At 41.7% G+C, this 72,089-nt stretch overlaps 1 pseudogene; it reads right to left on the minus strand.

Moving 5' to 3' along the window:
- Positions 1–10,159: 10,159 nt before the first annotated feature.
- On the minus strand, positions 10,160–49,207 carry LOC117347605 (annotated as a pseudogene).
- Positions 49,208–72,089: the final 22,882 nt, after the last annotated feature.

Below are 72,089 nucleotides of genomic sequence, written 5' to 3' on the forward strand. Positions count from 1 at the left end.
TTTTCAGAACCCCTTCATATAAACATTTAAATTATTACAGTTGCCACCACTGTGTTTAAAAAATGTCTCTAGCCCCTTAATTCTGTAACCACCCTTGGACATCCAGATTTCCAGGCTTTCCCTAATCCCACCCAAAACATACCCAGGACAGGCTTCCTTGCTATTTGGAAATACTGAAGTTCAATACTCTTTTTCTGTCTTTGCAAAATCAGTACTTTGATGTTTCATTTTGGCCATCCATTTTGGCCTTTTGAGACATTCATATGCTTCAAAATTAAGTATATTAATATAATAACAGCATCAAATAAACTACTGCTACTGAATATTTCAGGATACTAAACTAAACTAAACCTTAGGTTTGTATACCGCACCATCTCCACAAGCGTAGAGCTCGGCACGGTTTACAGGGTTAGGTTGAAAAGGAGCTACAATGAAGGGTTAGAGGAAAAGAGCTAGGAAGATAAAGAGGGACAGGGTACCAAAGAGCGGGAGGTGTTAGATTTTTGAAAAGAGCCAAGTTTTTAGGTGTTTGCGGAAGGATTGGAGGGAGCTTGAAATTCTGAGCGGGGATGTGAGGTTGTTCCAGAGTTCTGTGGTTCTAAAGGGGAGGGATGTTCCTAGTTTTCCTACGTGGGATATACCTTTTGCAGAGGGGAATGATAGTTTCAGTTTTTGGGAGAATCTAGTGGAATTAGGGTTAGAGGAGTTCCAGAAGAGTGGGATAACGGGAGGGAGGATGCCATGTAGGATCTTGAAAGCTAAACAGGCACATTTAAAGAGGACTCTGGAGTGAAATGGGAGCCAGTGAAGTTTGGACAGGAGTGGGGAGACGTGGTCGAACTTGCCTTTAGCGAAAATAAGCTTGGCCGCAGCGTTCTGGATTAGCTGAAGTCTATGGAATTTTTTTTTAGTTAGGCTTAAATAGATGGAGTTGCAATAATCCAGTCTAGAGAGGATGGTGGATTGAACAAGGATGACAAAGTGAGAATGATGAAAGTACGATCTCACTTTCCTCAGCATATGAAGACTAAAGAAGCATTTTTTAACCAAGAAGTTGAGGTGGTCATTGAAGGAGAGAGAGGAGTCTATGATGATGCCAAGGACTTTGCTTGAAAACTCAAGCAGAAGAGTGGAGCCGGAAGATAATGGGATGGAGGTGGGTAAATGACCTAATATTGGGCCGAGCCAAAGTAGTTTTGTTTTGGACTCGTTCAATTTCATTTGTACAGAATGTGCCCAGGATTGAAGGTTCATTATACATGCGGATATGTTCTCAGCGAGTTTAGTGAGTCTCAAGGAGGATGAGGATATCATCAGCATAGGTGTAGAGAGTTTCCAGGGGGGATAGATGAACTAGGGCTAAAGGTGTCCTTTGGAGTAGATATTTACGCTCAATTTAGGCTAATCAGATTCACAGTTAAATTATAAGATCTTTAAAGAAGGTTAGATTAGATTCTTGATGTACCATCTTTTTGTGGTACAACCAAAGTGATTTATATATTATACACAGGTATTTTCTCTGTCCCTAGTAGGCTTTCAACCTAGAATTTGATCCCAAATTATGTTATTCTTTTACCAAAGGGGTCCTAGCCAGTGTTCCCTCTAAGCGGGCGGGTGTTGTGAGCAAACTTTTTTCACCGTGAGCCAAAAATATCGGGCGCCAGCAAGTTATGAGCCAACTCGCCCGATTCTCCTCTCGCCGCCCTGCCATCTGCCGTACGCCTCTTCCGATTGTGCGCTGTGACGAGAAACGTGTGCGCTGCGATGTAATATTTTGTGCGCCAGCGCAGCTTAGCGGGAACACTGGTTCAAATGGTTTTATTTATTTCCCCAAATTTATTTTTGTTATACGCATTGAAAATATTTGATATTGCGTTTAAATCAAAATCTCAATAAACTTGAAACGAGTGCCCGTGAGATTGTGGGAGGGTTAAATACTCAAAACTTAGAAGTTTTTGCTACGCCAGCTTTCTGGTATCTTTACATACAGTGGCGTACCTAGCATATGTAACATCCGGGGCCCATCATTTTTTGGCACCCCCCCCATCTGTAAGAAAAACATGATTTTTAGTAACAAACCACACGTCACACATGAGTACCTAGGAAAAGGCAGCATCTTACATATTGCAGTGAGCAGTACATCAATACACCCATTGTAAAACTAAACAAGCCAGACCAGCACAGATCAATCCTACACCGTCAATCCTAACAGAAAACACACAGAACACAGAAAACACCTTCGCCTAGTAAGGAATATGTAATCACAAACTAACCCCTCCCTCTTTTACAAAACTGTAGTGTGGATTTTAGCTACGGAGGTAACAGCTCTGATGCTCATAAAATTCTGAGCATCAGAGCTGCTACCACCAAGGCTGGTGCTAAAAACGCTTCACAGTTTTGTAAAAGGGGGGATAAAATAAAAATACATAGACAAAGGTTAAATTGAACCAGCAAGAAGCTGGACTCTGCATACAATGCTTCACAGAAACAGTGACACGTCTCCTAAAGCAATAAATAAATAGAAATTTTTTTCTACCTTTGTCTTCTGTGGTTTCTCCTTTCCTCATCTTCTTGTAACTCTCTTCCTTCCATCCACTGTCTGCCGTCTCTCTTCCCCTATATGGCATCTTCTCTCCTTCTATGCCCCTTCCAGAAACTGTATGCCTCCCCCTTCCATCTCTCCTTTCACCCCATTGGTCTGGCATCTCTCTCCTCGCCTTCCCTCTCCCACACCTCTCCTCATAGTCTGGTATCTCCCCTTCCCTGATTCTCTGGCATCTCTCTCCTTTCCTTTTCTTCCATCTTTCGCTCCCCCTCCATGCTCTCACATCTCCCCCTTCCTTTTCCCTTAGACTGGCATACCTTCCTCCTACGCTCCAAGCCCTGGCATCTCCTTTAATTCCCTCCCTCATCTTCCTTCTCCCTCCAGCTGGGTACCGCAACACTCTTCCCTGCAGCTCTGCACTTCCCCACAATTGCCATGCTTCGGTTCCTCTTCTTCCTTCCTTCCTCCCCCCCCCCCCCCGCGGGACCCTGCGGCACCATCAACTCTTACTCCCTCTAATGTCGGCCCTGCAGCTCCAGACTTCCTCGCACCTTCTCCCCTCCCCCTTTGGATCGCTATTATTTTAAATGTTATAGCCGCGGAGCTGTATCCATCAGTGGAGATGTCTAACCTCGGCCTGCCCCGGAACTCTTACTGCAACAGTGACTTCCTGTTCCTGCCTAGACGGGCGGCTGCTGCAGTAAGAGTTCCGGGGCAGGCCGAGGTTAGACATCTCCACTGATGGATACAGCTCCGCGGCTATAACAGCTCCTGCAGCTCTGCACTTCCCCACAATTGCCATGCTTCGGTTCCTCTTCTTCCTTCCTTCCTCCCCCCCCCCCCGTGGGACCCTGCGGCACCATCAACTCTTATTCCCTCTAATGTCGGCCCTGCAGCTCCAGACTTCCTCGCACCTTCTCCCCTCCCCCTTTGGATCGCTATTATTTTAAATGTTATAGCCGCGGAGCTGTATCCATCAGTGGAGATGTCTAACCTCGGCCTGCCCCGGAACTCTTACTGCAGCAGCCGCCCGTCTAGGCAGGAACAGGAAGTCACTGTTGCAGTAAGAGTTCCGGGGCAGGCCGAGGTTAGACATCTCCACTGATGGATACAGCTCCGCGGCTATAACATTTAAAATAATAGCGATCCAAAGGGGGAGGGGAGAAGGTGCGAGGAAGTCTGGAGCTGCAGGGCCGACATTAGAGGGAGTAAGAGTTGATGGTGCCGCAGGGTCCCGCGGGGGGGGAGGAAGGAAGGAAGAAGAGGAACCGAAGCATGGCAATTGTGGGGAAATTTGCGACGCGTGTGTGCGCTGTGAAGAGAAACTTGTGCGCTGCGATGTAATATTTTGTGCGTGAGCGCAGGCCAACGCAGCTTAGCGGGAACACTGGTTCCTAGCCTATGATACTGAATTACCATAGTTTAGTGACTCCCACTAACCTATGCAGTAATATTTGAGATTTTACTGCAGTTTAGTAACTTTCACCTTTATTATCATTTCCTGGGGTTAATTTCTAGGATCTGTTGGAGAGTCTCTCTCTCTCTCTCCAGGGGTCTCTGTATGAACTTGCTAAAAAGCAATAAAAAGAGATTACTTTCGGACTACCCAGGCTTATGCTTATTTTTGTTTGTGATTTAATTTGATACCTGGCCAACTAGGGACCCCGTGTCGGGTCCCTTGGTTTGTAGAAAGGTGGTAGCATTAACTGTAAATAATAGATTTAATAAATATAGCCTGCATCTTGTACACTTGTCTGCAGTTTCTTTTTATCTTGGTTTGTGCAAGCATAGCATGTAAACATCGATAGAGAAACATGAAAATCTTAATTGAAAATCTTGGCATGAGAAAAGTGTGTGCAAAAATGGTCCGGAAGGAGCTCACTGATGAACAAGATCTTTTGGAGAGGCAAGACAATGTTTTGGGCCATGTTATCACTGGTGATGAAACATGGGTGTATTAATATGACCATGAAACAGAGCATCAAAGTGCACAATGGGAGTCAGCCACAAAAAAAAAAAATTTCTGCCAGTCCAAATCAAGAGTCAAAACGATTTTGCTAACCTTTTTTGATAGCAGAGGGATTGTTCATTATGAATATGTACCAACTGGACAAACAGTTAACCTGGTTTACTATTTGGAAGTGCTGGAAAGGCTGCATAAAAAAGTTAGATGAAAATGTCCTGAACTTTTCGCCAACAACTGGTCGCCATACCTCAAGAAGGACATGGCAATACTCGAGAGGGTCCAGAGGAGGGCAACGAGGATGATAAAGGGTATGGAGAAACTTTCATATGCCGAACGGTTAGACAGGCTGGGGCTCTTTACCCTGGAGAAGCGGAGACTGAGAGGGGACATGATAGAGACTTATAAAATCATGAAAGGCATAGAGAAGGTGGAGAGGGACAGATTCTTTAGACTAGCAGGGACAACTAAAACAAGAGGTCATTCAGAAAAACTGAGAGGAGACAGATTCATAACGAATGCAAGGAAGTTCTTCTTCACTCAGAGGGTGGTGGACACCTGGAACGCGCTTCCCGGAGAGGTGATAAGACAGAGTACAATTCTGGGGTTCAAAAAGGGACTGGATGACTTCCTGGAAGTGAAGGGGATTACAGGGTACAGATAGAGGTACCTTACAGGACATTGAGCGAATAGGGTATGGATATTTTAGGTTAGGTAGGGAACACTTTCAGGTCATGGACCTGGGGGGCCGCCGCGGGAGCAGACTGCCGGGCACGATGGACCCCTGGTCTGACCCGGCAGAGGCAATGCTTATGTTCTTATGTTCTTAACTCAAGGCTCTTGTATCACAACAATGTACCAGCTCACACGGCACTGTGTGTGAGGGAATTTTTAGCCAGAAAACAAATAACTGAATTGGAACACCCTCCCTACTCACCTCATCTGGCCCCCAATGACCTTTTTTTTTACCTGAAGCTAAAGGAAATATTGAAAGGAAGACATTTTGATGATATTCAAAACATCAAGGCTAATACAATGACAGCTCTGAAGGGCATTCCAGAAAAAGAGTTCCAAAATTGCTTTGAAGGATGGACTAGGCGCTAAAATTGTCTCTAGTTTCTGAAGATTGGAGGGTGGCCAATGTTACGCCGATTTTTAAAAAGGGCTCCAAGGGAGATCCAGGAAATTACAGACTGAGCAAAATGGTAGAAACAATTCAATGCCGGGCAAAATGTTAGAAACAATTATAAAAAAATAAAATTGTGGAACACATAGAAAACATGACTTAATGAGACGGAGTCAGCATGGGTTCAGCCGAGGGAGATCTTGCCTCACATATTTGCATGACTTCTTTGATGGTGTGAATAAACATGTGGATAAAGGTGAGCCGGTATAGTGTATCTAGATTTTCAGAAAGCTTTTGATAAGGTTCCTCAAGAGAGGCTCCTTAGAAAAATAAATTGTCATGGGATAGGTGGCAAAGTTCAGTTGTGGATTAGGAATTGGTTATCGGATAAAAAACAGAGGGTCATTTTTCTTAGTGGAGGAGAGTAAACTGTGGAGTGCTGCAGGGGCCTGTACTGGGACCGGTGCTATTTAACTTATTTCTAAATGATCTGGAAATTGGAACGACGAGTGAGATGATTAAATTTGCAGATGACACTAAACTGTTCAAAGTTGTTAAAACACAAGCGGATTGTAAAAATTTGCAGACAGACCTTAGGAAATTAGAAGACTGGGTATCCAAATGGCAGATGAAATTTAATGTGGACAAATGCAAAGTGATGCACATTGGGAAGAATAACCTGAATCACCGTTAACGGATGCTAGGGTCCACCTTGGGGATTAGCACCCAAGAAAAGGATCTGGGTATCATCGTAGACATGTGCGATGGCGGCCAAAAAAAATCAAACAGGATGCTAGAAATTATTTAAAAAAGGGATGGTTAACAAGACTAAGGGCTCCTTTTACAAAGCCGTGTTAGTGGTTTAACGCGCGTAATAGCGCACGCTAATTTTCTGGCCATGCTAGCCACTACCGCCTCCTCTTGATCAGGCGGTAGTTTTTTGGCTAGTGCGGGGGTTAGCGCGTGCTAAAAAATGTGCGTGCGATAAAGCCGCTAATGCAGCTTCGTAAAAGGAGCTCTAAGGGCTCCTTTTACAAAGGTATGCTAGCGTTTGTAGCGCATGCACCGGATTAGTGCGCACTACCCAAAAAACTACTGCCTGCTCAAGAGGATGCGGTAACGACTAGCGCGCATGCTATTCCACGCTTTAATGCCCTAATGCACCTTTGTAAAATGTTATAAAGAATGTTATAAAGCCCGTGTATCGCTTCATGGTGTGACTTCATCTGGAGTATTGCGTTCATTTCTGGTCTCCTTATCTCAAGAAATATATAATGGCACTAGAAAAGGTTCAAAGAAGAGTAACCAAGATGGTAAAGGAGATGGAACTCCTCCTGTATGAGGAAAAACTAAAACAGTTAGGGATCTTCATCTTGGAAAAGAGATGGCTGAGGGGAGATATGATTGAAGTCTACAAAATCCTGAGTGTAATAGATCGATTTTTCACTCTGTCAGAAATTACAAAGACTAGGGGACACTCATTGAAGTTACAGGGAAATACTTTTAAAACCAATAGAAGGAAAAAAAATTTCACTCAGAGAATAGTTAAGCTCTGGAATGCATTGCCAAAGGATGTGGTAAGAGCGAATAGCGTAGTTGGTTTTAAGAAAGGTTTGGACAAGTTCCTGGAGGAAAAGTCCATAGTCTGTTATTGAGAAAGACATGGGGGAAGCCACTGCTTGCTCTGGATTGGTAGCATGGAATATTGCTACTCCTTAGGTTTTGGCCAGGTACTAGTGACCTGGATTGGCGACCGTGAGAAAGGACTACTGGGCTTGATGGACAATTGATCTGACCCAGTAAGGCTATTCTTATGTTCTTATGGCATCAGTGCATAACTTCCCAAAGTGAAAGTGACCATACTGATATTCAGCAGTGAGGTATGTAGAACTTCATTGTCAGACCTCATATCTCTCTCTCTCTCTCTCTATATATATATATACAGTATATATATATATATATATATATATTTTATTTTATTTTTCCTGGTTAATTCTTTTCATACCATTTTATTATTCAATTCAAATATTATTTCTTAGTTCCTGATGACTGCACTACTGCTGACAGATGCGGGCAATTTAGGAAAACCATTCTCAGGAGGCTCTTGAATGGTAAAACGAGAGAGAAAAGAAACACAAACTTTTCTTAAATGCCAAAAGAAAATGTCACAGAAATTGCTTTTCTGAAAATAACTCAAAAGTTCACAAAAATTGTCAAGTGTCATTCCTGTCACCACAAGGCAACTCTTATCTTGTCGTCTTTATATTAGTAGATTTTTTTTCTCTATCCAATGTACTCATCAGAGGTGGCAAGGGAATGAAGGAGTGTGAGAGTATAACGTTCCCTATCTCTAAATTCCAACACTTAGGGATAATCATCCCTTTGGAGCTCCCAATTTGCAGAGGTTACCTAAGCATAAAAGCAGGAGATGTTTAAATGGGAACAAGCTTCTTTGCGAAGCTGAAATGCATATGTAATTAAAGGCTGCCAGCTTTAATTGAAGGCTGTATTGGGCAATCTGAGAGGACCAATTTCAACACAATCACTAGATATTTTCAGCAGAAAGGTCAACTACAAAGTTCAGGTCTCCATGTTGCTCACAATCCAAAGGTGGCATGTATTATTTCTACCTCCACTGTGAAAAAGGTTGTTGTCTTACCTACTCAAAAGCTGAGTTTCCTCTACAATTAATGCAGTACTCAGGAATAAAGTACTCACTATGGATGACATTGCTATGGCCACCATGACTGGGGCTTGATACACAGTCATCTGGGCAGTGATATGGTTTTCTGTGGAAATTAACTTTTTCTGAATTACTCAGGTTCAATACACTACTGCAAGGTGCCTGGACAAAATTGTTCCTTTGCTTTTTTTTTTCAATACAGTTCTGACTCATACTGAAGGAATTGCAAATTAAATGCATCCCACTTAAACTACAAGTGCATCTGAGTAGATGCATTTGAAAATGTAGGAAACCAAAAAAGAAAGAAATCCATGGGCTCTTTTACTAAAAGACCTTAAGCCCTAACCCACATTTAACATAAGAAAAAAGGCTTACATCAAAGCGCATTAAAGCATTTTGTGGAAATTTACCAGTTTGGGTTTACTAATTGTGAGCTATTTTTTAAATACAATTTTGAGAAGGGGTGTATCATGGGCATGGGAACAAACATGTTTGCATTAGTGAATGCTGAATCAGAAGCCTAGGACAGGCCTCAACGACGAGACAAAAGCACATAACTAGGAGTCGTCAGTTCAAGATGTCAGAAGTTCAAAAAATCACTTTATTGGAGAATATGTCACTATAGCTCAAACACTGGCAGTGTTTTGGTGAACGTGCCTTTATCAAGTGTGTGTCTTGAATATAGGCACCATGAACATATGCACTTGGGTCAAAGAGGTGAAAAGTTTGGTAAAAAACAAGGTAGAAACTAGTGTTCACAGATAACTGGATAACACAGACATAATGCGGGAACACTTAGCATTTCTTAAATAGGAGGTGATAAGGGGATATGCTGTGTTCCTCTGTCAATATTTATGCAAGTTTTATATGCTAATGGAAAAATTAGTGTGAGACCTGCAAAAAAATTAAAGTAATACATTAAAATCTCTATATACATATATGTTACATCTATGCGGCGGTTAAGAAAGCAAATAGAATGTTAGGAATTATCAGTAAAGGAATGGAAAACAAAGATGAAAATATTATAATGCCCTTGTATTGCTCTATGGCAGGGCTGCCCAAGTCCAGTCCTCGAGATCTACTGGCAGGCCAGGTTTTCAAGATATCCACAATGAATATGAATGAGAGAGAGATTTGCATACCAAGAAGGCAGTGCAGGCAAATCTCTCTCATGCATATTCATTGTGGATATCCTGAAAACCTGGCCTGCCAGTAGATCTCGAGGCCCGGACTTGGGCAGCCCTGCTCTATGGTATGGCTGCACCTCGAATACAATGTGCAGTTCTGGTCACCGTATCTCAAAAAAGATATAGTGGAATTAGAAAAGGTATAGATAAGGACAACAAAAATGATAAAAGAGATGGGATAGATTTCCCTATGAGGAAAGATTAAAGTGCTAGGTCTCTTCAATTTGCAGAAGAGACGACTCAGGGGGGATATGATAGAGGTCTACAAAATAATGAGTGGAGTGGAAAGAGTACCATATTTTTCTATAAGACGCACCTGACCATAAGACGCACCTACCTGTAGAGGAGGAAAAACCAAGAAAAAAAATTCTGAACCAAATGGTGTACCCTATCCCCCCTCTGGTGGTCTAGTAGTAGACCAGGACAGGGCACAGGGCAAGCAGGCAGGTAGCCATCCCCCTCCCACCCCCCAAATAGAACTCAGTATTGTAAAACTGTTGGATAATGTCCCACATTCATTTTATATTTATAAAAAACCCATTTAACAGTGCAGGTGTTTAAAGCCTGTTCTAACTTTCTTCTAGAAAACTTTGCATAATTTAAAGTCCAGGGTAATTAAGTATTAAGATGTACTGAAAAATGTGCTAACTTACTGTTATCTCAGACAGATCACTTGTGCTCTTTGGGCTGCAATGTGGGTCTTAAGATTTGTTTCCCCATCCAGGCTAACTGTGGTAGTATGACAAGAGCCATCTGCTCTATCTGAAGACAGCACACTAAATCGGCAGGAAAAAAATTTAATCTTTAGCTACTCTCACAATATCACCCACCCTAATATTTTTTGATCTGGTTTTCACAAGGCCACCACTTCGAACAGCATATACTGGTGCTCCATTTACTTCATTGTCTGCTTTGTGCCGTAACCAATCCTCATAACCCTGTTTTATGGTCGTTACTGTTATTACAAAGAAAAATGGAAGTCCACTAGTCACAGGACTTGTAGGGGTATCTATCATAAGCTGAACAAGAAATATAATAAGAAAATAGAAATTGGCTATTATTCTGAACTGTTCAAATAGATTTTTAGGAACAGAACTTCTTACTGTATACTTGGATGATATGATTTTGTTGTCTGCAGATTTCTGGGGTGTGTAATGCTCATGTTGTGGAAACCGATTTGCTACATGAATTGTTCAAGTTTCACTAGGATGTGGTGGGTCAAAACCCAGCTGCTGCCAGACTCAGGGCAATATCTCAGTGGCTGTGAGCTGACTGCTGTCCCGAGGTGCTCAGTCCCAGCATTCCATGACTGCGTCCCTGATGCGACTTCACGGCCGTACGGTGCTTCCTCCTCCAGCCGCCAGCCTCATCCTTCCCCCCGATGCCCATCTGTCACTAAGGCGAGCAGACCCGCCCATCCAGAAGTGCAGCCGTGGGAGGCGGAGCCAAGCACCGAAAGCAAAAGCAATGCCGAGTAGCACTTGAAGAACCGCGGTGGACAACAGCGGTAACCCAATCCTGTCAAGAAGGGCAGGCATTTTATATCCGGGAGGGGGGGGGAGGTTTATATTCACTCCATAAGATGCACCCTTATTTCCACCCACTTTTTTGGGGAAAAAATGTGTCTTTGGAAGCAAAAAATACAGTACATGTTAGTTGCTTGTTCACTCTTTCCAAAAATACTAGGACTAGGGGGCATGTGATGAAGTCACTAAGTAGTAGATTTAAAACAAATTGAAGAAAATATTTCTTCAAACAACAAAACTCTGGAATTCATTGCCAGAGAATATAGTGGAATCAGTTAGCTTAGCAGGGTTTAAAAAAGGTTTGGATCATTTCCTAACAGAGAAGTCCAAAGGCCATTATTGAGATGGCTTGGGGAAATCCATTGCTTATTGCTAGGATAAGCAGAATAAAATTTGTTTTACTACTTGGGATCTAGCTAGATACCTTGGACCTGGGTTGGCCACTGTTGGAAACAGGATACTGGGCTTGATGGACCAATATGGCAATTCTTATGTTCTTATAATGCATCAAACACAGATATTAATTCATTTTAGTAATAGGGTCCACAACATTTATTGACTAGGAAAAAGAAAATTTCTTCCTGACCTCAAGACCACATAAATTCACATTTACAGTACCAATTAGAATCTCAGGAATGATTTCCTTTCCTATATATTACTTTAAGAAAGCAAATGTAATGCTGATCCATTATTAGAATGAATTCCTTTAGTCAAAAGGGAGATGTGTTCATACCATTTGTTTTATAACAAAATAATGTTACAAGGGCATGTGGTAAATTAGCAAATGGCTTTTATGCTTCTTAACCTCAACAATTCTATTTAGTGTTATAATGGTCTTTACATACCTCCAGGCTGAAATTACTAAAAAAAACCTGTTAATTTTCCAACTGAGATTTTCAATGAGAAAAAATCTTCATAAATCTAGCATAGAATTATATTGTTAAATAACTGGAAGTCATGACCACAGCTTGCCTAGTGTGTTGGTATTCCAGTCTCCAAGGGCTGCAAAAGGTCAGATTTTCAAGATATCCCTAATGAATATTCGTGAGAGAGATGTGCATGCCTACAGCTTCCACTGCATGCAAATATATCATATGTATATTCATTAAGGATATCTTGAAATCCTTTTCTGTTGACAGTCTTTAGAGAACTGGGAATAAAGTCCACTTGCCTAATGCCACCTATAAACTGGCAGAGATTTCCAATGAAATATACAATTATGTGATGATCGTCATGAGCACGAAATTGATAACTGCAGAATGTCTCCAGAAATAGGAGCACACATTATTGAAGTGGTGCCTAAACAGATGATAACTTCCCCCTTTTTAGAAAGCTGCGGTAGCGGCTGCTGCGTGGCAAACACTCCGACGCCCATTAAATCCCTATGGGCATTGGAGCAATTGCCGCAGCTTTGTAAAAGGAGCTCTTTGTTAGCAAGCATGTAAATAGATCATCATGTGTTTCTGTGTGTGTGTGAGTGTGCACATGTGAATGTATAAAAAATGCTCCCCTTCACCCCTCAATAACCTTTGAACTGTTCACAGAATTTTATGCATAATTCTGTTATAAAACATGCAGTGGACCACAGCTTACACTTGTAATGACATCCCTGACACGTAGAATACCTTTGTATTATTTCACACAGGGAATGAACAAGTCTACACTGGCTTTTACTAAACCGCGGTAGAGCTTCTTACCACAGGCCGCTGAGGTAAATGCTGCAACACTCATAGGAATTGAATGAGCATTGGAGCATTACCTCGCTTGTCTGCAGTAAAAAAGCTCTACCGCGGCTTAGCAAAACGAGCTCATAGTTCTGGGCTGTCCAAGTCCGATTTTCGAGATCTACTGGCATGCCAGGTTTTAAGGATATCCACAATGAATATGCATGAGAGAGGGATTTGCATACCAAGAAGACAAGTGCAAGCAAATCTCTCTCATGCATATTCATTGTGGATATCCTGAAAACCTGGCCTGCCAGTAGATCTAGAGGACCGGACTTGGGCAGCCCTGCCTTAGATCATTGAATTCTTAGCTAAATTAAAGCACTTTGTGACATCACTGAGAATATTTAAAGTTGGTCAACATTGTAGTCACAACTTTTTTTTTTTTTTGAGTAGTGTCAAAATTGAACATCTGAAAGGCTGAAAACAAACTGTGAAAATAAACTAAAATCATAAAAATACTTTGGATGGGGCTATAATTTTAGAGGAATGGGGCTATTTAGGAGGATTGGATAACATCGCTATGCATCTGTAGTGTGATGCTGAAAGAGTGGCTGCTGCTTGCTTAATCAGGGCTCGTGCATTTCCTAAGCCTCAACGGAGCAGAAGATTGATTCCAGGCTGCCTGTACAAATTTGCATACGTTAACTGCTTGAGCAATTTCAGAGCAGTTTATAGGAAGATTGCCCTAAGAAACTTTGTGCACCATGGGATTTTACAGTCCCCAACAGCTGGAACTCCTGTATCACTTTGCTGAATATAAAACAGCACTAGAATACAATGCAGTAAGAGGGATCTTGGTTGACCGTAAATGAGGAAGACCACTTTGTATATTCTTGATAAAAGGCATTGGGGGTCATTACGGAAGGTTAGGCAGCATTTACACATATAAAGAGCTAGTTTGCAAGTAAATGGTATGCATATATTAACCACAGCAGTATTTTATCATGGGACCCTTTTAATAATGTATAAAGCCTGGGTGGTACACGCAAGGAGTATGCCCAGCATTTACCTTACACTTAGGGTCAGATTCTGTAATTGACACCTAAAAAAGAGAGGCACCTATTATATGTCAATCACACTTATGCACCCATAGCAGCACCTAACTTAAAACTTAGGCACCTGTAATATAGGTCAGGGCACCTAGCAGCATCTAAGTCTTTCTACACCTCTAAACATACCTACTTTGGTGTTAGGCATTTGTTTTGTAGAATCGTGCCTAAGAAGATAAACGCCTATCTTCCAATTACATTTTTTTAAAAAGCTTTTTAATGAAGTATATGCCCAGAATCCAATCCCTTGATGCAATCCCCTGAGAGCAGACCTTCCCTCAATCTAATACTACCTAAAATCAGACCCTTCTGATCCAATTCATCCCATAGGCACCCTTCTGACTTATCCAGGGGTTATCTTTGTAGTCTCATGATCCTGAATATCAGCAATCCTCCTCTTCTCTGGTCATATAACTGACCTGGTTTCAATGAAGCATATTATGCAGCTTATACATACATTTTGGCAGCCATTTTCATCACTGAAAGAGCATGGGCAGGAGCAAGTAGGAATCACTCCTGCCCCAATGTCTCGCTAGACTACTAGGGAAACAAGGTAGGCCTGCTGATCAGACCACTACCACCTGCAATGTCCTACCGTCACTTGTCCAGTTACTCAAGCATATTACTGTTACTGCAATAAATTCATCCATTGTCGCTGGCATCAAAGAGCATTTCCAATATTTAATAGACATTTATTTTTCTGTTCATCCACTACACAGTATTGGTTCTCTTCTATGCCCGTGTCTGAAAGACAATCCAATTATCATCTCCCAAATGATGTAAAAACACAGGCAACTAAATCTTTAGGAATGTTGTACCAAAACCAGATCAAAATGGAAAGCTCTATTTGTGATTCACAAATAGTTGTACAAAATATTGTCCTTTTTTATACTTTAATAAAAAGATTTTTATTAAATCATAAGTATTCAAGGCTTGTGCAGATGTGGACAGAGTCCATGGGAATGGGGAGGGACAGAGCTCTTGGGGATGGGGGAAGGATGGAATCAGAGCCCATGAGGATGGGGACAAACTTTGATCCTTTGTCATTCTCTACCCTCTAGGCTTAGTATTTTTGAAAACAAGTGATTCATATATATCTGACCCACTCCACTCAGTATTTTATAGACCTCTATGATATCTCCCCTTAGGATTTCTATGAGTGTCGGAGTAGCATTTAGTGCTCTGGGCTACAGTAGAAACTTCTACCATGGCTTAGTAAAAAGGGAGGGGGATAATTCACAGCAGCTAACAATCAAAACATACATAAATCAGACCAAACAAATGCTGAGGACAGGAAAATAACTACTGCATCCAAATGTAATTCACTCTAAAAAATAAATTAATATGACATGAGCTAAGTCTAAAATCCCACCTCATGCAATAATATCAGACTAAAGAAAAAAAAATGTTCCTATTGTAGAAACCAAAATCATGCCAAACATATCTGTTATTCATTGGAGAATAATCCTTAAAAACTATGATCAGCCCTTGAAGCTGAGAACAGCAGTGCCAAATGCCCACACAAAACAGAAACTTCTTAAGCCTCTTCCTGAAAATAGTCTTTGTTTCCAACATGCAACGATCTGTAGACCAGCTATAGAATAAAGCGCGATCTCTCATTTCTGCAAGTGGATCCGCATTAATGATGGAATATGATGTAACTGAGTGGCTTCTGAACAAAGAGAATCCTCTAGAAAATTGCCCTTCTAATGAACTAATTCCTATTAGTAGTACCAGAAGACTACTTCCAGGGTCTACACCAGCATTATGAATCCAGAGTGAGATGCAGTGGGAGAAGAAGTCCAGCCCTACCCTATTCCATTATACTGTCAGGAATCACCTCCGGGCAAGTAATGAAGGTGGCTAGGGTGTGAGGGTTGGAGCCTGGGAGAGCATCAGGGGGATTTGAATCAATAAGGGGTATGGTAGAGATCAATATCAAAATTGGAGGCTAGAGAAGTGGAGTAAAGGGATCCGAAATGGGGTGATGGAGGAGGGGAAATTGGATTTGAGGAGTGGTTTGGAAGATCAGAGTGGGGAGACTGGGGAATTTGAGGAGAGAGATCAGATTGGCAACCAAGCAGCTGGCATCTAGAAGTTCTCTGGCTGCTGGCTGTTATTCAGTGCTGGCTCCTCTATAGTTGAGTGACCACAAGTAGGATAGCCTTATGTGCAATTTTCTCTAGCCACTTAGCTATACAGGCATGACACTGAATATGTCCTATGCCGACATAAGATTTGCCTTATCCCTAACTCACACCCCCCCACAGACCACTGCTCCCCTGCCCAGTTTTAGAGTGGGCAGTTAAAGTCAATATTCACTGGTATCACCCTGTTAAGTGTTGTTGAACATTGGCAGCAGGACTGCTTTGCATAATTTAAGCAATAATTTAAATATGGTTTATGTTTGGAGGGAGGGTTGTGTGTGGTGAAAAGTCTCAGGAGTTCTCAGTAAGACACACTTACCTTTCCCATGCTTTTGAAGGAAAAGGCAACATGGCTGCAAGGTTAAACCTCTAGAGCTCCCCAGTGCTTGATATGCTGAAAACTAATTTGCCAGTTAATTTACTATGCAAATAATAATTGATAATTTGATGCTGAGCTGATGTTTCAGTCTCTGGGAATAATAACTGACACTTTGGTTTTTCATTTTCTGGTATACACTGGCAACAGAACTGTCCTTTTTTTTCTGTGCTTCTTCCTGCCCTGTCCTCACCTCCAGCCTTCAGTTTTCCATCTCTCTCTGTTTCTAGTCTATCTTCTTTCATTTCTTCTGCAATTCTCCTACACATCAAAAATAGTTTGTGCACTATAGGACTGCCATCTGGACAGCAGAAGTGTGCCATCCCATGGCTCATCCAAATCACTACCACTTGGGCCTGGTCCTGAAATGCTTCTCAAACAAGTGCTGGCGAAAGACAGCGCCTCCTGAGAAAGACACATTTTAAATGTCACAAATAAATAATCAATCGAGATTAATTGACATTCTAGAAAAAGCCCATATTCCTATTGGAAAATTTGATAAATATACAGTCTTATCTTATCTTAAGTCACCACGTCTGATACAGCAAGTTACAGTAAATTAAAAGAAGACATCCAACAAGACTGTCTAAGGTAGATCACAGTAGAGAATGACACGGGGACAAATTTTTCCCTGTCCCCACCGGAAATCATTTAACCGTCCCATCCCTGCGAGTTCTTTTCCTGTCCCTGTCCCATTCCTGCAAACTCCGCCCTCATCTGCACAAGCCTCAAACACTTTAAAATCATAAGTGTTCAAGTCTTGTGTAGTTAAAGCAGAGCTTACACGAATGGGGCAGGGAAAGCGTCAGCGACAAAACTCACGGGGACAGGATGGGGAAATTGAGTTTCTTTGGGGATGGGGGACAAATTTCTCCCCATGCCATTTCTAGTTCACAGTCAGTACTGCAGATAAAACACATCCCAGTTATAGAGAACATTGATAAATATATGCCAAAATTTGAAGCTAACTAGGTAGTGTCACGTTTCATGTTTATTAAAGTTTGATATCCTGCCTTGATAAGAGGAGACTGAGAGGGGACATGATCGAAACATTCAAGATAATGAAGGGAATAGACTTAGTAGATAAAGACAGGTTGTTCACCCTCTCCAAGGTAGAGAGAATGAGAGGGCACTCTCTAAAGTTAAAAGGGGATAGATTCCGTACAAACGTAAGGAAGTTCTTCCTCACCCAGAGAGTGGCAGAGAACTGGAATGCTCTTCCGGAATCTGTTATAAGGGAAAACACCCTCCAGGGATTCAAGATAAGGTTGGACGAGTTCCTGCTGAACCAGAATGAACGTAGGTAGGGCTGGTCTCGGTTAGGGCACTGGTGTTTGACCTGGGGGCCGCCACGTGATTAACCACTGGTCTGACCCAGCAGCGGCAATTCTTATGTTGTTACGTTCTTATCAAAATTCAAAGCGGTTATACATAGTTTAAAATAAAAAATAAAACAAATCAAAGAAAAAAAAGGGGAAGAAAAAACTAAACCATAGACACTTAAACATAAGACAGAGACATACGAGTAGACAATGACTAACTGGAACAAGAGGAAAAAAGGGGAAGAACTACAATATTAATATAGGAAAGAATAAAAGGAGGGGGGAAACCAGGAGGTTGGCCGAAAAGGCCAATCTAACAGTTTTAAAACATCCTTAGATGAATGATTATGCATCAAAAGCATCTTTAAAAAGAAATGGTTTTAAACTGGATTTGAAGTTATGTAGTGACGTAATCTATCTTAAGTGATTTGGAGCTGTGTTCCAAAGCGAGGGAGCAGTTAAGGAAACGGTATTAGTTCTCGTGGTGTTGATATATCATAGTGAAGGGATTTAAAGTAAATGTTGGTTAGAGGATCGGAGACAGCACTGTGAGGAATGGGGAATCAAAAGTCTATTAATTAATTCAGGCCGACCTGAATGTCATCAACCTGATCTTGTAAGTAATTTGATGTTCAACGGGTAGCCAATGTATACAGAGGAGAACCACTACAGCATAAGAAAATCACACATTGAGACAATACTGAATTACTCACTTGGGGATCCTTTTACTAAAAGGAAGTAAGCCCTTAAAGCAGAATTAGCATGGGGAAACAGGCTACTGCAAAATAGTTTAACAGATTTTATGGTCCCTTTCAGTTCCTTGATGATCCTCGGATGGATGCCATCCGGTCCCAGGGATTTATCGCTCTTAAGTCTATCAATCTGCCTACACACCTCCTCTAGACTGATTGAATCCTGTCAGCTTTCCGTCTTTGTTTCCATCATATAGCCTGATGGGTTCCAGTATGCTGTGTACATCTTCCTTGGTAAATATAGACGCAAAAAATGTGTTCAGTTTGTTGGTGATTACTTTGTCCTCCTTTAGCGCTCCCTTTATTCCATGGTCATCCAACGGTCCCATCGCTTCCTTCACGGGTTGTTTCCCCAGAGAGTGGTAGAAAACTGAAATGCTCTTCCGAAGTCTGTCATAGGGGAAAACACTTTCCAGGGATTCTGCAGAACCAGAACGTACGCAGATAGGACTAGTCTCAGTTAGGGCACTGGTCTTTGACCAGAGGGCCTCCACGTGAGCGGACTTCGGGGCATGATGGCCGCTGCTGGGTCTGACCCAGAAGCGGCAGTTCTTATGTTCTTATGATATTTTGCCTGTTTTTCTGTACTAAGCAGTTGAGTAGCCTAATGGTTAGTGAAGTAAAGCTTGACTCCTGGGGAATTGAGTTCAATTCCCACTTTAGCTCCCCATGACCGTGGGCAAGTCACAATACTCAATTGCTTCAGGGAACACCTTAGATTGTCCCTAGTGTCCTCACAGAGAAACTACCTGCATTTGGGACTCAGTTCTGTAAATAGTGCCCAAATTTGGACGCCAAAAACAAATGCATGACACTCCAAGTTGGGCACCATTTATAGAATAGCACTTAGTGTAAATCCCAGTACCTAAATAAGGCACATCCCCCCAAATAGCATAACTCTAGAAATGCCCATGCCCCTCCCTGATCACACTCCTTTTCAGATCCACATAGAACAATTTACACACAAATCTTATATAGACTATAAAGATGCACACAAATGTCAATTACTGACAATTAGCACCAATAATTGTTAGTGCACAATTATTAGAGTTAATTAAACTGCAAGTTCAATATGGGCATGCATCCAAATTTGCATGCAGAATTTTGAAAGCCTACATGTAAAGAATTAGGGTGCTAGTGTGTACAATGTCATATATGTCTAGTAGTACTATATAAAATAGTAGTAGCATTAACTATTTAAAAAAAACATTTAAAACTTTAAAAAAATATTTTTGTATAGGGGTTTGTCATGGATGAAGAAGTGTGCATTCCTACATTATCCAGCTTATGCATTCTGATTACTGAATGATAACTGGATAAATAGGAGGTAACAATTGGTAAGGAAATTTATCGTCAAATGTGCTCTATCCTCTGGGTGTAATTCATATCTTAGTAGTCCACGTTATCTTCCCAGTGCTGCTGTCACTATATTTTAAGGGAGAAAAAGCTATAGAATTCCCGACAGGCCATGATTCGCATTTCCTGCTGCATCAGGGGAAATTATTGAACAAACGAGTAGCCGCTTCAATGATTCTCTTCCAGGATAGAGCACATTTGAAGATAAGTTTCCTTACCAATTGTTACCTATTTTTCTATGAAATATCAGTTAAAAGATATGAACTGTCAAAACTTTTGAATACTGTACTGAGTCTTTGTAGACCAAGGATGTTTTTTCCTATGTAGCTGTAAGCAGAGCATAACTAACATAGAGTTTTTCCAGGTGACAACTATCCCTGGAAAGAACTGAGGTCTTTTCTCCGTTAATGATAGGAAAATGTCTTGGATAACCTCTGGTGCAGTGGGGTTTTCTGAATATATTTGGTGTGGTGAAGTGACAATTTTTAATAAACAATTTTCCTTGAATTATATATCCAACAAGAAGAGACACTGGAGATGTCAAATCCAACCAAGTGGTCAGAAATCCTTTATTTGCAGTTTGTATCAAAGTTTAAAACAAGCAAAGTTCCAAAAGACAAAGTCCCGACTAGGATCCGAGTTTCAGCAATACCATCGCCTTCCTCAGGGGACAGTTGTAAACTTGCAAAGTGCTATAAACTGCACATGTAAACTATAAAGAAAATAGACTGTTAAAGACAGGCTCCATAAAAAATCCTAACCGGAGTGAAGTTTAAAGAAAGGCTTGCCTACCGCGTCGGCATCTCTTAATCCAGAAAGCATTATAAAACTATACCTTACCTTGAAAAACCGGAAGTTACATCAAAGCAAGGACTCTGGTGGCAGAGAGAAAGCCCGAACGGGTCTCTGGTGCAGATCGGGGCAGCAAGGCACTCTCCTTCCCGGCAGCAAGACTCTGTCCTCTCCTCCCTGGCCAGGCAAAAGCAGCGGTAGCAAAGGGGCCAACGAATCGGTAAGTCCGATTTTTTTCAATAACAATCCGATTCAAATCGATTCACCCAATGTGAATCAGAGAATCAATTTGAATCACGAATCGGGCAGCACTATAAAGCACTGTCCCCCTCCCCCTCACCATAATCTCCCTACCAATGCATTATGCCTTTCCCACTCATCTGCAGTTAATGTTTCTGTTTATTAAAATATGATATACTGCCATAGCATAGTACAGTTCACAACGGTTTACAATAAAAAAATATCAAATAAAACAATGTTAAATGAACTCCATTAGGAAGGACAGAGTACAATACTGGGTTTCAAAAAGGGACTGGATGACTTCCTGGAAGCGAAGGGGATTGCAGGGTATAGATAGAAGGTTACTCTTCAGGACATAAGCGAAAAGCATATGAGAGTTTTAGGGTAGGAGCACTATCAGGTCCTGGACCTGAGGGGCCGCCGCGTGAGCGGACTGCCGGGCACGATGAACCTCCGGTCTGACCCGACAGAGGCAATTCTTATGTTCTTATGTTCTTAAAGCAGAAAATTACAGTTCCAATTCCATCTTGCTGTTTCGGCAGGACCAACTTCGATAGCACCAAGAAAAATCAGTAGATATGATTATTTTGTGTAATATTGCATCCTTCAATGAATTGGCACCTGTGTTTCTGAATACAGGCTGCTTTGCATAGGCTGAAAGCTATGCAGATGTATTGTCAATTATCTTAGAAATTAACCAGATTTAAGGTATCCTGTAGTGATCCATCCTTGACCCTTAATTAGGATTTGTGCTCTGTTTCTTAGCAGCCTAGTTTGAATGTAGGTTGAAGAACTAACCAGAATCAAAGCAACTTCAGTTCCACCTGTGAGCCAGATAGTGAGGGACAAAACCACGGCATAAACCATGATTAAAAAGTATTTAAAAATAGCTTCATTCTCATATATGACACAAACAGAAATAATTAACATCACTTTTCTAGATGTATTAATGCATCTTTGGTATCTGGTGTCTTGTCAACACAATCATTTTTCACACCTAGTGAAATTAAAGCTGTTGGCTTGTGACGTTTCTTCTAAGCCCACAGATGGAATGCAGTGGTACACTACTATCTCTCACTTTTTTTTTTTTTTTTTTTTAACTGAGGTTCATTAAAGATACTAGTCTGCTGAGAAAGATTTAAGACTCTTCTTCTTGCCTAAGCAAAGAAAACATTGGTGTATTGGCAACAAATAAGAATTCCTTTGTTTTTTCCAAATATGCCTGGAATAAATTATCTGAGTTTGTCTGCCAAGCCCCTTCCTTTACCTTGTTTAAAAGCAGACTGAAAACCCACCTTTTTGATATAGCCTTCAATCTATAACCCTACCCCCCACTGCCCACCAACCCAGCCCGCACATTAACTGTATCCATGACATCCTGTTTGTCTGTCTTGTCTATTTAGATTATAAGCTCTTTCGAGCAGGGACTGTTTTCTTCTTCTTTGTGATTCTGTACAGCGCTGTGTACATCTGGTAGCGCTAAAGAAATAATTCATAGTAGTAGTATGAAGAGTTTCAGTCTTTGGGAAGCAGAGCTGAAATTGTGATGTCATAATGCCTCATTCCACCAATAAGAGCCAACCTCATCAGTGATGTCACAATGGCTCGTCCTGTACTCCCATCTGCCCTCCAACCCAGCCAGCAGATTAACCGGTCCCCTTAACTATATCCATGACATCCTGTTTGTCTGTCTTGTCTATTTAGATTATAAGCTCTTTCGAGCAGGGACTGTTTTCTTCTTTGTGACTCTGTAAAGCGATGCATACATCTGGTAGCGCTATAGAAATAATTAATAGTAATAGCAGCAGTAATAGTAAAAGGAGGGTAAAAGGGATAAAACTTGATTTACCGTGTTTTCTGTGTGGTTGCAACCAAAGCAGTTTACATATTTTAGACAGGTACTTATTTTGTACCCGGGGCAATGAAGTGTTAAGTGATTTGCCCAGAGTCAAAGAGAGCTGCAGTAGGAATTGAACTCAAAACCTCAGGGTGCTGAGGCAGCTGCTCTAACCACTAGGCTACTCCTCCACTATAAGTTGTGCTACAATTCTTTCAGCATGACCAGCAAAAGATGCATGCTATACACCAGGGGTCCTCAAACTTTTTAAACAGGGGGCCTCAGACCGTTGGAGGGCCGGACTATAGTTTTAAAAAAAAACTATGAACAAATTCTTATGCACTTCAGGAAAAAAAGGACCCCTTAACCGCAAAAAAAGGCCCTACTAACTGCAAAATAAAAAATAAAAAAATAGACCTCCTAACTTAAAAAAAAAAATCCTAACTTGTTCTTACCTTGGTCCTCAGGCAACAGCAGGCTTTGAACAGGCAAGCTCGTGACTCGACCGATCACACCCAATACTGAGAGGAAGAGTCGAGAGACACTGTGGGCCCGGGACGAGTCGGCTGCTAAGCAGGACAGGCATCGGCGGCAAAAACACCCAGCGGGCCGGATAAATGTTTTCGGCGGGCCGCATGTGGCCCACGGGCCACAATTTGAGGACCCCTGCTACACACCATGGGCCCGATTCTATATGCTATAGGTCACCTAAAAAAATTGGTGCCAACTAGAATGGTGCTAAGCATGATTCTAAAAAGTTAGGTGTACTGTATGGAATCACACTTAGCATTGCCTAAGCAATATTAGGTATCGCTAGGCATCTTAACTTTAGGCGCACCATATTTATACCAGGGATTCCTTTGCCTAAATACCAGTGCCTAATTCAAAAACATGACCACGATCCACCCGTAACCATGTCCACTTTTAGGCAGGCTCTTTGGACTAGGTGCCTACTTTATATAGAACTGTGTTTTTTTGAGTAGGTGCCATTAATTGTCCAATTAATGGCAATTATGAGGAGTTAAGAACTAATTATTTGCACTGATTAAGCCTATTAAATCATTAAGTTAGGTAACCAACATCGTCCAAGCGCACTGATGCAGGCACCTAACTTTAGACCAGGGGTCTCAAAGCCCCTCCTCGAGGGCCGCATTCCAGTCGGGTTTTCAGTATTTCCCCAATGAATATGCATGAGATCTATTAGCATCCAATGAAAGCAGTGTATGCAAATAGATCTCGAGGAGGGACTTTGAGATCTCTGCTTTAGACGGACTATGTAGAATTTGCAAGTGTGTGTTCCATTTTAAAATGATTCTACTAACCCAGGGGTGTCCAATGTCGGTCCTCGAGGGCCGCAGTCCAGTCGGATTTTCAGGATTTCCCCAATGAATATACATGAGGTCTATTTGCATGCACTGCTTTCGTTGTATGCTAATAGATCTCATGCATATTCATTGGGGAAATCCTGAAAACCCGACTGGATTGCGGCCCTCGAGGACCGACATTGGACACCCCTGTACTAACCCGATTCCAAGATTTTCAGTAGCACATTGTTGGATAGTGGAACTAACTGCAGAACTAACTGGTTAATTGCAGGGCAGTCTAGGGGCAGAGTCTGGGTAGAGCCAGGATTTACCCAGTTATTTTCAATGTACTAATCTAATAACAGCCCAGATAAAGTTAGCAAGTATCATGAGGATATCATAGAACAGGGGTAGGGAACTCAGTCGGGTTTTCAGGATTCCCCCAATGAATATGCATGAGATCTATTTGCATGCACTGCTTTCAATACATATTCATTGGGGAAATCCTGAAACCCCGACTGGAATACGGCTCTCGAGGACCGGAGTTCCCTACCCCTGCACTAGAAGTTGTGGCAACCATTTTGGAAAGGCAGCTGCTAGGGACAGGAGTAAGTGGGCTTTGCTCCTGTCCCATCACACCTGCTGGACCATCAGGGATCACAGGTAAGCCCAGGTGGCCTACAAGTTGGAAGAATGAGAGGGGGGTGGAGATATTTGTGTGGTTGGGGAAAGCAGGAGCAGGGTTTGGAATCACTTGAGAGGGAAAGAGGAATTGGAATTGGAGAGGGGGGATCAGAGGGCCTCTGCATATTTTTATCTTTTTTGTTATGTAGGTGCCAGTTGATATTGGCACCCAGTACCTCTTAGGGAAAGGAAGAACAGTCTGGATCGGCTGTTTGGCCTTTATCTGCCATCGTATTTCTATGTTTCTATCTGTGAGGTCAGTCATTTTGCCCAGCAATAAGGTAGCGGAAGAATGGCATCTTTATCAGATAAGCCTTCAATAGAGCAGGCCGCACACTGCAGTTTTCCACAAGGATGTAACTGAGCTTTACCACTGTATCAGCCAGACAAGGCCAAATGCTAGTCAGGCATAATTAGATGTTATGAAAGGTTATTAAAGAATCTCTCTAAAACAATCAAGTCTAGTTTTCAAAGAAAAAAAAAAGACGACTCTGAAGCTGATGAATTGATATCATTGATATCTCTGCAATTACTATTCACTGGGGACAATAAAAGCAGATACTTCAGCACTAGTTTTTCCAAGGTGATACTTAATGCTTGGATAGTGGGATATAATCCTCTCTGTTTTACAATCCTAATTGACCCCAAAATGTTAGATGAGCAAATACAGAATACACCCATAAGAGAATGCAGAATACATTCATAAGAGAATGCAGAAAACAGTGTGTGTTGCCAAAAGGTAGGGGTGTTTGAGGTTTTTGGGGTTTTTTTTAGTATTTACATACCACTTATAACCTAAGTGGTTTACATTCAGATTCTCAAGCAGTTTTTCCCTATCTCTCCTGGTGGGCTGACATTCTACCTAATGTACCTGGGGCAATAGGGGATTAAGTGACTTGCCCATGGTCACAAGGAGCAGCATGGGATTTGAACCCACAACCTCAGGATGCTGAGGATCTAGCTCTAACCATCTTGCAGGATGAATTTACAAGAAGGTTTTAATAATGATATTGTTAGTTGATGTTTTATTGTGTCTGTTTTGTTTAAACATGTTTAGCATTTTTAATTTGTATGCATGTAATTTTTGTAAACCACATAGTTTTTATGTGGTATATAAATTTTTAAATAAATAAATAAAACTTAACTGAGGGAATGTTTCCATAGGAGGAATTAATCTGTAGTCCTAAAGAGCCACCTGATATACAGTATATCACCAAGGATCTTTAAAGCCAATGCTGCCCAACCCTGTCCTGGAGGACCACCAGGCCAATCGGGTTTTCAGGACATCCCTAATGAATATGCATGGAGCAGATCTGCATGCCTGTCACTTCCATTATATGCAAATCACTTTCATGCATATTTATTAGGGCTAGCTTGAAAACCCGATTGGCCTGGTGGTCCTCCAGGACAGGATTGGGAACCACTGTTTTAAGCTAATCTTAAATTTGACTAATCTGGGAACAATTAATGCTGTCTTCTAGATACCAGCGTCCACACAGGGTTGAGAATAAAACTGGTTCATATGTTTTGCAGTTAACAAGCCAAAATCACTCGCATTGTCCAACAGTTCTGTGAAAGCATCCTATAGAGCTGGGGTCTCAAAGTCCCTCCTTAAGGGCCGCAATCCTGTCGGGTTTTCAGGATTTCCCCAATGAATATGCATGAGATCTATGTGCATGCACTGCTTTCAATGCATATTCATTGGGGAAATCCTGAAAACCCGGCTGGATTGCCGCTCTCAAGGAGGGACTTGGAGATCCCTGCTATAGAGCATAGGTAGCAGAATGCTGCTTTGTTTGGTGGGGGAGGGGTGACCAGGAGCTCCGCCTTGGTGCACGACCTCTAAACAGCTCCCAAGTCCCCCACCCACCACCTCCCGGTGCTTTAGTTTTAAGTCTTCACCAGCCGCTGTGCAGCATCCACGAGCAGGCTTGCCCCCGGAAGTAGAATGAAGCGTTCTGGGGCAGGACTGACTGTGCAGCGGCTGCACGGTAGCTGCCCGAAGATTTAAGCAAACACCAGAAGACGAGTGGGTGGGATGGCCAAAACCAGAGCGACCGAGAATTTTTGTGGAGGCCATGTTCCAGGTGGCCTCCCCTGTTCCGACGCCTATGATATTGTGTTTATTTAACACAGGACACATTCAGCTATCTATAGTTAGAAGCAGTTGAAACAGGTAACTGCACATTTTACTGGTACTAATATGTAAGCACAGAAACTTGAAAAGCTGCTGGCATAATTCAACAGAGTATCACAGGAAGTATCACTCGAGAGTGGAAACAGTTAAGAGGCTGTAAAAGGAATGAACTTCGCTAACTGCAAACTTGGAGGAATAATTCTCTGCTTTGTCTCCCAGAACAGACAAAGAAAGGCTGTTGGGACATGGCCACTTCACTACAAAGTGCATCAGTGTCATCCTGAATAGAATGGGAAATTTTTCTGGTGTCATACACAGTGCTACTTCCAACAATTCCTCCAGAAACCTCATTACTCATCTTATAGTCTCTCCAGCCCCACTGGACTCCCCTTATCTGCCTCTGCAATCTTTCAAGACAGGCATAGTTGCAGGTTATGGTATTTATCAGATTAAATGACTCTGTTCAGCAAAAAGGTTTTGTGAATTGGAAAAGACTTTACAGCTGGTGTATAGGACAAGGACAACAAAAGGTTTCTGACCTTGAAGGGTTTTTGGGCAGGTTTCTCTTCGAGAGAGGGATTAAATGGTTAGGCCCTTGAACTTATTCAAGGCTTCCTGTGACTATCCAGGCTGGCATTTAAAAAGAATGGCCACTCACCCAGCATTAGGAATTGATTTAAAAATTCATAGCAATACAGATCTGCCATGAAACACTTCCCTTTAAGTCATTATATGATGATAGCATAGTGTTGCTGGTCATGAGATCACAGGATTCCACATAAAAAAATGTAGTTTTCTCACAGCTGGCATCTGTTTTAGCCATTGGATTTCACACCATTATAGCCCCAGTAATGTGGTAACTTGATTGATGCAGTGCACTGCGATAGGCTGTATGGGACTTTTTTTTTTAAGCAGTACTCCCAGGACAGGAGCGATTAAGTTACTTCACACTTCCTTGAGGCAGGCTAATAAAGCGGGCAAAAGAACTACAGAAGCCACTAAGTGTTGCAAGTACCAGTTTAAATTCTTTATGAGCTGAAATGGCCACCAAGGCCTATTTAGACCCCCTACCGCTCTGTCAGTGCTGATGTCACATACAGTATAATTGTCAGTACATGTAGAGTGGGAGCAGAGGTAATGTACACTATTTTCACTCCTATGGCTGAGGTCAAGGAAGAGAAAAGTAATAGTCTCAAGACTCAAAAAAATATTTAACAAGGCACTATTGTCACTGTATATGGCAGTGGTCTCAAACGCAAACCCTTTGCAGGGCCACATTTTGGATTTGTAGGTACTTGGAGGGCCTCAAAAAAAAGAGTTAATATCTTATTAAAGAAACTAGTCTTTAAGCCCGTTACATTAACGGGTGCTAGAATAGATGTGTGTGTCTGTCTTTCTTTCTGTCTCTCTCTTTCCTCGGCTGTCCACCACCACCCCTTGCCTGGTCTCCCTGTCCAGCAGTAGCCCTTCTCCCTTCCTTTTACCTCCCTTCCCTGCTCCCCCTGTCCAGCAGCACCTCTTCCCTGCTCCCCCTGTCCAGCAGCAGCCCTTCTCCCTTCCTTTTACCTCCCCGTGTCCAGCAGCACCCCTTCCCTACTCCCCCTGTGCAGTAGCAGCCCTTCTCCCTTCGTTTTACGTCTCCCCCGTGTGCAGCAGCATCCGTTCTCCCTTTGTTTTACATCTCCCCCTGTCCAGCAGAACCCCTTCACTGCTCCCCCTGTCCATCAGCAGCCCTTCTCCCTTTGCTTTACATCTCCCCCTGTCCAGCAGCACCCCTTGCCTGTTCCCTCTGTCCAACGGTAGGCCTTCTCCCTTCCTTTTACCTCCCCCCCTAACAGCATCTCTTCCCTGCTCCCCCTGTCCAGCAGTAGGGCTTCGCCCCCCTGCTCCCCCTGTTCAGCAGCACCCCTTACCTGCTCCCCCTGTCCAGCATCATTCTGCATAATTCAGGTTAGCTGGCCCAATCAGACACTGAACTATGTGTGAGGCCACTCAAAGAATAAAGCAAGGAAAAATAACTTGGGCTTAAAAAAAGGTTAAACGGAGGCTTATAATCATAAGATGGCAAAATGAGTGCATTATCATCGTTGTTGTCTGCCCTCCTCTTCAAAGCTGCCTGGTGAGGATCGCGGCCGGCTGTTGCGAACCTCGCAGGCCGTTCCCCACGTCGGTAGCACGTTCCCTTTGACGTGATCTCGTGCGTCAGAGGGAACGTGCTACAGAGGTACAGAGCAGCCTGCGAGGTTCGCTACAGCCAGCCACGATCCTCACCAGGCTGCTTTGAAGAGGAGGGCAGACAGAAGAGCAGCAGCGGCAGCAGCGTGCTCCCTGGTTGTTTTGGAGAAATGTGCCGCTTCAATGGCTGGAGAGCAGGGAGGTCTCCGCTTTACAATTGGCCACTGGCACAGCTAAGCGCACATGCGCACTCCTGCCGGCCACGGACATACGGATCACGGAACACGCAGGTAGGAGTATGCATGCGCACTTAGCATTTTATTATAGTAGATAACAATTTTATAGTTTATAAATCTGTCCTTTTGGCTAATTCTTAATAACAATACTGTAATTTATAACTAAAGAGACATATGATCAAGAAACTGTTTTATTTTATTTTTGTGATTACGATAAACATACCGAGGACCTCAAAATAGTACCTGGTGGCCGCATTGGCCCCCGGGCCGCGAGTTTGAGACCACTGGTATATAGGAATTTTTTGAATTGCCATGTGAAGAATTTTGTGTTTGGCGAAGACTGCTGATGGGGAATTAATGTTGTAGCCCTAGATAAAGCTGGAGGTGAAACAGGGCCCGCTGTTGGGCTTTTTTTTGTGAATGTGAGATAAGGAATACAGCTGGACTTTGCTTTTTTTTTTTTTTTTAAACTGTTATAGTTGTAAATTGTGACTGATATGGGATTATATCTATGAAAACTGTGCTTAAAGAAAATTACTCAAAACCCGCCTCTTCCAAGACCAGGACCCTTAATGCCCCTTCCTAACTAACTAAACCTTTCCCTATTACTACCTCCTCCCCCCCCCCCCCCGGCAACTTTGATCAATTTGGTATTGAACCGCTTGTATCTCTGTTTAATTGATGTGAACTGCCTAGAACTCTTCTGGGTATGGCGGTATACAAAAATAAAGTTATTATTATTATTATTTTTACATTTTTGTTGAAGACTGTAATATAGTGATATATTTAAAGTGGAGGTTTTTTTAACCAATGACTGGAGAAGCTCCAATATATAAAATATATTCAGTCTCATGAAGTTTGGACTTGTTGGAGCACAATATCTGATGTCTTTCTTCTCCATTATTTGAAACTTGTGCAGTCTCTATTGATATAATTGCTAATGTGCTTAGCCTATTTTTTGGTTATACTCTATATTTTTTTTAAGGTTTGCTAATAAGATTATATAGTTTATTCCTCTTTATAACTTTATAACTCTTTATTAAAAAAGAAATAGCCATATGCCCCCAACTCACCAGTTAGAGCAGGGGTGCCCAAAAGGTCGATCGCGATCGACCAGTAGATCGTGAAGGCAGCGCGAGTCAATCGCGTTGCCTTCGCTTTCTACTTGCTTCCCAACTCAGAAGCACCGAGCCAACCAACTTCCCCTACCCGACGTCAATTCTGACATTGGAGAGGAAGTTCTGGGCCAGCCAATTGCTGCCTGGCTGTCCCGGAACTTCCTCTCCGACTTCAGAAATGACGACGGGGAGAGGAAATCTGGTTGGCCCAACGCTTCTGTGTGGAGAAGCAAGGAGAGCTTGGGGAGGCAGTGGTTTGGAGGCCTGTCCCCCGATGGCGGCGGCAGTGACTTGGGAGCAGGCAGGAAGACAGAAAGAAGGGGGAGTAGGGAGATATAAAGAAAGAAGGGAAAAAGAAAGAAAGAAAGGGGGGACAGGAAGACAGAAAGAAAGGGGGCATGGGGAGAAAAAGACAGACAGCAAGAAAGGAGGGTAGGGAGACAGAAAGAAAGAAAGAAAGGGGAGGGGGCAGGGAGAGAGGAAGAAAAAGTTGGCGGAGGGAATGAGGTCTGGAAGCATACAGCAGGCTGAAAGAAGGGAAGAAATATTGGATGCACAGTGCAACCAGAGACTCATGAAATCACCAGACAACAAAGGTAGGAATAATGATTTTATTTTCAATTTAGTGATCAAAATGTGTCCGTTTTGAGAATTTATATCTATATTTTGCACTATGGCCCCCTTTTACTAAACCGCAATAGTGGTTTTAATGCAGGGAGCCTATGAGCATCAAGAGCAGCGCAGGGCATTCAGTGGAGCTCCCTAAGCTAAAAACCGCTATTGTGGTTTAGTAAAAAGGGATGTCTATTTTTGTATAGTTGTTCCTGAGGTGACATCTGCCTTGACCTTTTTGAAAACCCGCGGAATATAAATGATATTGTAATTTCTATAATAAGATATTAACTTTTTTCTATGCAGCCCTCCAAGTACCTACAAATCCAAAATGTGGCCCTGCAAAGGGTTTGAGTTTGAATTTGAGACCACTGATGTAGCTATAGTTTGAATTGGTTTTTCTATATATGCATCACTTTGCATCTTCTCACAAGATGTTTTTTCTGCCTTTTAAATGCCCAGTCCCTCAGTCTCACCAGTCACTTCTGCAAACTCACTGGACTAAGTGTATATAGCTCGAGAGAGAGAGACTACGCTGATTAACTTATTTTTTTGTTACCAAACTTTTCAAAACATCCTTGTATATCAACAGGATTATCCTTATTCACTCTTATTAACATCTTCTAAAAATTTTAAATTGCTGCACCCCAAAATGTTACAGTTACACCATTCCTCATTATTAAACAGTGTTCAAATGTAACTGATTAACTACATACATACTCCTTCATGATTTCTGGTGTTAGATCCTTTAAAGAGGATGTAAGTGGTACTCTTTTTTGCTCTGATCACACTCAGGTGTTATTTGCTTCTCTCTGTGAGGCACTTAAGGGCTAGATTCTATAAAGGATTCCTAAATCAGCAAATACATTAATTACCTAAATGAGCTTTAACAAGCTCATAATTTTTTTTAAAAAATGTTTTTGATTGGTTTATAGCACCTACCCATTCTTTAAAAAGCAGGCACCTAATGCCTATATGTGTGTGTTTGGGGGTGGAGACAGAGATAACTGCTGTTAGACGCGATTCTAAAAAGAACTTAGGCGCCTGCATTGTAGGCCAATAAAATCCTGGCCTACATTACTGGCGACTAAGTTTTGTGATAGGCGCCATAAGGCACGATTCTGTAAATGGCTCCTAAGTGTGATTGATAGATGGCTGGTACCCTTTTTTTCATGTGCTGTTTATAGAATCTGATCCTAATAGCAAGCTTACAGAGAATTTTCCAGATAGTAGGAGTCTCATAACATTTTTCTATATAAAGGCAGCAGCTATATAGGTAAGTATCCTATTCATCAATTTTCACCAGCGTGGTCTATATATCATTTATGAAAATTCTTACTATTCAAGTAGTGCTGGGGTGGTCTGAGGACAGAGCAAGGGCATTCCATGCCACTACAGACATTCTGTGAAATTCAGCCACTACCTAGCCCTCCTCCTCCTCTGCCAACTCCAGACTCCGTCCCTTCTGCCTTGCTGCACCGTATTCCTGGAACAAACTGCCTGAATCCCCATGGCAGGCTCTGTTTCTGGCAAGTCCAAGTTAAAAGCCTTCCTCTTCAAGACTGCTTTCAACTCCTAACTCCTCTCACCTTGGGACTTGCATCTCTACCTGTCATGTCTGTCTGTCCAAATTAGATTGCAAGCTCTTTCAAGCAGGGACCGTCTATTAAATGTCAAAATGTACAACACCGTGTACGCCTTTCAGTGCTATAAAAGTGATAAGTAGTAGTAGTAGTACCTCCTAATTCTATAAACTTGTATGCACAGTTTGACACTTAGCAAGCAGGTTATAAAATAGTACCAGTTAGGTTTAACTTAATTGTTAATTAGGTACTAATTGGCATTAACAAGCAATAATTGACTATAATTGACACTAATTGACACTTATTTCCATTTTTGTGCATAACAGTAGGTATTCTATAAATTAAGTGCCCAACTGAACCTGCGAGTGGCAAGGGTAGGTCAGAAGCATAAGTGCTATCAATTACATGCCTAAAAGCACCTACCGTTTGGTGACCTGTTGAAAATTACCCCATCTATATAGCTGTGCAGCAAAATGGCCACCTATCTTTAACTACATAGACTGATAGCTAAATATTCCATTGTCTGTAGACAGTAGTCACTACTGTCCATGTATATTAAGCACTACTTGAACTCAGCAGCACTGAATATATGGAATATATTTAAATACTGCAGCTGTCATTTATTTTTTTTTAAAAACGCTTATTTTTGCATTTGAATATTAACCCATCAGCTTCTTGTCTAGTTTCCCCTCACATACATAGGCACTGTTCTTTCTCTTAACTGCTGGCGTTTGGCAGTGTTCTCCTCGCCACCTGATCTGGTATAAAGACAGGGCTTTGTCTGTAGGACTGCCTAGCTAGCTTCCCTCTGTGGAGTACAGAATATGAAGCAGTTTGTACCGATCCAGTAGTCTGTGTCGATTAGTCTATTGTCCCTTTGAGCCTTCCACTTGCTCAGATGACATGTAGATAAATCCAAAGCATAAGCATATTGGCCTGAGACCCGGGTGGATTTGCTGGAGGAATGAAACCAGACAGGAGACAGTGTGTGCCTGGCAGTCTGGCCCTCCCCTTTGATTCATGCTGTATACTTAATGATAATGTCTTACTGAGCGTTCTTAATCATAAATATTTCAGCCACTCACTGACATCTTCTACTTCATTATCGATTGTCTTGTTTGCAGAATATTTCCTATTTCTATGCTTTTTCCCCTTATGTAATTAAATTTTTACCAACATAATTTTCCACTGGTAACAAATGCATAGTGCAGTATAGAATAAGAGCTGTCTGAATAGAATTGTAGTTTTCCTCCTCTTGCAAAAATCAATGAAACTCTAAATGTAGAAAGGAGCGAGAGAAAGGAATAAGTAGGCTGCAAAGCCAGGACAGTAACGTCTCTGTTTTTAAGGAAACATCATAAGTTTTTTCTTTATCATTGCCTCTAAATATCTACATCGGCTCCACTGAATCCAGGAACAGCAGTCTTATTCATTCCCCTTATCTGTGATCCAGTTCTGGTAATAAGGGTGAGCGGACCTCAGCTGGGAGGCAATTTTTAAACTGAATGTTTGTTTTAAAAGTATACTTGTGCTTTTCTCTGTGTGGACTGCCCTAAAAATTTCAAAGGAAAACCATGTGATTACTTCCCAGGAGTACAATGGCATACACAAATTGTTCAGGGTTAATTTACATGCATACTATGAAATAAAAAAAAAATAAAATAAAAAAAGCACAAATGTGCAAATCCATCATCAATCCCATCCCTGAGACTCTCTGCTCAGCCTACGAAAGCTTATGCACACACGGGTCATACAAGTATTGTATCTGCCTAATAGCTGAGCAATTTTCTAGCAGTCTTTTCCTATGATAAAACATTTTTACCTAGGAAGCACTTTAAAGATTACCCTCTCTGGGGAACATTTTAGGACCCTTTTACCAACAGTGGGTCTTTCCTATAGGTTTTTCCCCACACACTAACGCTATTTTTAACCCTGGGTTAAAATGATAGAATTTCCTATTTTTTTGTATTAGCAGCCACATGCTAATTTTGCCATTAGCATGTGGCCATGCGATTTAGTTAGTGTACGGAATATACCTGTGCTAAACACCTATTCTCTGCCCCCAGGAAACTCCCTACATGAGTGATACACCACTGCTGATAAACAGTCTGGGCTGTAATAGGCCATTAGGATCCAGTCTACTGCAGCTCCTGGACTCAAAGGAATTGGTGCATACCTATCCAGGGCTTCCTTTATCAGGCCATACCTTTGCTGGGCCCAGATGGGTTCAAAGATTAGGAAATCTCAACCCAAAACAACTAGGATAAGGAGCACCACCACCACCTCTAGCTGGGCTGCTCCAACAAGCCTTTGAAGGGAGACTTGGGCTGTGGGGTACTGTCTCCAATCTCCATGTACACAGAGTAATGTCATTTGCTTTAGGGTAACTACTTCCCTCCAAATGAGGGTCTTCATGCTGCCAGAGCCTATTAGTGTCAGGTAGGGATTCCCATCCAATTGGATTTGCAGCACACATCTGTTCTCAGATTGGGACGCTTCCCTAAGATTGCAGTAGGATGATGTTACTACATTCCAATTTTCCAAGTTTATTTTTTATTTGATATACTGTCTATCAACAAAGTCATCTGAGCAGCTCACGATCTAATCACTTCCATGGTCTCCTCGTCCCACTCCTGACAGTCCATAGTTATATGGCCTTTCTCCTCACATTGGAAACAGGTGTGTGTGTGTGTGTGGGGGGGAGATATCCATGACCAAGGAAGCATGAGGTTGTTGGCGAAAAGGGCCTTCCCTGTTTCAGCTCTCTTTTTTGAGACCCCAAGCAGGAGGGACCCATCAGATCTTGAACATTCTGGGTCCCTGCTTATCTCCCTTCTTTCTGGTTGCATTTGATAAAAGACTTCAGCTACCTCCAAAGCACTCTTCCACATCAACATAGGATGGCAACACACCCATGTTTCATCAAAAAGAATAGCCCTTCAAGAAATGGTTCAAGGGACATCACTCTCATTATCTCCAAGCCAGTCTTGCCCTGCAGTTGGAGCTATATCCAAGCTACTTCTTTGAGCCAGTAGAAGAAACTCCTTGACTTGAAGAGACCCCTTTCAAAATCATTGCCAATAGACCTCTTGGGTGAGCCTGCCCTCTACAGAATGATGCTTCTGGTCAATCAGCTAGGTAAGCGATTCTGTCAAAATTTGTCAGGAAATAGTCCAAGTCATATTCTGATACCATATTTAGTATGTAGTCTTGATGTCTGCATTGCTCATGCTACTTGAGCAAGGGAGTTCTGTTGGACCTTCAGAGATATCTAGGAAGTTTGCTGCTGTTCCAGTTGACTTCGCACCATTTTTTTGCATGCCCTTAGGGGGAAATTTTGTAAGTGGTACCTATAGTGTAGGTGTCTACATTGTACATTGATTTTTGAAATTGATTTTTATTGTTATAGGTACCTACATTAATAAAAATGAATTTTAGAATTAGAGTTAATGAGCTCATAATGACAAAAAAAAAAGTTAATTGAATGGTACTACTATCCATTCAGTTATGTCAGATTCTTGGATACTCTACAGGCCAGGCCTCGCCATGCTTCTCTGTTTTCCATGTCTTCCTTCAATTGTTTGATATTTATTCCCGTGTCATTCTTGATGGTTTCCAGCCAATGGGCTTTTGGTCTCCCCTGCCCTGGTAGGTAACTACCACCATGTAGGCATGGTTAGGGGAGGATCAGGGGCATTTTTTAAAGTTAGGTGTTGGTAGACATCTATAACAATGTAGGAGCCTGCAATGTAGGCACAGTTCTGTTAGAGACATCTAATGCGTGATTGACATATCTAGATGCCTACAAATATAGGTGTCATTAACAGAATACATAAAGGATGGGAGAGTCATGGATAGCAATCAACCTCAACTAGAAGGGATTGCCAGCAGTAGCCTAAGAGTGCACAGTTCACTATGGATGATGTTTGCACTGTATGCTCTGGCTGGCATAAGGACATGGAAAAACAAAAACCTGATGTTACATGCCCGAGACCCTAGAGTTTCAACAAGAGAAGAAAAAGCCAGCACCATCTGCCCTGTTCACTGAGGATAATTAATTAATTAGAGGAATGTCTGAAGTGGCAGCAAAGGAAATAGACAATTCTTGATGAATGGAAGGGCTAAAACGACTGTTGTGTTACAGAACTCATTGTAGGAAAGCAGCTGAGGAAGGCACCCTGCAGTACATGCTTCATTATTACTAGTTGGTCTAATGTTATCTGATCCACCCCTTCCCTCTCTCCATCCTCCTGAAGGAGAGAGAGAGAGAGAAAAAAAACGTTGTCTCTTTTGAAAATTATGCTATCCTTATCAGATAAGATCATGTAAAAATGTGTTTAGCAATTTCTGTATTTTCATCCAGCCTTAGGCAGAATACTTTGCAAATATTCTCTGCAAGCCGGGACTTAATTTTTTTTGCAAAGTATTGTGCCTAAGGATAGATTGAAATACAGAAATTACTAAACATATTTTTACATGCTGTGAAAAGCCACAATGCATGTGATATGTGAAAACAGGTAATAAATAAAAACAGGGGAAAAAAATGAAGATTAGATGATACCTTTTCATTGGACTGGTCGCCGCACCTTAAGAAGGATATGGTGATGCTCGAGAGGGTCCAGAGAAGAGCAACAAAAATGATTAAGGGCATGGAAAACCTTGCTTATACCGAAAGGCTGGAGAGGCTGGGGCTCTTCACCCTGGAAAAACGGAGACTTAGAGGGGACATGATAGAGACCTATAAAATCATGAAAGGTATAGGTAAGGTAGAGCGGGACAGATTCTTCAGGCTAGCAGGGACATCAAAAACAAGAGGACACTCGGAAAAACTGAGAGGAGACAGATTCAGAATGAATGCTCGGAAGTACTTCTTCACTCAGAGGGTGGTGGACGCCTGGAATGCGCTTCCAGGGGAGGTGATAGGACAAAGTACAATAATGGGTTTCAAAAAGGGTTTGGATGACTTCTTGAAGGAGAAAGGGATGACAGGGTATAGATAGAGGGGTACTTTACATGGTACTTCAGGATTAGAGCATAAACAATTCAGGTGGAGGGAACTTACAGGTCAAGGACCTGGAGGGCCGCCGCGGGAGCGGACTGCTGGGCGCGATGGACCCCTGGTCTAACCCGGCAGAGGCAATTCTTATGTTCTTATGACTAACAATCTATTTTTTGACTAGCTTTCAAAGAACTTGCTTTCTCCAGGTCCTTTGAAAGCTAGTCAAAAATTTGACTGGACAGTCCAATAAAAAAAGGCATCATGTGTTTGGTTTGGTTTTATGTCTGTTTTGTTTTATGCTGAGCTTCTGCCTCTGCAGCCAGGGGTTGTGAGATCAAATCCTGGTGCTGCTCCTTGTGACCCTGGGCAAGTCACTTAATACTCCAGTGCCCTCCACTTTGAATGTCAGCTTTGAAATGCCAAAGCAACAAAAAGGCGGTATATAAGTCCTCATTCCCTTAACACAACAATTACAGGTAGTCGTTGACTTATGACCGCAATTGGTTCTGACTGCTAGGTCGTAAGTGGATCAGGACGTAAGTCGGCCTATGTTAAATTAAGGCAAGAATATTAGACTGGGTAATGATATTTTAATCATTCTAATCATCTTAAAGCAATCTGTTAACAACATTTTCTTTCTTCGGAGCATGGAAGTCGCGTCGAAAGGTCAAACAGTCGTAACTTGGATAGGTAAGTCGACGACTACCTGTATAGTATTTTATCCAGTGGAGAAAACAAACAGAAATCATTCCTTGAGCTGAAAAGAGATTCATAGCAGAGCAGTGATATCATGCCAGCAATACAAATGTTTAGTGAGGTATTCATGATCTATTTTGCTGGCACTTAGGAAGCTCAGTTTCTGAAAACAAATTAAGTTCCACCTTTCCTGGTACTCAACATCCTGGTAATTTCAAGATATTGAACAAGAAACCTCTTCCCCTCTCAACAAATAATATCACTCATTGGTGTGGTGATTTCTTAGAACAGCCCCCAAAAGAAGAAAGGGTTTTTTTCTCCTAGAGCAGGGGTAGGCAATTCCGGTCCTCGAGAGCCGGAGCCAGGTCAGGTTTTCAGGATATCCACAATGAATATGTATGAGATGGATCTGCATGCACTACCTCCTTGAGATGCAAATCTATCTCATGCATATTTATTGTGGATATCCTGAAAACCTGACCTGGCTCCGGCTCTCAAGGACCGGAATTGCCTACCCCTGTCCTCGAGTAATTCTCCAGTAGTGACTGAACAGGAGCATTAAAAGTTTCTTTTGAGATTAATTTCTGGTTTAGTGGTTGTTAAAAAAAGGGCTTAGCCATTGAAGCACAACAAATAAGAGCAAACATACATTCTTCAAGTAACTGCTTTTTCAGGCTCTTTTTTTCTCCATCAAAAACTCCTGCTTATCTGGCCTATAACTTGCTACACTGTAGAACTGGAACAGGCTTCCTCAGCTGGCGTACGATGCATCCCCATTGGCCATATTCCTGTCTCAGAAACCTACTTTAAAGTTAGGTACCTTCTAAATCGTAAACTACCTCTTTCTTATCATAACCTTGTCAATTTTAAACATGTTGACTCTAGTTAAAAAAAACAAAAAAAAAACTTCTACTTACAGAATTAACATATATATTTTGATTCAGAAATATTTATGTTTATAGGCATTTTATATGCCACCTTATCTTGGAGAAGTTTACCCCCCCCCCTCCCGCCCTTTACAAAACCACAAAAGCGTTTTTTAGCACAGGCCAGCATGCTGAATACTCTGCGCTGCCCCCGACATTCTTAGAGTTCCTATGAGCATCAGGAGTAGTGCAGACAATTCAGCGCACTAGCCTGCACTAAATCACGGTGTACAATTTTTTTCTATTGGGTACTCTAAGTATTTTCCCTATCTGTCTTAGCAGTCTCACAATCTAACTATGGTACCTGGAGCAATAGAGGGTTAAGTGACTTGCCCACAGACATAAGGAGCGGCGCTGCAATTGAACCCGCAACCTCAGGGTGCCATTTCTATTACTGATGCTGAGCAGATTATTTAAGAAGCACGCACATGAGAAAGAGCAACATTTACAAGTGTAGATGGCATTAACTAGAACATGTAGATGTTAGAAAGCCAATAGTCCTACGTTTTGATGTTCTGGGAATCCGAAATTTCAATGGGGCATGATTAGGGCAGGCCAAAAAAATGTGTTTGTTGTTATATTATAATGGGACTACAAATATATTTTACAAATTATCAGCAATGGCTTTTGCTATTGCTCCAAGGCATATGTAAATGCCAACTACCAAAGCATTTAGGCTTGTTGTCCTTCAGTTAATCAGGAAACAACTGTGTTATTAAACAACATTTCAAAAGCACATTAGACAAATTAATTTTTAGGATAAAAAACTTGTACTGCGACTTTGGCAAATTGTAACCCGTTAACTGTATATTATATATGTTAACCTGTAACCCGTTCTGAGCTCGTTGGGGAGAATGGGATAGAAATTGAATTAAATAAATAAATAATTTGGGTGGGGACTTGGGGATAATGGTGGACAGGTCAATGAAGCCGACGGCACAGTGCGCAGCAGCTGCTAAGAGAGCGAATAGAATGCTAGGTATAATCAAGAAGGGTATTACAACCAGGACAAAAGAAGTTATCCTGCCGCTGTATCGGGCGATGGTGCGCCCACACCTGGAATACTGTGTCCAGTTTTGGTCGCCATACCTTAAGAAGGATATGGCGTTACTCGAGAGAGTTCAGAGAAGAGCGACACGTCTGATAAAAGGGATGGAAAACCTTTCATACGCTGAGAGATTGGAGAAACTGGGTCTCTTTTCCCTGGAGAAGAGGAGACTTAGAGGGGATATGATAGAGACTTATAAGATCATGAGGGGCATAGAGAGAGTACAGAGGGACAGATTCTTCAAACTTTCAAAAAAATAAAAGAACAAGAGGGCATTCGGAAAAGTTGAAAGGGGACAGATTCAATACAAATGCCAGGAAGTTCTTCTTTATCCAACGTGTGGTGGACACTTGGAATGTGCTTCCGGAGGACGTTATAGGGCAGAATACAGTACTGGGATTTAAGAGAGGATTGGACATTTTCCTGCTGGAAAAGGGAATAGAAGGGTATAAATAGAGGATTACTGCTCAGGTCCTGGACCTGTTGGGCCGCCGCGTGAGCGGACTGCTGGGCAAGATGGACCTCAGGTCTGACCCAGCAGAGGCATTGCTTATGTTCTTATGTTCTTATGGGTGCTCCTTAATTAGCTCCTTTTCTATGTAAAGCTTTGTAAATTTGCCACATACATGTGTATTATGCTAGTAAATATATGCATATGCTGCCAAAGTGATTCATACGTGTACATATGGTAGTGCATATATACATGAAGCCTCAAGTGATACCTTTCTTTTTCTGCACAAGTAGATTTGCAAAATGGATGCTCCAGCTGTATAAGCGGGCAAAATAAATGGGCACTCCTGCACATCCTTATACAGTACATGTTTTACAAAAGGCCCCATGTTTGGTAGAGCCTTTTGTAAAATACCAGGGAAAAGGTGAATATCCCAATCTGGACATACCATTTCCCAGGCACAGCCTCTACACAGAATGGGGCTTTGAATCCTCTGATATGCAACAGCAAGCGCTTGGAAGGCCATTTCGAGGGTTATTCTTTAAAGGGATAGCTATTGCTTAGGTGTCAGGAAGGCATCTATCTGGAGCCTATTTCCTAAAAGAAACTAGGCACCTATTTTCCATTATAGAATTCTGGCCTGACATCTGCTAAATTTTGACTGGACAGCCCTGGTGTGAAAGTTCATTATTGTAAAGTTCAGTTTTGTGACTTCAGAGTGAAACAGTGAAATGTTGGCACTGTTCTGCATTTTGTAGGTGTTTTGTACTTTTTTACTATGGAAAGCTCACTTTAGAAAAGTGGCTTCACACTTTCATTGCATTGATCTTAGTCTTCTGTCAACCAACTGACTATCTGTATGAATGAGTATGTAAAAGGTATTATGGGCACCAAACATTTGGGTACCAGGAATATGTGCAAATGACCAGAATATCAGCACATATGAGCATGCATATGCACGTTGTGACATTTCCGCTCCCCGAGACGGTTGTGTCAGAGTGAAACCCCAGCCTAAATGCTGTGCCCGAGACCAGAGACTGACTGAGAATGATCAGGCAGGGGATACTGAAAGCAGAGCTGCCTATCCTGAGCCATCTGAACCTGATCAGGAGCCAGAATACAAGGTAGCTCCACGGCCCAGTAAAACCCCCAGCTACATTAAGAGGTTTAATCAGGCTCCCAGTGGTATTCTGCCCAGCAACCTGGGGGGGGGGAGCCCAAGAGCACGAAAGCTAGGCACACAAACACCTAGTACAGGGTGTGGCCCAAAGACTCTTAAGCAGCTCTCCAAGGCAGTAAGACAGGCTGCACATGAGGACCTGGCAGAGAAGGTTCTCCGGGCCAGGCAAAGGCCAGACCTCGCTCAGGAACCCATAGAGTGTGAGGATTCCATTGCTCAGGAGCCAGCAGAGCAACTGGGTATTCCAGAAAATATGGACACGGATGAATGGACAATGCCTGAAGCTGACATCGAGGAAGCCATGGATGTGAGCTTGGCAGCTTCTCACTAAGTACTGCAGGTACCGAGCTGTATAAGAATATAGTGGTGAAGATTGATAGAAAACTATTTTTGTTTGGTGTGTAAAGCCAAGCTCAGAGCAGTGCTGCACCAGCTTGATTACGTTGCTGCACTCCAGCTGTGCAAAAGCCCAGAGAAACTGAAGAAAGTTTTCTGGCTTGTGAAGCAGTTTCCCTGTTAGCTATCTAACTTCCAAGGACTCACAGAATTGGGGTAGGAGCCCCGAAGATCTGAGGGTTGGGATTCAGAGGGAGCTTGTTAAAGCTAAGTAATAAAAGAGGATCCAGCAATTCTGTGGCCCAACAGTGGGAAGGACTGAAAACTAATTATTGCTGGAATAACAAGAGCCTGCAGTAGGGCTTTATTTTTTTTTCTTTTCATGATTGAAGTTTGCTTTAAAATGTGAAATGTAAGTGCCTGGTGAAGAAACCAGATTTTTGGATTGAAAGTCCAGGACTCAAGAGTATTCTTGAGGACTTCTTTTTGGGACTAGTGTTGTGTGCTCTTACTGAGACTGTGGTTCAGGGCAGGGTGAAGCCCTAGAACCTTGACTGTGAACTTACCTAACCTAAACACTGCTGTTCTTTCATTGAACTGTTTGCAAGATAAAAATCTGTGTTTTTTTCTTGGAGGAAAAAGGAAGCTTATGCGCTAGTGCTTCTTTATATGATTTTTGGTTTTCTAATCATTGGGTTTTGAAGACAAATTAAACTTTGGACATTGTTTTGATTTTGACTTGGCTCGCTGTGCTTTATTGTTGGGAAGCCCAAAGTATTGGGACACCAGTGAGGTCTTCCACATTGGGAGCCACGCCAGGGTCGTGCTGCCACCTGTCGGTGGTCTTTCGCAAGCTTCTAGAGACCCCGGCAGGTGACAACGTACACGCTTAAATGCCAATATTGCATCTATATATTATTCTATAAAGTGGAAGGGAGGGCTCTCAGTTGCAGGCATAAATTATATATTGCTACACAGTGCACATAATCTAGGTGCAAACATTTTACACCAGTTTTAAGGTTGGTTAAAATGGTTGTACCTAAAATATACCCACATATTTCCCCTGTTACGCTAGCATTCTATAAGGAAAGGTAAGAATTTCTTATTGTGGTAGACACACTGCACACGCTGCTGAAATAGTCCCAGTGCACAAGCCATCTCCTATGTTAGGAGACAAAACAGCTTATATTCCTTGGTTTAAGAAGCCTGCTGGTAACCTGAGCTCCAACAAGAACAAGGTTGGGGGAAGGCATAGAAAAGTGAGAAGCTATGCAGAGCCAAAGCTCCAGAATAAAACCTTCCATGACTCAGAATTCAGGTGGGGGGAAGGAAAATTTGCCCTTTATAAGCACTGCGAAACTAAAGAGGTACTATGTTACTATAAATCTACTATGTTACTATAAATATTGAAGAACTAAGGCCAGTACTGGGCAGACTTGCGCGGTCTGTGTCTGTATATGGCCGTTTGGTGGAGGATGGGCTGGGAAGGGCTTCAATGGCTGGGAGGGTGTAGATGGGCTGGAGTGAGCTTTGATGGAGACTTCAAGTAGTTGGAACCTAAGAAAAGTACAGGCAGAGCTTTGGATTCTTGCCCAGAAATAGCTAAGAAGAAGAAAAAATAAATAAATAAATTGAATCAGGTTGGGCAGACTGGATGGACCATTCGGATCTTTATCTGCCGTCATCTACTATGTTACTATGTTATAGAGAATGACACGGGGACAAATTTTTCCCCATCTCATGTTTGTTTGGTTTTTTTCAGTAAAGGCAGCATAGAAAGTGTAATGAACATATTTGGTTGCCTATATAGTTGGCATGGTGGAGATGACAACCAGTGTTTAAGCATGGGTGGCTGGGGCCCACACAGAATGGATGGCATGGGTCTGACCACCTTGTTGGACAGACTGATTGAACCATGTGACATTTAGGGCCTGATTCTGGAAGCGACGCCTGCCCGGTAGGTGCTTGCAAAACCGGCACCTACTGCATGTTATTCACCGGTAGGCACTGTGTCCAGAATTGTGTTGTTTTTGTACAGGCCTACACTTAAGGCATCCAACTTGCACCTATGGAAGTGCCCAGGCATGCCTAGGAATACCCAAGGCCACTTCTGGCATAAGCCACGCCTACGCTGGCCTTGGGCATCCATAGGCATGCCTAGGCACTTCCGTAGGTATGAGTTGCATCGATTTGCCACATCAATTTTTTTTAAAAACATGCATCCTGATTGGTCCATTAGACAGCGGTAAGACGCCTACTGGTGCCTACAATCGGGACACCGTTTTGAGAATCAGGCCCTTACTGTGTTATAGTGTGTACTTTCCCTTTCATTTTAGAAGCTTTACTTGTGCAGCCAGGTCTAAAATCGCCTCTTTGATGCATCATCTCCCATAAGGTTGCATTATGTTTGGCTCATTCCTTTTCCACACAACTTTTCTGCCATCGATGAAAGTATAACAAACATCTTAATATTCTGATCTATTTTAATAACCAAACAGTGGCACCCCAAAATCTGGGAAAGCACAAGGTTTCTTCTGACAAGAAATAGGATTTTTCAGCGTCAGCAGGGAAAGCTGCCTGGCCATTTGGTAGGGAAAACGGATTCTGCTGTTGTGCAGTAATTATATGTCCTGCGGCATGAGGTTACGTTAGAATGCCAAAGGTTATTAAAATAGATCAGAATATTAAGATGTTTGTTATACTTTCATCGATGGCAGAAAAGTGCTTGGGGGAACTGTCCACAGCAAGCTTCATTAGTGAGTAAAAGAAGGAAGGAAGGGAATCAGAATCTTTGAGAAATGGAAAATCCATCTCTAGTGTATGCATTTAATATTGAAACCTTCTTTCCTAGTTACTTAGCAGTCACCGAGCATCACTTTTAACTATATCTGCATCACATTCACCCACAGGAATGCTCCTTACAATTCACAAGGACACATTTGTACTTTTAATTTCCTTTCACATACTGATATTCTTACCAGAAAAAATGGATTTTATTCCACTATGTTGATGGAAAGAGAAAAAGATTTAGAAAATAAATATATTTAAAATAACCAATAATAAGCGGTGGTGCACATGTAATAATGAATGTGTGAATGATGAATGAGGTGAAATGAAATGATGAAAAGATAATGATGGTAAAGCAGGACAAGTGGTGGTAATTAATCCACTAGTGGATCATTTCACTGAGCATTTTTCACTGAGGGTTTTCCACAATGTTGACATCATGTTTCACCTGTTTTTTAGTTTCCATTACCACAGTAATTCATCATTTACACATTAAAATAAATAAATATATATTTTCTAAATCTTTTCTTTTTCCATCTTTTAGGACCCTATAAGACCCCTGAGGAAGGAATTTTTATTTTGCTGAAACACGGCCCATGTTGGGTCATTTGTATTTTATACCTCACTTGTTTTTTCTTATTTTAATCTTGTGGGTCACTTGTGACTATACATACCCTTTGTGGATTGTTTTTGATTATTGTTTTTAAGTTATTTGGACGCTTATTAAACTACAAACTGGTATATCCGATCTTCTGTTCCAAAATCTTTTAGTTGTTTTGCTGTTTCACTTCCTTTATGGAACCTTTTGGTGCTACTTGGATTTTGTTGTTTTAACTTCCGGGTCAGTACATACACCCAGATATTCAATGCTGGGATCTGTGGATGTCCCAGGATTGAATATCTTGGGTTAGTTCAGCCTGGTACTGTGAACAGTTTATAAGCTGTTTACCACCACAGGCTAAATATTACCACCATTCTGTTGAAGCAGATGTAAAGATATGCATACTTTTGAAACCAGAAACTCATAAGAACTAAACTGTATATAAATAAAAAAAAACTAAACGAAATCATTAACCTATATGGATCCATAAGAACATAAAAACCTAAGAACATAAGAATTAACGCTGCTGGGTCAGACCAGTGGTCCATCGTGCCCAGCAGTCCACTCACGTGGCAGCCTTTAGGTCAAAGACCAGTGCCCTAACTGAGACTAGCCTTACTTATGTACGTTCTGGTTCAGCAGGAACTCGTCTAACTTTGTCTTGAATCCCTGGAGGGTGTCTTCCCCTATAACAGCCTCCAGAAGAGCGTTCCAATTTTCTACCACTCTCTGGGTGAAGAAGAACTTCCTTACGTTTGTATGGAATCTATCCCCTTTTAACTTTAGAGAGTGCCCTCTCGTTCGCCCTACCTTGAAGAGGGTGAACAACCTGTCTTTATCCACTAAGTCTATTCTCTTCATTATCTTGAATGTTCCGATCATGTCCCCTCTCAGTCTCCTCTTTTCAAGGGAGAAGAGGCCCAGTTTCTCTAATCTTTTGCTGTACGGCAACTCCTCCAGCCCCTTAACCATTTGAGTCGCTCTTCTCTGGACCCTTTTGAGTAGTATCGTGTCCTTCTTCATGTATGGCGACCAATGCTGTTTGTAGTATTTCAGCTGAGGGCATACCATGGCCCGGTACAGAAGCATGATAACCTTATCCGATCTGTTCGTGATTCCCTTCTTAATCCCTATGGAAAAACGCAAAATGCTAAAGTTGGCAGATGGTTTTGTATTTTTTATTGCCAACGTTAGCTTTTTGTTATAATTTTGATGCAGTATTCCTATATCTACGTGGACTGCAACTATTGATGCCTTTGGTGAAGGTTTGTGTGGAGGTTATTTTAGAGACCAGTGACTGTGATAGACTCCCACTTTGCACGACTAGTTGTGCTGACATGAGGGTATACAAAATCCTTTACTTTTCTTCTTATGTTGTAGGTGTCTTTCAATAGAGGATCCATACTGGTTAATGATTAGTTTTTTTCATACTTTTGAAACAACATTTCACATATTTTTTATGTTGCTTTATTGCCCAATACAGAGAAAAAATGTTTTGATTTTTTTTAATATACTATGGGCTCCTTTTATGAAGCTGCGGTAGTGGCTTTAACACACGTGACTTTTCATCACGTGCTAACCCACGCGCTAGCTGGAAAACTACCGTCTGCTCAAGAGGAGGTGGTAGCGGCTAGTGTGGTCGGTGGTTTAGTGTGTGTTAAACTGCTACCCGCCTTCGTAAAAGGATCCCTATGTTTTAAATAGAGTACACTTTTGGGAAGGAGCACGAGGTATCGTGATGAGTGTGCAGTACTGGGAAATACATTTTTTCCGTTAAGAGGGCGCTCCTTGTGAAAGAACGCAACAGTATTAATAATATAACACCTGAAATTTTTAAAAAAGTTAATACAATCCTGAGGAAACTTGAAAATTTCCATTAAAAATATAGGAACCCTTGCCCCCCCTTCTAAAAAAAAAAAAAAATTCTGATTTAAAAAAAAAAAGGTATCTTAAGAACATAAGAATTTGCCTCCGCTGGGTCAGACCAGAGGTCCATTGCGCCCAGCGGTCCGCTCCCGTGGCGGCCAAGCAGGTCCATGACCTGTAAAATGATCTTTTGTCTAGAACCTGTCCTTCCCTAATCCTTTATATCCTTCAAACCCCTTTTCTTTTTTATCTATACCCTTTCTTTCTCCTTTATCTGTAACCTTCAATCCCCTTATCCTTCAGGAATTTATCTAGTCCCTCTTTGAAACCCCATAATGTAGTCTGACCTATTACACCCTCCGGAAGCGCATTCCAGGTATCCACCACCCTCTATGTGAAGAAGAATTTCCTAGCATTGGTTCTAAACCTATCCCCTTTCAATTTCTCCAGATGTCCTCTTGTTCTTGTAGTTCCCAGTATGCTGAAGAACCTGTCCCTCTCCACCCTCTCTATGCCTTTCATAATCTTGTACGTCTCTATCATGGCTCCTCTGAGTCTCCACTTCTCTAGGGAGAAGAGCCCAAGTTTCTCTAACCTCTCAGCGTATGAAAAATTTTCCATACCCTTTATCTTTTGTGTGGCTCTTCTCTGGACCCTCTCAAGTATCGCCATGTCCTTCTTAAGGTATGATGACCAATACTGGACACAGTACTCCAGATGCGGGTGCACCATCGCCTGATACAGCGGCAGGATAACTTCCTTTGTTCTGGATGTAATACCCTTCTTGATAATACCCAACATTCTGTTTGCTTTCTTAGAGGCCGCTGCGCATTGTGCCGTTGGTTTCATTGTTGTATCCACCAACACTCAAGGTAGCTGAACATCGGGTTCTTTTTCCCTATATGCATGACCTTGCATTGCTCCACATTGAAGTTCATCTGCCATTTATTCGCCCACTCCTCCAGTTTGGTCATATCCCTTTGCAGTTCTTCACATTCCCCTACAGTTCGGACCCTGCTACAGAGTTTGGTGTCATCTGCAAATTTTATAACTTCACACTTTGTCCCTGTTTCCAGGTCATTAATAAATATATTGAACAGCAGCGGCCCAAGTACCGACCCCTGCGGGACACCGCTCATGACCCTTCTCCAGCCTGAGTAGTGGCCCTTCACTGCAACCCGCTATATCCTGCCTGCCAACCAATGTTTAACCCATCTGTATATGTCCCCTTCTACCCCGTGGTTCCACAGTTTCTTAAGTAGCCACTCATGTGGTACCTTGTCAAAAGCCTTTTGGAAGTCAAGATATATGATGTCTATGGGATCCCTTGTCCATATGGCTGTTTATCCCTTCAAAGAAGTGCAGCAAGTTCGTTTGGCATGATCTTCCTTTGCAGAAGCCATGTTGACTCATTTTCATTAGCCTATTTCTTTCTATGTGCTCACAGATGCTGTCTTATCAGTGCTTCTACCATCTTGCCCGGTACTGAAGTCAAACTCACCGGTCTGTAGTTTCCCGGGTCACCTTTTGATCCCTTTTTAAAGATAGGTGTGACATTTGCTATTTTCCAGTCCTCCAGGATCATTCCTGTTTTCAGGGATAGGTTGCAAACTTTTTGGAGTATTTCCGCTATTTCGGTTTTCAGTTCTTTTAATACCCTTGGGTGGATTCCGTCCGGGCCTGGGGATTTGTCGGTTTTCAGTCTGTCTATCTGTTGGAGGACATCTTCGAGACTTACCTCTATCGTCGATAGTTTTTCTTCCGGTTCTCCGTTGAAGATTTTTTCAGGTTTCGGTACATTGGATATGTCCTCGCTTGTAAAGACTGACGAGAAGAACATGTTTAATCTGTCAGCCACCTCTTTTTCCCCCCCTTATCGCTCCTTTTTTGTCTCCATCGTCCAGTGGTCCCACTTCCTCCTGCGCCGGTTGTTTCCCTTTAACATATCTGAAAAACGATTTGAAATTCCTTCCTTCTCCGGCCAGTCTCTCTTCGTATTCTCTCTTCGCTCTCCTAACCACTCGGTGACATTATTTTTGGTGTTTCCTGTGCTCTTTCCCATTTTCCTCGGTTTTGTCCTTTTTCCACTTCCGGAACGATTTTTTCTTGTCCTCTATCGCTTTCTTCACTTCCTTGGTTATCCACACCGGGTCCTTTGTTTGATTCTTTTTGCACCCTTTTCTAAATCTGTGGATGTACAGATTTTTTGCTTCTTGTACCGTGTCCTTGAATAGGGACCAGGTTTCCTCCACGGTCTTTGTTTTTCTTGAGCTTTTCCTGAGTTTCCTTCTCACCATTTCTCTCATAGAGTCATAGTTCCCTTTCTTGAAGTTGAGCGTTGTTGCTGTGGTTCTTTTTCCTTTTGATGTTCCTACTTCTAGTTTGTACTGGATCATGTTGTGATCACTGTTTCCTAGTGGTCCTAATACTTCTACTCCCTTTGCAGGTCCCCCCAACCCATTGAGTAGTAGGTCGAGAGTGGCATTCCCTCTCGTTGGTTCCTTGATGAGTTGTTCCATGAAGCAGTCCTGCATGGCCTCTAGGAATTCCGTTTCCCTCGCGTTGTTTGAGTTTCCAATACTCCAGTCTATCCCAGGGAAGTTAAAGTCCCCCATTACTATGACGTTTCCGTTCTTGCATTCCCGCCTTAATTCAGCTTCCAGTTTTTTGACTTTTGCTTCGGTTTTCCAGGTGGACGATACTACAGTCCCAATTTTATGTCTGGTTCATTTCTTCCTGGTAATTTAACCCATAATAATTATAATCCTTCCGTCTCTGCTGCCGTATCCACTATGGTCGAGTGGATGATGTCCTTTATATATAGTGCTATTCCTCCGCACTTCTTGTGTGTCCTGTCTTTTCTATAGAGTTTGTACCCTGGCAGTACTATGTCCCATTTGTTTTCCTCGTTCCACCATGTTTCCGTGATTCCAATGATATCTAGGTCCTCTTTTTTGGCCGTGGCTTCCAGTTCTCCTATTTTGTTCCTTAGGCTCCTTGCATTTGAGTACAAGCAGTTTAGGTCCTGGTTTATTTCCTTCTCTGTTGTTTTTCTCTGTGATTCGTACCTCTTGTCGTCCCTTTTTTGAGCTGCTAGTCCCCGAGTTTTGTTAATTTCATCCTCTTTCTCTGGTGCATCTTTTTTTGTCTCAAACAACTCCCGAGTCATTCTTCAAAATAATCCACAAACATCAAAATAATTCTTCAAAATAATCTTTAAAATTATTCTTCAAAGTAATCCACAAACTTTGACTGGATGTATAGCGAGAGAGTATGAGCTCGGCATTTCTCTAACCTGGTAGCTTACTCTTACTAATGTTTACTTCTGGCTCAGTCATGCATGATGTCTCAAGGCTTCATTTCCTGCTACCTAGGTTGCTTTTTTTTTATTGTATCCCTTTATTTTTAACATCCGTGACAGCAATCTATGACTCATTCCAGTGTGCTTAATCATGAACCCTGATATGGCTGCAGATTTCACTGATGAATGATGGCCAATATTTTCCTCCCCTGCTCCAGAAAAGGAGCTTTGAACGCTGTCACCATGACATTCCTAGCCCCAGTCAAACCAGAAATTGAACCCAGGTCTTTGGCATTTTAAGTGTCTTTGAGTCACCCTCTACTATACTCCTTTTCTCACTTTGTGGTCCTTGCCTCTGTTTTGTTCATTTGAGTCACCTAGGGCAGCCCCTTTCTTAAGATTTTTTTTAGTATAAAAGGAACATAATGTTAGTCCAATAAGAATAAAGGGGCTTTTCTACTAACGTGCACTAAAATATGAGCTTAGAAGAAGAAATGACCATGTCTAAAAAGGAGTATGTTTTTATCTAGACATGTTTCAGCTCATATCCAAGTTACAAAAAAAGTGCTCTGATCGAGCAGTTAACCACTGGGGAGATTAAGTCATGACCCCTCTTTAATCCTCCAGTGGTCGCTGACTCCTTCCCTTGCCCCCTGAAAGTGAAACTGGAAAGGAAAAGCAGACTATGGGCTAGATCAGACATGGGCAAACTACTGCCCGCGGGCCATATCCGGCCTGTTTAAATGTTTAAACCGGCCTGCTGACTGTCCGGCTCTTCTCCACGACTGATGTGTGGAAGGAGCACGAGCGTCGCTGCTGCCGACCTCCGTCTGCTTGTGGCAGGCGCGAACTGCAGTGCTTTAGGGGAGCTGCTCCCTGCACTCTTCTCCTGCAATCAGCCCCACAGAGGGGGAGGGGTGACTGTTGTGTGGAAGGAGCGCGAGCGTCACTGCCAACATCCATTCGGCACGATTTAGCAGGTGGCGCGGTCATGCATCACAAATGGCCGCAAGGACCTGGCCAAAACCCAAAGTTTAGCAACATTCCATGCTATCAATACAGGGCATGCAGTGGCTTCCTCCTTGTCTTTCTCAATAACAGACTATGGACTTTTCCTCCAGAAACTTGTCCAAACTTTTCTTAAAACCAGCTACGCTATCCATTCTTACCACATCCTCTGACAACACGTTCTAGAGCTTAACTATTCTCTGAGTGAAAAAAATTTCCTCCTGTTGGTTTAAAAGTATTTCCCTGTAACTTCATCGAGTGTTCCCTTGTCTTTGTAATTTTTGACGGAGTGAAAAATCAATCCACTTGTACTCGCTGTACTCCACTCAGGATTTTATAGACTTCAATCATATCTTCCCTCAGCCGTCTCTTTTCCAAGCTGAAGAGCCTTAACCGTTTTAGTCTCTCCTCATATGAGAGGAGTTCCATTCCCTTTACCATTTACTGTTCAAGTGTTCCCATGGCTGCAAAATTTTATTGATCTGTTGCGTACCGTAGTATCCACAACAGTCAAACAAAAGCAAATAAATAGCATAAAATAATAAAAAAAAAGAATTGTGAAAAAATCCATTGACTGTAGATAGTGTGGAAAGGTCACAGATTCATTAACAAACCTAGTTTACTGGGATTTGCACATTTGTACTTCAGACACACATGGCTAGCAAGTCTACTAAAAGTGTCAAAATGCTATCACTTGTATTCTTTAAGAGCTGTGAGCATAGGCTGTTTATTCATACTGAGCTAAGCCAAGAGTACTAAAAAATAAATTGCCTATTAAAAAAAGCCCCAAACTATCAGCTGCATAAATCTGTCAAGAAAACAGAAAGTTTTGCAAAACAGTGAGGCCAAATATCCGAGGTCAAATGGAAATCTCTTGGGGTGAAAATGGTTGTGTTTCATTGCAAAGAGCTGCCAGAACAGAAAACCTTGCCCAGCTCAGTAAGTAACTGTACGCTCCCCTTCCCCTTGAAAGAGCAAAACTATGTCTTTAATGGATTAAGTCTGAGGACAAAACAGTTAAGAAGTAGTGAACTGCCTGAAATTCATTCCATTGCCGGGTCACAGAGTGAAACTGAACCGAAAAACTGCTCTCCAAGGTTCTGTTTCATGTCATCAATGGTGATTTTTCTGCCTTGAACTTTCCTCACTCAGAACCTTTTCGATCTTGTTTCCTTTCCTCCGTTGGAACTAGAGTGGAAGGTTAGGAATTATTAGGAAATGAAGAAAAAATAAAACCAAGAACATAAGAAATGCCTCTGTTGGGTCAGACCAGAGGTCCATCGCGCCCAGCAGTCCGCTCACGCGGCGGCCCATCAGGTCCAGGACCTGTACAGTAATTCTCTATCTATACCCTTCAATCACCTTTTCCTTCAGGAAATCATCTAATCCCTTCTTGAAACCCAATAGCATACTTTGTCCTATCACACCCTCTGGAAGTGCATTCCAGGTATCCACCACCCTTTGGGTGAAGAAGAACTTCCTAGCATTGGTTCTGAATCTGTCCCCTCTTAATTTTTCCGAATACCCTCTCGTTCTTGTAGTTTTCAAGAGTTTGAAGAATCTGTCCCTATCCACTTTATCATAATGCCTCTATATTGATCCATGGTGAGACCGCACTTTGGAATACTGTGTGCTATTTGGACCATCAAATCTCCAAAAAGATATAGTAGAACCGGAAAACACAGAGAAAGGCAACCAAAACGATTAAGGGGATGGAACTCCTTTCGTATGAGGAAAGTCAAAGTGGTTAGGACTCTTCGGCTTGAAGAAGAGGCAGCTAAGGGGAGAAATGATAGAGATCTATAAAATGCTTTATGCAGTGGAACAAATGAATGGAAATCTTTCAAAAAGTAAGATGACTAGGGGACACTCCTTGAAGTCACAGAGTAGCACGTTTTGATAACAAATAGGATAAAATTCTGTATATAACACTTAAATTTGTGCAAGTATATCAGTGCAAATAGCCAATGTATGTGCACAGCTTAATTGACTAATTGGCTTTATGGTGCTGATAATTGGCAATTAATACCTCGTAACTGATGCTAATTGGAGCTAATTAAAAGTTACACACACAACTCAGAAAGCACAATTCTTTAAAAAGTATACACCAGTTGCAGTCACAAATTTAAAAAATGGCGTGGCCAGGGCAGATAAGACGGTGTTCATAAAAGTTATAGAATATGCCCAATGCGTGCATAACTTAGGCACTAGTATTGACACCTGGTTTTAGCTGGCCTAAATGCCTAATCCTAAGTTATGCATCGCACAATATCTAGCATCTAGACTACACAACCGTATGACGTGGGGAAAAAATTTGTCCTTGTCCAGTCAGCTCTGTCCCTGTCCCATTCCCGCAAAATCTATCCCTGTCTGATCCCATCCGCACAAGCCTTGAATAGTTATTTTATATTGAAATAATTTCATTAAAGTATAAAATGAAACAATATTCTGTACAATTATTATTTTATATATATGATAAAGGCCTATAAAATAATGAATGGAATGGAAAGGGTAGATGTGAATTACTTGTTCACTCTTTCCAAAAATACTAGGACTAGAGGACATACAATGAAGCTACTAAGTAGTAGATTTAAAACAAACTGGAGAAAATATTTCTTCACACAATGTGTAATTAAGCTAGAATTCATTGCCAGAGAATGTGGTGAAATCAGTTAGCTTAGCAGAGTTCAAGAAAGGGTTGGATAGTTTCCTAAAAGAGAAGTCCATAGGCCATTATTGAGATGGCTTGAGGAAATTCACTGCTTATTCCTAGGATAAGCAACATAAAATCTGTTTTACTACTTGGAATCTAGCTAGATACTTGGGACCTGGGTTGACCACTGTTTGAAACAGGATACTGGGCTTGATGGACCTTCAGTCTGTCCCAGTATGGCAGTTCTTATGTTGTTATTTGACCTGTGATGAGGGTAAAGTATAAGTCTCATTGGTGATATGTTTAGGCACCATTGAGCATCATCACTGAGGTCCATTGAAATTTTTTTTACATTTATACTTTATAAAAATAGAAACAACATATGTATTTATATGCCTACAGAGTCTAGCTGGTTATACAACAATGCCTCACGTGGGACAGTCAAGCTATAGAATGGTTTTCATGGCCACTGCTTTCATAGATATCTTCCATTTCCTAAAATAAGGGTACTACTATTGTTGTAATTTGCTTTTAGGTGCTTTTAGATGCCCCCTATCATAGTCTTACATTCCCTATCTACTAAATAGGTTTGGGTGGAACCCAAATCTATATTGCTTGCAATGTAAAAAGTAAATAAATAGATGAAAGTGAAAAATCCAATCTCCATTTGGAACCACTAAAGCCAGATGGCTGGGAGATTTCTCCCAGGTGGTAAATACATTATTAAGAAGTCATTTCAGCGTGAAATTGACTATTCAAAACACAGACAGAAGTTAATATATTAGGACAGGCTGCCTGAAAACGCACGTTAGATAAAATTTATTTTTGCTTAATATAAAAACCAGCATTATACATGGCCTCATCTTGCTAGAGCTGTTAAAATCTTTTCCAACCCTACACGTGTCCAATGTCAGGGAGAGTTGCTTGAGAGTATTATTTTTATGAGCAGAGTGAGCTATCATCTCTGCAGTTATTAAGCCTTATATCACAGCATGCAATAATTAAGCAGTAAGAAATGGCAGGCTCTGCTTTCCTGGGAAACTTGCATTGCTTCAAATGTATTGTTAGGCCTTGTGTTTTCATTCATCCAAGAATTTAAATAATCGCTTTAGCACGAAGACCAGTCATAGAGATGAGGAGAAAGGAAGGAGTTTTAATTGTCCTTAGGCAATATAGCACATGTTCAGTGCTTCCAGATCCATTATTTTATCAGGATTTTTTTTTTTTTTTATATTAAGGTCAACGTCAGCAGTATAACTGTTTCTACATAATAGTTATCAGATAGTCAAAGCAATTCTGTTTACCAGCAGCCAGTAAACAAAGTATTGCCTTCTCAAAGTATTTTCAGAAAATATAATGATAATATTGGGTACTTTAAATCATTAATGGGGGGTTATCAATGTGTGCTACTGTTAAAATGGGTTATTTTACGACAAGTCATGCTATGCTTGCACAGGGGATCATAATATGTAATGAGATGTTGTGCTAAAATAGCATGACTTGAGGTAAAATAACCTGTATTAATAGTAGCACACATTGATAAATTTCCCCTACATGAACTAAGAACATAAGAACATAAGAATTGCTGCTGCTGGGTCAGACCAGTGGTCCATCGTGCCCAGCAGTCCGCTCACGCGGCGGCCCTCTGGTCTAAGACCAGCACCCTAACTGAGACTAGCCCTACCAGCGCATGTTCTTGTTCAACAGAAACTTGTTTAACTTTGTCTTGAATCCTTGGAGGGTGTTTTCCCCTATAACAGCCTCTGGAAGGGCGTTCCAGCTTTCTACCACTCTCTGGGTGAAGAAGAACTTCCTTACATTTGTACGGAATCTATCCCCTTTCAACTTTAGAGAGTGCCCTCTTGTTCTCCCTACCTTGGAGAGGGTGAACAACCTGTCCTTATCTACTAAGTCTATTCCCTTCAGTACCTTGAATGTTTCGATCATGTCCCCTCTCAATCTCCTCTGTTCGAGACAGAAGAGGCCCAGTTTCTCTAATCTTTCGCTGTACGGCAGCTCCTCCAGCCCCTTAACCATCTTAGTCGCTCTTCTCTGGACCCTTTTGAGTAGTACCGTGTCCTTCTTCAGGTTCGGCGACCAGTGCTGGACGCAGTACTCCAGGTGAGGGCGTACCATGGCCCGGTACAGCGGCATGATAACCTTCTCTGATCTGTTCATGATCCCCTTCTTTATATTTCCTTGCATTCTGTTTGCCCTTTTTGCTGCCGCCGCACATTGTGTGGACGGCTTAATTGACTTGTCGATCAGAACTCCCAAGTCTCTTTCCTGGGCCAGGTTGTGGCAGGGAGAAGGTGCATTAAGAATTTATCCAGATAGCAGAGACATTGCTTTTTGGGGTATTTATATTAGAGAATGACACAGGGAAAAAAATTTATCATCGTTCGCTCCCTGACCCCGTGAGCTCAGTCCCATCCCTGCTCCGTCCCCGCGACCTCAGTCTCTGCCCTGCAAACTGTCAGATCCCACCCACACAAGCCTCGAATAGTTATAATTTTATACTGAACTTATTTTATTAAAGTATAAAAAGAGAATATTCTGTATAATTGTCATTTTATAAATACAAATAATACAGAGCAAGGATCAACAAAGCCCATGTCTCCCCTCCCTTTCACAAATATCCCATCCACTATTGTGAAAACTGAACAAACCAAATTACTACAGAATGCTACATAGAGAAATCAAGCTAACAGAATATTTCAGTCACACATGGCAGGAATAGTGTTAGGGGAGAGCAACCAGGACAACTGCCCCCTGGTCAGAGAGAGAGCCCTAAGCCAGCTGGAAGCTAAAGAAGCACAGCCTGGGCTTTGCGGTTCCCAGTTATGTCTAATACCAGTTCTAGTAGGATATATATTTCATATTTGAAATATTCTATTCACAAAATATAAAATACATTTTTTTTCTACCTTTTGTTGTCTGGTAATTTTATTCTTCAAATCACATTGGTCTCAGGCTTTGGTTTTGGGTTCCTTCAGTCTTCATTGTGGCATGGCTGGCTCCTGAAGGTAAAATAGGCGCAAGAGGAGCTAGAAAGGAGATACCGAGTCTGACACAGGCACAATTTTTTTACCATAGGAGCAAGACTTTTCACTGCTTCCATGGGGGTGGTGAAAATAGAAGGCCAGAATTAAACAGATAGTACTGACATGGTGATCACACTATCCATATATTTAGTGCCGCTACTGCTACAGATGACAGCATTGAATATGTGTATAAACCAGAAGCTATAATCTGCAGAACTTGATAGGGTACACAATAATAGCAAATCACCAAAATGATGACAAGAAGAATTTGTAAAGTCTGAAAGCAAACTGAGGAATGAAATAAACTGAGTGTGACCACGTTTCACCCAGGTATGGGTTTCCTCAGGGGCTCACAAAAAGGAAAATATGGAGCAACACTTTCTTCTGGAAATAGCAATAAAAGGGAGACTAAGGAGATCATTTTCAAAAGAGAAAAACGTCTAAAAAAAAGGCATAAACTGGCACTTGGACATTTTAATCACCAAAATGTCTAAGTGCTGGTTTTTGAAACTACTTTTTTAGATGTATTACAGGTCATTCACCCTCCAGGACATCTAAATGTTATGGGGACATGTAAGATGCATGGTTTGAATGTGATTCAGATGGGCTTAGCACTTGGATATCTTGCAGGGATAATCAAACCTTTTTCAAGATGTCCAGGGCATCATTTAGATGTTCGGCATCAGTCAGATGTTCCGAGTTTGACCTGTTTTAAAAGTGAATAATAACCTAAAAGGTATCCAAACTAACCAGATGACCAGTGGAGAGATGATAGTATGTCCCCCACACTCCCCCAGTGGTCACTGACCCCCCTCCCTCTCCCCTATGATGTACAGTGCTCCCCTAGTCATTTGCGGTTAGCGGTTCACGGTCCTGGTCATTCGCGGTATTTTCCGACCGCAAACTGTCGACAAGGAGAGGGCAGCGGGAGAGAGCAGTACTTTTAAAACCAACTCCGGGGGATCAGAGCAGGACTAGAGAAAAAGGGGCTAGTCGGGGATAGATGGGGGGAAGAGTGGCGGAAGCTTTAAATAAGTGGCCTCTGTACCTGCTTCACTTCGGCTGCGGCCTTCGGTCACGGAGAGCAGAGCAGGCAGAGCCGGTGTCGGAGAGCAGAGCAAGCAGAGCCATGGCAGCAGAAAAAGGGGCTGGAGAACAGGCACAGAGAACAGCGCTGGACCCAAAGGGCTAAAAAAAAAAAAGTATGGTAAGCGTGTCAAAGCAGTCGCTCCCATGAAAAACCGTATTCACGGTTTTTCAAGATTCGCAGGGGTTCCTGAAACGGAACCCCCTTGAATATTGGGGGAGTACTGTAAATGAAACAGTATATACCTGTCTCTAGAACAGCAGCACCTGGTATGTGAAAGTCTAGTAGAGCAGCACACAGGCATCTTAAGTAGCCTGGTGGGTGGGCTAGTGAACTATAGTGAGGAGGACCCAGGCTCATAAGCCCCTCTACCTACTACAGTTATGGTGGAAAGTGTGAGACACCAAAACCAACCCAAAACCTACTGTACTGCCATATACTGTAGGTGACATCTGCAGCCATAAGGGCTTTTAGGTTGGTAGACAGGTAGATATAGCGGGTTTTAGGCGCATTTTGGAGGGCTTACCATACACTAAAAGGAGTTTCTAGTGAAATATGTACCTGGCATCCTTTATGTGAAGTTCACAGCAGTGCCCCCTAAAAATTCTGGATATCTTGTGGTTTTGAAATTGGATGTTTCTCCACCCCGACATTTGGACATCTTGTGGGATACATCCAAAGTCAGACTTAGGCACACTATCGAAATGCCCCTCCACATCAAGTTTCATGTTCTATTAATGGGTTTGATATACCGTCATCAGAGAAGTTTACAAGTGCAATAATGCCTCAGCGTGGGCAGGTTAAGGTTACAAAATAGGAGATGTATTAAGAAGCAGCTTGGAAGGAGCAAAGGAGAAAGTGGGAACTCCATTAAAGGAAAGGAAAGTCAAGAATTAAAGAGAGTAAAGGCATTGTGTCAAAGTGCCAGTAAAGACAAGTGCCTTTACTCTCTGTAATTCTTGATTTTCCTTTCATTTAATAGGAGTTCCAATTTTCTATCTTTTATTGTTACTTCCAGAAGAAAGGGCTGCTCAGTTCTTTCCTCCTGGTGAGCCCCTGGATGCAATCCACAAATGGGCAACATGTGTCCACATCAGGTGGGGAGAAGACAAAGTGGCACGTCAGCATTATGTTGACTATCCTCCAATTGTTAGATACTGTAGACCAGTGGTTCCCAACCCTGTCTTGGGGGACCCCCAGCTAGTCAGGTTTTCAAGATATCCCTAATGAATATGCATGAGAGAGATTTGCCTATAATGGAAGTGACTGGTGTGCAAATCTCTCTCATGCATATTCATTAGGGATATTAGGACAGGGTTGGGAACCACTGCTGTAGACAATATTCATGATAATCCATACGTTCCTAATAGAAGGCCTACCATTTCATTTTAAGTTCTTTTAGCACTAAGGAATATGTACCATCCATTTCAGATGACTTATTACCTTTTTTGTTTGTAAATTTTTTCTAGCAGATGTTCCAAAATTCAACGTGTTTCATATTTAAAATTTGGTAAGCAATGAAGTAGCATGAGTGTGCTAATATGAGGATGTTTATTTTCTTTTTACTCCTCCTTTCTCTTTATAAGGAGTACACATCCATCCCTGGTACACTGTAGTGACATATCAATGCAGAAGAAAAAAGTGGGCAGACTGGATGGACCTTTCGGGTCTTTATCTGCCGTCATCTACTATGTTACTATGAGAGCTGGTACGAGCACTCTATATGAGTAAGTCAAGGGAGAATAAAACTGATGTCTGCATATTTGAAATCATCTGTGCTGTGCATCGGTAAGTATTTTCAAAGAGTAGTATGAGGGATGTGGACATGGGCAGAAGAAAGTATGCAAGGGAAATACCCACATGAGAATGAGTCAATAGCACCTGATCATTTTACGCATTAATTATTTTGCCTGTCCTCCCAATTAAAGCCTAGAATAGATAGCAAAGAAACGTACACGATTGATTAAACAAAATAAATATTAAAACCTACAGCACCTAAAAGAATAGTTGCCAGCTGCAGAATCAAATACAACCACGTGCAGTGTTGACTGCCTCAGTGTTAACAGAAATATTCTCTGCACTTAAAACAATACATTTGACAGCTTAAAAATAAAAAACGGAAAAGCTTTAGATGTTCAGATTGTTCACCCTTAAGCTTCTGTACGTCTACAATAGTCTTTCACAATGATAATGCCCATGACAAGAAAGCATTTGTACTCTGAGAATCTCTCATTTGGAAACAAGTTTAACTTTTGTAAAGAAAGGTAGAGTTGTTTTAAAGTGTTCGTATATATGTCAGAGCATCGACTTTGTGGCCTTCTTCTTTCTCGCTGTCACATACAGTATTGCTTTCAAGTTGCCCCTAATTTGCTAATGTCATAGGAAAACTTTATTTGTATGTTAATTGGTGTAAAATTAAAGATCTCAATGGCTAATTACCTGTCTCTTAGAGAAGACTTCATAAAATAGGGTTCTTTTATGACTAGGGACAGAGATGAACTCCCTGCAAAAACTACTGTTCAAGATTACATTTCTGAGGTCTACAAAATCCTGAGTGAGATAGAACAGGTAAACATGAATAAGTGCTGGTGAGAGGGACACCCAACAGAACAGTTCACAGTCATAAGCGCGCCGGACAAACGGGCGCCGACAAATTGGAGCAGACAATTGAGCGCAAGACATCAGCGCGCCGCACAAAAACCTTATTTTAAAGGGCTCTGATGGGGGGGGAAACCCCCCCAGTTTACTAAATACTGTTTGCGCTGCTGTTTTCTGTATACACCCCCCCACACCCCCAACATGGCAACGCGAACAGTAGTCAGTAAAGTGGGGGATTTCCTCCCACCCCCATCAGAGCCCTTTAAAATAAGATTTATGTGCGGCGCGCTGATGTCTTGCGCTCAATTGTCCACTCCAATTTGTCGGCGCCCATTTGTCCCATCACCCAACAAAACTAAGCAGATAGTGCCACTGAATATTTCCTCTGACCAACTTGGCATTACCTGGATAGTGTTGGGCATTCTGTGGGTAGAGCTAAGAGTGAAGTATTCAGCACCATTGGATAACTTAGGATAGCAAAAGTAAACAACCTGGATGACGGCTGAATGAATTTCACCACTATCTGGATAGTGCTGCCAGCTCATAACTTGAGGGGGGGGGAGGAGGGATTCTATTAATGATGCCTAAAATTAGGCAATGGAAAAAAAAATCCACGCTAAATAGATTACTAGTTTAGCAAGGACCTTGCTCCTAACTTATACTAACGCCATGGCAAAATTGACCTTAGGGCGCCCCTTACTCGGGTTTTTCCCATGTGTTAAGGCAACCTTTGTTATGGCCAGAGAATGGCTGATTTTCCAAATTTCCAAATTTTTGGCCATGTGCTAATTTTTCCTTTAGCATGTGGTCATTTAAAAAAAAACAAAACTTAATGTGTGAGCCCCTACTGCCACCTATTTTGTAAGCAGTAAGGGACCCATGCTATACCCGCACTAATCAGTTAGCATGTGGAAATTCCTCATGCACTGATTAGTGCTGTCACTCCCAAATATGCCCCTTTCCCATTAAAAAAATAAATAAATAGTGTGTGGCATGCATGTGCAAATTGGAAAATTTACCACAGGATGCCAATACACATTCCCTGATTAGCATTTTAATGTGCAGTAAGTATAGACTAGTGCTTACCACAGTTTCATAAAAGGAGCCCTTTGACACAGCATTTATGCCTGCTGAAACTGGTATAAATAGTGGCACAAAACTAATGGCAGTTGGGCATGTAAATGTACTTCGTGTAGTACCATGAGCTGCTGTGACAGGCCATGGCAGCAATTTTGCAAGGCAGCTGAGAAAAGGAAGACCCCTACTGGACCACCATGTAAACAGGTAGGCCTGGGGGGGGGGAGGGTTAGGAGATGAGATTAAAAAGGCCCAAGAGAAGCTCGGGTGTTTTTATTTTTAAAAAACCCCAATTATGTCGAGGTAAGAGGGTTAAATATACCCTGCCAATATACCCTGGGGTCCCCTGTCAAATGAACTGTGAGCCTACGTATTCAAAATTTAGAGCCTCCTTAAAAACTTACTTATTCGGATTGACATTTCCTTCTTAATTTTAATGATTTCAGATTTTTATATGATTTTTAATCTTATTTTTTTTGATTCCTGGTGACGGACACACTGACTAAATGACTATTTTTTTTCTTTTCTCTATTATCTGTCCTATAAATATTGACATTCTTTCCCTGTAAATCATTGTACGCTGCACTGATGTCGTAACAAAGGGGTCCTTTTACTAAGGCGCGCTAGCCGTTATAGCGCGTCATAAATGCCAACACGTCCATTATATTTTATGGACGCATTAGCGTTTAGTGTGTGCTAAAACGACTAGCACGCCTTAGTAAAAGAGGGGGAAAGAGCAGTATATAACCTTTTCCTTTCGTATGTCCCGGATGACGGGACATTCCAAAAATGTCGTTGCCATCGTATGTCCCATGGCATGGGACATACAGTACACCTTCTACCTATCATTTGTCCCATCTATTTATTACCAAGTAGTTTGGAGTCTGAGTTGGATAATGATTTGGACTTTGATGCAGAAAATGTAGCGGGCAGTAACGATAATTACGAATGAAACCAGCATAACGTAAAATTTATTACGATAGGAAAAGGATAAATACTAATAAACACACCAAAATGTTTATTTCCATTCCATTCCAAACATTGGAGTGATTATAAGAGCTTTATAAAGGTCTTGATAACTCATCTGTTTAAGGAATATGTTCTGAAAAAGTTGTAATTTTATTTAATGTTTTTACTGTATTAAATATTATCTTTTTTAAAAAAATGTTAATGCTTTGAACTTCTTTTGAGGTACTTGCGATATACAAATAAAAATTATGTTGTATTATATTATGTGGTCCTGGCCTGCATAAGTTCCTGCAGCCTGCCCACTCGGCTAATTCAGCCGGCAATGGTAAATGCTAAATGCCACCGGCTGAATATCGGTGGGTAGATGTCTTATTTCCTTTATAGAATATGTGCCAGCAGGTGCCCTCTAAGTATCTATACATAAATACATTGGTATATAATTACTGGTATCCCTATAGTGGAGAGCAAGCATATGTTGTGTTTCTGTTACAACAGACAGATGGAAACGAGTAAAGAGTGGGGCTTTGCAGAAAAGGCCAGATGAGGAAAGCTAGAGGGAAACATGGCAAATATTAATAGCATAAAAAAGGCATAATAGCTGTTTAAATGAATTTAGATAAGAGCTCTCATAGAGACTTCATAAGAGTGCTTAATTTTTAACCATTATCAGGGGCAGAAAATAAAAGTTTAATCTCTGATCCATTAAGAATACCACAACCAGCAATTTCCCATTTATTACACAGGGAATTTGAGAAAATCTGGAATGCACAGGCAAGTAGTGTCTGAAATTAGCATTTTGAAGAGGCCATGGAGGACTCTAGATGTTACATTCAGCGTGCTGCAGTTGAACAGTCTCCAGGACAACTGGATGACTCTGCAGGAAAAGGCATCTCCTTTCATTATAAGCCCAAAAGAGTAATAGATGAATGGCAACATGAAAAAAAAGAGCATAACATCATAACTTCTAAAAATAAAATTACCCTCAATATGCTGGAACAGTAATTAATAATATATTAGTGCATTATTGCTCATTGCTTTTCAACTGGAACCAGCAGGATCAATAAATGCCATTATGCTATTTATTTATAGTTCAGGCTCAGTTTATCCCACCATGCACCAGCCAAGGATATGGTAAATGAAAACATCTATCAAAAAGTAAGTGTGCAATCTAAGTACGAGGAGGTGTAAGTGACTTTCTGAGAGTCATACCAGGAATGGTAATGGTGGGATTGTGACTAAGTTTTGCAGTTTTTTCAGATATCTGAAGGGTCCTCAAGGAAAAGGGTGAACTGATGCTATCCTGTTTTTATTCTACACACTGAGCTTGAGGCCCCAGTACCTGCCATACAGGCATAACTCGACCAAAAGAAGGGGTTTACCCATATGCTTCCTAACAGGTGCTGTGGTTCTTGGCAGGAAAGCACCCCCCCCCCCCCAATACAGAAGGCAGATTTAATAATTGCTCACAGTGGCCTGAGGGAACTCCTTTTTTTTGTATGCTGCTGAAGCTGGCTGAACCTGGAATAGAACAAACTTGAAGCACGCAGCTTACACAGTACGCCACTGAATGCTAAATGTAGATGGTGCACACAACAATTCATCGTGTCACTACTCCAGCCCCCAAGTCAGACTTAGTTGACCTTTTCGAAAATGGCCCTCCACGTATAATAGACTGTAAACTGGGCAACAGATTTCAGGTTATTGTCTATAATGACGCCTAGATCTTTTTCTTGGGTGCTGGTTCCTAAAGTGGACCCTAGCATAAGGTATCTATGGAATGTTGCTACTGTTTGGATTTGTGCCAGGTGCTTATGATCTGGATTGGCCACTGTGGAAACAGGATACTGAGCTAGATGAACCATTGGTCTGATCCAGTATGGCAATTCTTATGTCCTTATGATTTGGATTATTCTTTCCAAAGTGCACCATTTTGCATTAAGGTTCATTAAATTTCATTAAAGTAATAGTTTGGATGCCCAGTCTTCCAATTTCTGAAGGTCTTCCTGCAATTCTCCAGTCTGCACATGTTTTAACAACTTGAATAGTTTTGTGTCATCTGCAAATTTAATAACCTCACTTGTTTTGATTTCTAGATCATTTATAAATATGTTAAAGAGCATCTATCCCAGTACAGATCCCTGTGGCACTCCACTGTTCACTCTCCTCCATTGAGCAAATAGCAATTTAATCCTACCCTCTGTTTTCTGTCCAATAACCAATTCCTAATCTACAGGCTGAAGTTGCCTAATCTTGCAAAGTCAGCATTTGGAACCTAGGACAATACCAGACTTTACAGTCTATGGCCCAGAAATATCAAATAAGAAACAAGTTAATTTAATCATGTATTTTTTAATGGGTATAACTTATGGGCAGACTTGATGGGCCGTTCAGGTCTTTATCTGCCATCATTTACTATGAGGTACATAATCAGAATGGAAATACATCTAAAAACCCGCCTAATCGTCACCTGGATAACTTAAAAGACAGGCCATCCAAGTGCCGATAATCAAAATGAGTTTTAGACTTATCTAGAGGCATCTTAGGCCTTTTGACTGCCGCTGTGCATCCAGAGCTAAAAGGGGCATTTTACAAGAAGTGGTTAGGGTGGGAGGTGGGTGAGATGTGGGCTGACCAAACTTAGTTGTCCTGCAGCAATAATCAAAAGTTTGATGAGACTGCTTAGACGGAACTTATACATTGGGCTCCTTTTACAAAGGTGTGTTAGGGCCTTAAGGCACGGAATAGCATGAGCTAAAATGCCACGCGCACTAGCCGCTACCACCTCCTCTTGAGCAGGTGGTAGATTTTCAGGTTTGTAAAAGGAGCCCATTGTGACTAAGGCGATTTAAAAACAGGTATATAGTCATGTGAAAAAATTAGGACACCCCCATGAAATATTCAGTTCTTTCTTAAGAAACGTTCATATATTGATGTCAAATCTTTTTTTTTATTTATCTCTGGAAAAGAAAGTGATGTAATTGCAGGTAAACAACAAAATTTTTCCTTGATTTACTCATGAAACTGAGGAATAAATTAGGACACCACCACATATTCTCCCACTTAAAGTGGCTCATATCACACACAGGTGTATCACATCAGGTTCACATGATTAGAACATCGTTACTCAGCATTTTGAAGGAGGTTTGTCCTACTTAAACCTAGACATTTAGTTTGGAGTGCTCATTACTGCTGCAGTGAGAGTGAACACCATGGTGAGATCAAGATCTGTCTGAGGCCTTCAGAAAGAAGACTATAGCAGCTTATAAGTCTGGTAAGGGATTTAAAAAGATCTTGAAATAATTTGACATTAGCCATTCCATGGTCCAGAAAATAGTGTACAAGTGGAGGACTTTACAAAAAACTGCCAACATGCCCATGTATGGCTGTCCAAGCAATATGACTCCCAGAGCAGACCGCAAGATGCTAAAATAAGTTTCTAGAAACTCTAAAATGTCATCACAGGACCTGCAGCAGGCTCTTACTACTGTTGATGTGAAAGTGCATGCCTCTACAATCAGAAAGGGACTGCACAAATTTAACTTGTATGGGAGGTGTGCAAGGAGGAAACCTTTGCTCTCTAAGAGAAACATCAAGGTGAGACTGAAGTTTGCCAGAGAGAATATATACAAACACCAGGACTTCTGGAATAGTGTTCTATGGACAGATGAGTCTAAAATTGAATTATTTGAACACCAGAAAAGAGGACATGTTTGGCATACACCAAATACAGCATTCCAGCAAAAGAACCTCATACCAACTGTGAAGCATGGAGGTGGAAGTGTCATAGTTTGGGGATGCTTTGCTACAGCAGTACCTGACCAATTCACATCATAGAATCCACCATGAATTTTACCATGTATCAGAGGGTGCTTGAGGAACATATGAGCTCATCTGTAAGATAATTAAAGCTGAAGCGGATCTGGACCCTTCAACATGACAATGACACAAAACATACCAATAAATCCACCAAGAACTGGTTGAAAACCAAGAAATGGAGAATCCTGGAGTGGCCAAGTCAAAGCCCTGATCTTAATCCCATTGAGATGCTGTGAGGTGATTTGAAACGGGCTGTACATTCAAGAAACCCCTCAAACATCTCAGAGCTGAAAGAATTCTGCATTGAGGAGACAGAATGACAGGGCATAGGATGAAGTTAAGTTAAGAGGTGATAGGCTCAGGAGTAATCTACGGAAATATTTTTTAACAGAAAGGGTGGTTGATGCGTGGAATGGTCTCCTGGTAGAGTTGGTGGAGACTGTGTCTGAGTTCAAGAAGGCATGGGACAGGTACGTGGGATCTCTTAGGGAGAGATGGAGATAGTGGATGCTGTGGATGGGTAGACTGGATGGGCCATTTAGTCTTTATCTGCCCTCACTTTTCTATGTTTAACATAAGCGGTGTAATTCATTTTGCATAATAATGGTTGCTTTGCATGCATTTGCCTGTGCTAGTTCATTATTATTTAAAATGTTTTGGGCTGCTTTTATAAACTTTAAGCTGCTCTTTTGATAAATAGATCCTTAAACTGTAAGCATTTGGAGGACAGAGAACTACCTACTGTGCCTGAATGTAACTTTCCTTGAACATGGGTTTGGAAAGTGAGTAATTACATCTAAAATCCATTACATCTAAATCCAAGAAAAAGCGAACAATAAAAATGTAAATACTACATAGGAAAGGAGATAAAGAAAAAAAACCAAAACACGAAGGAAGAAGACAGACTGGAGAGGAACCCATACTATCCAGCAAGTCTACTGTTGTCGAAAGGACCCTACTCTGCTGGAAGCGGAGGTTCATGTCATTATTTCACACAGCAGGTTCCAAGCAAGCTGCAATTTCCTGTTAGTTAATAAGAAAAGTGAGCGATGCAATGATTGCATTTGCTTGGCTGCTTCGTACAGGATTTTGTCAGTCACAAACAGAACAAAAGGGAGTTAATAGCACCCTTTGAGGCAGAAGGCAAGTGTCAGAGTCCAGACAGAAATCAATTATTGAATTCAATTCAAGGAGAAAGTGTGGCACACCAGATATATATGCAGTAACATCGAATGGACACAATCTATTCAACAGAGATATTCTGTATTGTTGGTGGGCCAAAGCACCCACTGAGAAATATACTTATGTCTACCTGTATATCTATGTGTCAGTGGGGTAGCCAGAAGTTAATTTTTGGGTTGACCAACAAGTTGAGTGGGCATGCATTTCTTCTCCATGTGCCCTTCCCCCCTGCTCCCCTCTTGCTGCTGCCCCTTCCACCCAGTGGCGTAGTGAGGGTGAGAGGTGCCTGGGTTACCCTCCCCAATCTCTTCTACACCTCCTGCCCCATCCACTCCTTCTCTGCCTTCTCTTGCCATACACATATGCCTCTTCCCTTCTCCAGTGCCTCTTTAACATTAGCAGTGTGAGCAGCAACCCCAACTTGCTTCTCGCGCCAGCATCATCTCTTCCTCTTATGTCACTTTCTAGGTGTGAGTCCAGGAAGTGATGTCAGAAGAACAGCCGATGCTGGTGCGAGCAGCAGGATGGGGTTGCTACTCATGCAGCAAATGTTAAAAAGTTATGGGGAAGAGAAGTGGCATATGGTAGTGGGGGGCGGGGAAGGAGGGGGGCAGAGATGAGGATGGCTACTGATGCCCCTACCAAGAGGGCGCCCAGAGCAGACTGACCCCCCCCCCACACACACACACACATACACACTTTACTGCTTCCTTGGGTGAGGCCTGAGGCGTCTGAGCCAATCAAGTTTCAAGTTTATTAAAAAACTTTTTTATACCGCTTAATCAAATTTCTAGGTGGTGTACAGTAATAAAAAAATATCTTAAAAGGAACAAAACAAATTGGAGTTAAAATACTATACAGAACCGGGTTAGGTTAGTAGACACATACAAAAACATATATACTAACTGCACACAATTAGGAAAGAAGGGTAGAACTACAATCTTTGAGAAAAAGCACACTTAGGGGTAAAACAGTAGGAAGGCGCCTAAGTGTCATTGAGGAAGGAGCCTAAGGAAGTCCCTGATTGGCTCAGATGCCTCAGGCCCATCCTGATGGAGGAGCCTGAGGCATCTGAGCCAATCAGGGCCTTAGGCCCCTCCCAATGCATCACATGATGCATTGGGAGGGGTCTAAGGCCCAGTGTCATCATGGAGGAGCAGGAGGTGTTTTCAGTACCTCCTGCTCCCAACGTCAAGGTACGGGAGCAGGGTGGGGAGGGGAAGTGGGCATCCCTCCTGCCTTTTTCTTTGGGAGGAAGTCTTTCCGGGCAGGAGGGAGTGAGCATCCCTCCTGCCTTTTTCTTTGGGGAGAGGGAGGTCGTACCAGGCAGGAGGGAGTGGATATCCCTCCTGCCATCTTTTTGGGGTTTGGGGAGATGATGGCTCAGGAGTGCTAGCGTGGGAGGGGCTTTTTTAATGGACAGATGGCGCACAGAACATCTGTTCCATTAAAAAAAATACAGAAGCCCTGACAGCAGTGACAGGAGGCTGATTCCCCTGTCACTACTGTTAGGACTCTGCATTATGTCAATCGCTCACTGAGCGATCGAGTCGGTGGGCTTGCATGCAAATGATTTGCACCTCTTTGCAAATCATTTGCATGCAAACTTAATAGTGAATCAATCATTGTTGGAAAATCGGCCAGAGAATTGGCCAACAGCGATTGAGTCGCTATCGTTAATGAATCTAGCCCTAAGTAAAATGCAAATGGGGTTAGCACCCTGCCACCTGACTCCTTGGGTACAGGATGGCATTAAAACAATTGCCAAAGCAAAATGATTAAATCCAGAGTGAAAATAAACAATTGTAAGTGCCTATAGCATCCCATTAAAAAAATGCCTCATGACCACCACTCAGTTTGCCCCTCTCTTTCCCATATAGCAGTGCCCTTTAAATTATGATGCCCGAGGTAAAAAAAACCCAGTCCATCTTGTCTTACTCAGACCCTGAACAAATCTTTTATGAAAGAAAGAAATTAAAACATAAAAAATGTTCAGTTTTTCCAGTATTAAAAGGGTTAATAGAATGAAATGTTACTAACTGACCAGAGTAACACTGTGAAAATTTGTTCAATGCATTAATTGGTATTCTACTCCACAAATTTCCAAAACTTTGATTTTATAATTTCATAGCAAATGCTGCTGAAAGAAACAAATAATGCCTTACCATCTGTTGTATTCATATGTTACATTTTAAAATTCCTTACTAATACAATAGGAGTCTACAGGGCAAATGGTTTATTTCAGTGTATTCAATGCAGTACTTTAATTACTGTACCTAACATGTGCAATTTGATTGCTCTTCTTTTTGTTTATAATTTTAGCAACTTCAAAGTATACCTAAAATTGCATGCTAATTGACTGTTATTCTGTCTTCTGTAGAATGTTCATAGATGGTGCTGGAGTCTTAAAGGAAACTATATCAGAATATGCAGACATCTGTTTTTAACTATGAGTAATGTTGCATTTTACTTGTATTAAAACCCCTCTCCCTGACTACTAGGACAGGATTTCTAGTGTAAAAATTCAAGGACAAGGGGCCCTTAATGCAGACAGGATCAGAGGGAATACAATTAATACTTCTTTATTTAGATGCAAGTTATGCCCGTGTAGGTAGCTCCCTTGTGTAGGTCTAGAAACTGTATAGGATGGCCACTCACATAACAATATTATTTGGTCCCGGGAACAAAGCCAGGATTGGTAAAAATTGGGAGGCCATAAGCAATTGCAACCCACACTTGCATGCCTCACTCGATCAATGAGCCAGATCGCTCCAATATTTGTGTTCCAAACAACTTGTTTACTTAAAGTCTTGTTTTTAAGTGATTGGGACGGTAATAATATCAAAAGCAGTCACTTTGTAGAGGCAACAAACACTATTCACAAGTCTCTTTATCTCTCTTGTATGCTTTACTCTGTGATAATATGTCAGTATCCTCTCCTTAAATCTCCTTATAAACTGTGAATCTAGCAGTAAAAGTATGTTTCATAGAATATAGATACTTAAGCCTGTGTTCTATAAATGGCACTTTAAGTTAGGCACCAATAGTTTAAAAAAAATAGTGTTTAAGGAAAAATGTAGACGCCTACCAGTACCTAAAAACAAAAAGCACCTGCATCGCAGCTAAGGAGGCAAGTTACGACGCCTAACACCAAAATAGGCATGGCTAATGTCAGAAGTGGATTCCTGATTTTGGGACTGGGACCTGTTTAAAATGGTAATAGGGACTATAGGAATGGTTGCTAGGGGATACGCTGAGGACATCAGGGGAGGGGCTTATATAACGCTCAGAGCAAATGCCGTGGCCATCTTTGAACGCCAGCGGCAGTAGGAAATGGAACAAGTTAATACTTATCCTTTGGTAAGTGTAGCTGTTTTAATGAATAATGATAAGGGAATAGATGATGAAAGTTATAACGTTGGGCTTTGTATTTTCTTTGCAGTTCCCCCGACCTTGATAAAGACAGACGAAACGCGTCGGGAAGGGGAACCTGCGAGGATTAAAGATAAGTTATTCAATTTAACTTTAAAGAAAAGTTTTAATAAGATTATAATGGATTAGAAAATGAAAAAGTATAAATAAGACACAAGTATAATGGAATAATGAAGAGCACCACTACCACCAATTCTGTTTGAAAAGGTGGAATCTGAATTCCCATATATAAAGATTGGATTGAGTGTTTATTGGCTGGAAGTAATGTCAGAAGTGCCATTAGGCATCGCAATGTGCCTCCAAAGCAAAATTTCACGTGAAAGGTAGGCACCCGAAATGTAGGCCTTGAAAACCCTAGGCTACATTTCCAGCACCTACCTTTCACGAAGCCACAATTCTACAAATGGTGCCGGTGCGTGATTGACACACGATCAGTAGCCATTTTTTTTAAACAGCTGCCGCTACTGGTGCCATTTGTAGAATCCGACCTTTACAGTCTTTTTCTGCTCAATGGGTTTATGAGGCTTTTGAGCAGTATTTTAGTTGGTTTGGTTT

This window comes from Geotrypetes seraphini, chromosome 13 (genome assembly GCF_902459505.1).
Source record: "Geotrypetes seraphini chromosome 13, aGeoSer1.1, whole genome shotgun sequence".
Taxonomy (NCBI): Eukaryota; Metazoa; Chordata; class Amphibia; order Gymnophiona; family Dermophiidae; genus Geotrypetes; species Geotrypetes seraphini.